Source organism: Eleutherodactylus coqui, chromosome 4, assembly GCF_035609145.1.
Source record: "Eleutherodactylus coqui strain aEleCoq1 chromosome 4, aEleCoq1.hap1, whole genome shotgun sequence".
Taxonomy (NCBI): Eukaryota; Metazoa; Chordata; class Amphibia; order Anura; family Eleutherodactylidae; genus Eleutherodactylus; species Eleutherodactylus coqui.
The window spans coordinates 272004417-272076505 of NC_089840.1; the positions used below are offsets into that span (position 1 = coordinate 272004417).

Below are 72089 nucleotides of genomic sequence, written 5' to 3' on the forward strand. Positions count from 1 at the left end.
AATTGTACAAGTTCTCCCACTTAAAAAGATGAGAGGCCTGTAATTGACATCCTAGGTAGACCTCAACTATGAGAGACAACATGAGAAAACACATCCAGAAAATCACATTGTCTGATTTTTAATGAATTTATTTGCAAATTATGGTGGAAATTAAGTATTTGGTCACCTATACACAAGCAAGATTTCTGGGTCTCACAGACCTGTAACTTCTTCTTTAAGAGGCTCCTCTGTCCTCCACCCATTACCTGTAGTAATGGCACGTGTTTGAACTTGTTATCAGTATAAAAGACACCTGTCCACAATCTCAAGCAGTCACACTCCAAACTCCACTATGGTGAAGACCAAAGAGCTGTCGAATGACACCAGAAACAAAATTGTAGCCCTGCACCAGACTGGGAAGACTGAATCTGCAATAGGCAAGCAGCTTGGTATGAAGAAATCAACTGTGGGAGCAATAATTAGAAAATGGAAGAGATACAAGACCACTGATAATCTCCTCGATCTGGGGCTCCACGCAAGATCTCACCCCGTGGGGTCAAAATGATCACAAGAATGTCAAGCAAAAATCCCAGAACCACACGGGGGAACCTAGTGAATGGCCTGCAGAAAGCTAGGACCAACGTAACAAAGGCCACCACCAGTAACACATTACGCCGCCAGGGACTCCGATCCTGCAGTGCCAGACGTGTCCCCCTGTTTAAGCCAGTACATGTCCGGGGCCGACCGAAGTTTGCTAGAGAGCATTTGGATGATCCAGAAGAGTATTGGGAGAATGTCATATGGTCAGATGAAACCAAAGTAGAACTGTTTGGCAGAAACTCAACTCGTCGTGTTTGGAGGAGAAAGAATGCTGAGTTGCATCCAACGAACACCATACCTACTGTGAAGCATGAGGGTGGCAACATCATGCTTTGGGGCTGTTTCTCTGCAAAGGGACCAGGACGACTGATCCGTATACATGAAAGAATGAATGGGGCCATGTATCCTTGAAATTTTGGGTACAAACCTCCTTCCATCAGCAAGGGCACTGAAGATGAAACGTGGCTGGGTCTTTCAGCATGCCAATGATCCCAAGCACACCACCAGGGCAATGAAAGAGTGGCTTCGCAAGAAGCAATTTCAAGGTCCTGGAGTGGCCTAGCCAGTCTCCAGATCTCAACCCTATAGAAAACCTTTGGAGGGAGTTGAAAGTCCGTGTTGCCCAGTGACAGCCCCAAAACATCACTGCTCTTGAGGAGATCTGCATGAAGGAATGGGCCAACATACCAGCAACAGTGTGTGCCAACCAAAAACTTTTGGGTGTGGTTTACTTTTCACAACGTTCACAGTAGATAAGGGAAGGACAGGCACACTTTTTATCACCATTTATTTGTGGACCTGACAAACTAGATTAAATATCTTTACTACTACCCTTAAAAGGCTCTGGCAGGTGAAACCCAATTACCCGCTGTCTATTTCTACCAACATCTGCCATCGATGGAGAGTTAAAAGGCCTTTATACTCATTAGGTAATTGGGTAGATCCATTGAGTCACTGATAGAGAATCGGAAGGCCTTCATACTCATTAAATGATCGTCTGGACCTACTTAAATTGGCAGGATTGGCTGATCTTCATGTAATGCGTATGGGCACCCTAACCTTTGCACAAGGTATCTGTCTAGTCATAGGCTGACCTGCTATGCCTCTCTGGTCCATCATTAAACACCTAGAAGAGTTAGCTTCGGTAAGGTTAGTAGTCTTGAGGGACTGGATCATCGCATCTCCATTGCCATTATATTACACATTAATGAAGATTGATCAAAAATACTATGACTCTGGTGCAACCTGTCCAGTGGTGTAAGTCCTGGTGGCCAAGGGCAGTAACCAAGTTCTCCATTGCCCTTGACTACCATGGTTTTCACCACTGGCAAGTCATGGTCTGTACTGTCTCTGCCTACACATCTTTGAAAAAGAGATTTTAATTGTAAATTCATATTTTTATCCAGCTGTCCGATGAAAAGGTTTGTGAACCTCGAAATACATTACCTACCTTCCAATTCATACCATTGTCTCTGCTCCCCTTCTGGGTTGAAAGCTACCAACAGATTGCACCAGAGTCCTAGACTTTTTGATTACTCTTCATAACATTATCTAACATGAACTTGGCCATTGGTCAACTAGCGTACTAGGCCGGCAGTACGTTCATATAATTGGCCTATTTCAAGTTCGCCAGTGCACGATTTCCATCAAAGGCTTTCCTACAGGGTTCCTCTGCCCACATTCTTAATCCTTCTCTCAAACTATTTCACACAGTGTCTCATCTTCTACCCACAATGGCCCTTTGGAGATCACTTTAATATTGACTATGTTAAAGGGGTTTTCTGTGACTGTGATATATCATCTGTGAGAAACTGACTCTCTGCACCCTGGCCAAGGTCCATGAAGGGGCTGTTGTGCTTCCACAAGCTAATTGCCATCTTCAGTGTTTACCATGCACAGTACCGTACATATGACACTTGAATGAGACTGCGCTGTACAACCGAGAATATATTTGGAACCTTTATTCAGCTTATCAGCTATAGTGTCAGGATTTAAAACCCCCACTGATCAAACTTTGATGGCCTGCACTTAGTGTAGGACATCAATATTATAGGCCCAGAAAACTCCTTTGAGAGTGGAAAAGAAGCAGCATAGTATTGACACCAATTGTCTATTCAATCGCAGTAGAACCAATGTGGCTCAATATCTTCCCATTTACAAGAGTCTTTAGTATGCTCAGTTTCATAAGAAGTATGGAAAGAAAGCCATGCATACATGTAGCTTGCATGGCCAAGCAATAAGGAGGATCCTCCACCTTTGTTCGAAAAGTCAGCAGTAGGAAAACTTTATAAAGTTAATAGTTCAGTATTATGATCTAAAATAACCATATCTTACAGCATATACTGAAATGATCTCATAAATAACACATTATGACATTAATAAATATAAAAAAAGTACTTCACACAAAGTCAAGTCTATCTCTTCCTCCCCATCGAGAGGTCTCCAAAACCTAAACCATAGATTTGTTGAGACATAGGTCTAGAATCTCCACCTATTGATTCTGTGCAACTAAGGCATCATTGTTCATTTCCCAATGTGTAGTGGTCCATTACTAGCCATGGACGTGCCATGGAATCTTAGGCTAATTAAGATCTAATTGATATTATTGGTCCTTATAAGAGAGGTTCTGTTTCCTTCACCCACAAGAACCTTCACGAAATGTTTTGAGGGATCGGATAGTTCATGGAGAACGTTTTGCTTAGATGTATCTTCATGATGTAACAGGGTCTTGCAGGGTCTTCCATCAACCTTGTTCTTGGGATGGCAAAAAGACTTCCTCCCATTGAGGAAAGGACTCGTTATAGGTTGGTGGAGGTGTTAAAGGCTCAAGCATTATTTGTTCTGGGATGAGTCCAGATGCCTTGATTTCATGAATGTCAGAGCGGATACGAGGTAAGGTTGGGTTGGGAAGTCCCTGGTCCTCAATAGCTCCACTTCTTTCAGGTTCCAAGGCACTGATGTAAGGAGGGGGTTCAGTATCTGGAGTTGGGCCGAGATTTATGGTCCACACTCTTGCAGTACCATAGACTATTACATCCTCATAACGTGGAGCTGCAAATTGACTCGGGTCCCTGTGGGAGCAAAGAGGAAACTCATTATTTACAGCTTAAAGGACAGTAGAAGGAGAGACAACATATGTGCCCCCAGGGTTACAAGATGGTTCACACTACCGTATATACAGTACTTCATAGGATGGATAGACATAGATACACCAGCTAATCATACAATACCACATATAAGCTTGGATGCACCAGCTCAACAGGCACTCACATATGATGTGGTTAGATACATGAGCTCAGAAGACAGTGCCACACATGTTCTGCTGAGACACAGCAGCTTAGCACATAGTATTACATATGATAAGCTTAGATACACCAGACCAACAGACCGTATCAAACGTGGTAGACTTAGGTACTGTACTTATTATCATTCATAAAAAGAGGAACATAGTTAAACAGTTAGTCAGAAATGACCTATTTTTAACCCTTTCCAATCCACTGTCTGACGCCTGAAGACATTCTGATTGAAGGCTTTACAGCTCCGATGTCGGAAGATGTCCGGCAGGGTATTCTTACTCTATATTACTGGTCGCTCCGTTGTCTGGGGCCTATCCAGCATGTCCCATACTGCAGTACTGGCTCTAGCCAGCAGATGGCACATTGTAAAATGGCAGAAAGAGAAAGACCCCTAGGAAACCCTGAATCCAAAATTGGATTGCAAAGGGTTAAGTTCCCATAAAGGAGACTGTAGCTACCCAACCAAACCATTGTTAAGGTCAATAATAGGATTCAAACTCAGAGCCCCGGGGTTCCAAAGCCAAACCAGTAACCACTTAACCAAGTAGCTACCTTATTAGGGTACTACCCAATTCACATAGTGGAGAAAAGGTGATAATCAAAGAATGCCATAGCCCAAATAACTAGAAACCATCCATTAGATGATACAACAGTAACTATAGACAAATTTCTCTTTAGATATTTCATAGGAAAATAAAATGAAAGTTTTCTCTAACAGGACTCGAAATCAGGACCTCAACATCCCAAGACCACAGCGCTAACACTACACCAACTAGCTACAAGTTCTGGGAACAAGGATAGCCAATCATAACATCCGTTACCAGTCTTTCATATCAAAGACCAACTGGTTCCTCAAGAGACATATAATAAATACTCAAAATTATTGATAATAATCTGAACACCCCGGTCTCACTATAGAACTCCCAAAAAACAGGAGGTTCACTGGACTCAAAAAAGATGCAAAAACATGGCAGCAGGGGCGTAACTATAGAGGATGCAGGGGATGCGGTTGCACCCGGGCCCAGGAGCCTTAGAGGGCCAATAAGGCCTCTCTTCTCCATATAGGCAGCCCAGTACTATGAATAAAGCATTATAGTTGGGGGCCCTGTTGCATGTTTTGCTTTGGGGCCCAGGAGCTTCAAGTTATGCCTCTGCATGGCAGACTTGTATCCGAACATAACTTTGGCTCATCAGGCAGTTATCACAGATGATAGACATAAATACACCACCTCATTAAACTGCATCTTACATGACAGGCTTAGATACATGAAGCAGGTGACAATATGACAAATGATAAGCTTAGAACCAATGGATCATCATACAGTACTGAATAGGTTTTACCTGCAAGTCCAATGACTATAGTTTGTGCACACTGACTATGACTATGACTGTGACGGACGAGCTTGGACTGGGGGAGTATCTCCACAGGAACTGTGATACGGGGAATTTAAGAATTTGGATGATGCGGTGGGATGTTTTGTGTTTAGTAAGATAATGGGAATTATATAATGATTACCCAATGTGAGTTCTAGGATGTTCACATGATATAGGGTGTTCATTAATATGATGTAAAACGGTGTGATGGGGAAGAGGGCACTTCGGGGATGGCAGCACTATGCACTGCTACGAGATGATGTTAGATTCAGGTGAGATTAAAGTTACTCGAGATGATATTTGAACCTCCGGTACATGTGAGCCTGTGGTGACACGGAAATTTAATGGCATGCTCTGGCACCTACAGTGCGCTGGCCGTGAGGTTGACATGCCATGGACCTCTGGTAATATGGAGTATAATGAAGAGTAGGAAGTATCAGGAGGACAGCGGTTAGTGATGATTGATGTAAGTACAAGTATGAAGCGCCTTGTCCCACCAAAGTAATCCCCTTAAGTGTTAAGTACACCGAGGGAAGTAGAGGAGATGTATCCTACACATGTGGTGCATTGATCCCGCATGTATGGAGTACAGAGACATCTATAAAGATAAAGGCGAGAGCCCTCACTGACTGACTGACTGACTCGCCACTAATTCTCTAGCTTCCTGAGGTCGTAGAAACGTGAAATTTGGCACAAACATTCTTTAGGTCATAACGTGACAAAGTGCAAAAGTAAGTCTACCCTTATGTTATGTAACTGTGTTGTACAAATGTGAAATTTGGCATGACAATTGTTTAGGTCCTAAATAGGAAAAGTAACAGGGGTCACAACTTGATTATTCAATTTTAAGTGCAAAGGTAAGTGACCCCTTATGTAATGTAACTAATAACACATCTGTACTGTACAAACGTGAAATAAAGGGGTCGCAACTTCAATATTCAATTTTATGCATGAAAAACTGTGCGAAAATCCATGATATATGACATAATACTTTTCTCAGAAACCATAAAGCCTTGGGAAATGATTTGTAAACTGAGGACAGTCTACTGCACTTATGTGTATATACTGAGGAGAATCTACCTCACCTCTATGTGTATATACTGAGGAGAATCTAAGTGACCTTTATGTATATATACTGAGGAGAATCTACCTCACCTCTATGTGTATATACTGAGGAGAATCTACTTCACCTCTATGTGTATATACTGAGGAGAATCTACCTCACCTCTATGTGTATATACTGAGGAGAATCTAACTGACCTCTGTGTGTATATACTGAGGAAAATCTAACGCTTCTCTATGTGTATATACTGAGGAGAATCTACCTCACCTCTATGTGTATATACTGAGGAGAATCTACCACACCTCTATGTGTATATACTGAGGAGAATCTACCTCACCTCTATGTGTATATACTGAGGAGAATCTAACTGACCTCTGTGTGTATATACTGAGGAAAATCTAACGCTTCTCTATGTGTATACACTGAGAAGAATCTAACTGACCTCTGTGTGTATATACTGAGGAGAATCTAACTGACCTCTGTGTGTATATACTGAGGAGAATCTAACTGACCTCTGTGTGTATATACTGAGAAGACTCTAACTGACCTCTGTGTGTATATACTGAGAAGACTCTAACTGACCTCTGTGTGTATATACTGAGGAGAATCTAACCGACCTCTATGTGTATATACTGAGGAGAATCTACCTCACCTCTATGTGTATATACTGAGGAAAATCTAATGCTTCTCTATGTGTATACAATGAGAAGAATCTAACTGACCTCTGTATGTATATACTGAGAAGAATCTAACTGACCTCTGTGTGTATATACTGAGGAGAATCTAACTGACCTCTGCCTTATAAAATACTGAGGAGAATCTAACTGACCTCTATGTGTATATACTGAGGAGAATCTACCTCACCTCTGTGTGTATGTACTGAGGAGAATCTGACTGACCTCTATGTGCATATACTGAAAGGCTGTAAAGTACATAAGGAAGCCACCATGGACTGCAGAGATGGAGCATGCCTTTAAAGCTAAGAAGGGGCTGCAACCTCCAGTCTGGGGGTAAATTTGAATAAAAAGTGAGAATGGGAGAGGTGGCACATTCTGCAGAGGGATATCAGTACATGCAGTCTGAGGAGAATCTAACGTTCTTCTATGTGTATACATTCCTCTGAAGTAACCACGACTTCGTAAAAAAATTTTTATGCGAACAGGTAAACACCTGTATCAAATTAACTCAGGCGAAGCCGGGTCTATCAGCTAGTAAGTTATAAGTGTGACATTCCAGTTAATTATATGTAATGTTAAATGTATTTGTATCATCCCATTGAGTGACGCAGAACTACAGTTTGTTTAGTAAAGTTTGTTTTTATAAAATGTGCCACTTCCGTCTGTCACCGCCGCGCTGTACATCACACCACATCCTGCTTCACTGATATGAAATGTCATGAAAGCTACAACTCCCTCCTTCCCCTCCGTCTCCTGAACTTTATAGTTTTAGACACTTTTTACATTCTTCCTCAGTTGTTAGTATTTCTCAGGTCGGGTCGGTTTGATGTATAAACTACACATCTGCATGATTTCTGGCTCTTCTGGCGGCTCTCAGCCAGGTCTGTCTGGTTTCAGTAGGTGTATACACTAGATTTTCTCAGATTTTCAGCTGAAATTTTGTTCCATTCTTGTACTATCTTAACCCCTTAGTGACGTCCAATGCGCCTTTTTACTGACCCTACTAATGGGTTTTAAACCTGCACATACATCTTTTTAAGGCAGTGGCTTGGCTGACGACTGACAGCCAGGCTCCTGCTCTAACCGCCAGTAGCAGATAAACCTGAGATCCTGGTAGTTTAACCCCTTACATGCCACAATCAATAGCAACTGCAGCATGTAGCAGATGACAGGGGGAGGGGAAACCTCCTGTCACCCATCGGCACCCCACAGTGTGATCAAGAATGCACCAATGGGTTCTCATAGCAGATGGAAGCCTGACAAAAGCCTCCATATGTGCCATGTGATTCGGCTATTAGGCACCGCCTCCGACAGAGTCTAAAGGCTCCTTCACACTAGCGATTACGATTTTGGCGTGAGAAAATTGCAGCAATATCGTGAGTTTTTCCCACGATTTTTGAGTGTCAGCACTGCCTTTTCTCGCAGAAACATCGCTGCTGCTTGTAATTTTCTTGTGCAATTTTCCGTGTTTTTTAATGCGAAAGTCAATAGGACTTTCTAATGTTAAAAACATTTCACACTAAAATTTCAAGTTCGTGCGATTAAAAAGGAGGCTCCATAGAGAAATATAGGAGATTTTTAAAAAAGTGAAACGCAGAAATATAGGACATGCCATGATTTATTTTTCACACAACATTGCAGGAGTGAAAACATCATGAATGTGAATGAAACCATTGAAAAGCATGGGTTTCATAATTCTGCGTTTTTACTCACTCTCACACTTGCAATAAAATTGCGCGATTTTGACATGATGCGAGCGTGAATGAAAACGCAGAATTACAAAACCCATGCTTTGCTATAGTTTCCTTCCCATTTGCGATGTTTTCATTCATGCGATGTTGCAAGAAAACAAATCACGGCATGTCCTATCTTTCTCCATTTTGCTTTTTTTTTTTTAATCTCCCATGTTTCCCTATGGAGCCTCCTTTTTATTGCATTGCAAAGCAAGAATTTGCAATTTTCATGCAATGTGATGCGTTTAAAGTCCTATTGACTTTCGCGCTAAAAAATCGTGGCAAAATCACATCAGAAAAACACAAGCAGCAATGTTTTGGCGAGAAAAAGCAGCTCTGACACTCAAAAGTCGCGGGAAAAAAAAACGTGATTGCTAATATGAAATAGCCCTGATAGACTGCTGTCATAGACTTAGTAGAATGCACTACATAAGTAATGCAGTGTACTACCCTAGCGAACCAGCGATTGCTTCTTCAAGTCCCCTCGTGGGACTAAAAACAACAAAAGTTCAATAAAGTTTAACTGATAGAAAAAAAACAACACATATTTTCCCCAAAAATATCCATTTTAGGGCGGCTTCAGACCACCAAATATCGGCCGGATTTTCACGCCCGGACGATATATGGTGTCCCTCTCTGCAGGGGGAGGAGGCCGGAAAAGCCGGGAGCAGTGCTCTGAGCTGGCGAGGGGTGGAGAGGGGTCGGGAGCTCAGAGCACTGCTCCCGACTCTTCCAGCCTTCTCCCGCTACAGAGAGGGACACCGTATATTGGCCTGGCGTGAAAACCCGGCCGATATACAGTCGTCGAAAGAAGCCCTTAACAGGGTAAAATACCGACACAAATTTTTAAAAAGCAGCATATAATAGGTATCACCACGTTCATAACACCCCAGACAATGAAAAGACTTTTATGATTATCGCGCATGATGAACAACATAAAAATAATTTTAAAAAAGTAATACCAGAATTGCTATTTTTCTTTAGTTTGCCTACCAAAAAAAACCATAACAAAAGACAATCATGTGTCACATGTACCTCAAACTGGTACCAATAAAAACTGCAATGTTTCCCACAAGAAACAAGCCCTCATAGAGCTCCACTCTTGGAAAAGTAAAAATGTTCTGGCTCTTATAATGCGCCAACATGGACTTGTTTTTCTTTAGAAACATGTTTTAATTGAGAAAAACTAGTAAAACATAAAACAAGCTCTATAAACTTGGTATCGCAGTAATCGTGCCGATCAGATAAGAAAGTTGTCATGTTAGTTTTACTCAATAGTGAACGTTGTAAAAACAAAACCCAAAAGCAATGATAGAATTTCAAGATGTTTTTCCATTTCCCACCCACAAAAATGTAATAAAAGCTCTACAAGTTATTATATGCACCCCAGAGTGGGGCCATTAAAAAGTACAACTCGCCCCAAACAAAACAAGCCCTTATACGGCTATGTCAACTAGATTATGGCTCTTGCAATGTGACAATGCTGGTCCTTAAGGCACAAATTATGGGCTGGTCACAAAGGGGTTAAAACACACTCACTGACACACATATGACATCAGCGTCTACTCTTGACCATGGAAATTTCCTGAAGGCATGAGACTGGTTATCAAAGCAACATCTAAGCAATGAGGACATCTTCCCTACTGGCAATGCTCGAAGGAGAACCTGCCGGTTGGATCTGGTTGAGTCTAGTGAGAAGATTGTTATGTCACCTGTCCCCGAGGATTGTTTTTCTAGTGGTTTTGTTCTGCTGTCATTGATCACTCTAGTTCTTTCTTCTACTGAATGACATAAGTGGATAGAAATTATGCGGAACTGGAGCACGTTGGATCCACCACAGTTGACAACTCTGAAGGTCTACAGCTATAGACCACATTTGCACTTCCATCGTAAACATTATTCTGCGTACGCATTGGACAAATGATCAGCAAAGTCTAATAGGTTAGTCATGAAATGGCCCAAAGCAGTGATAAACCCTAGCAGGACATTAGTTGGGTTCTCCTCCATTGAGTCAGATGAAACCTGTTTTGGTAGGACTACGTTATGGGATTGCTGTTAAGGTTCTCTAATCCTCTAGCTCAGAATTTGCAATGTTTCAAAGTAAAATACTCCTTAGTTAAGTAAATGACATAAAAATATGGACAAGATTAGGATTGTAGCGCGTGCACAGTGTAAGGGATTGATTGCTGATTTTGCATGGTTGCATGTTTAACAACCTTGGGATCTGGTCTTATGAAGTGAATAGGGCCTTTGGTTGCACCATTGGAATACAGCACTGCCAGAGAGCAGGCAACCGAGAACAGGGCTAGACCCTGCCCACCTGTCAGAATCATCAGCTTCTGCTATATAAGGGAAGGGGCTGCTTCACAGCTACTGAACAGTGTCAGAGAGCAACAGTGTGGAACAGAGCCCCAGCAGCAGTCACTAGAAAGGAGTCTGGGAAGCTGCCGTGAGAGGTCCTGAGCAGCAGGACCCCTTGATTCAAAGAGCTCACCAGTGAGCCCTGATGACCAGAGGGCAGAAGAAGATGACACTGCAAGACCAGCAAGCCCTGATGACATGGGGGCAAATTTGTTGACAGTGCAATGAACTCAGATCAGCTTCTGCATGAGTGCACTTGTTCCCCAGAACTGTGTAGAATACCTAAGCAGGGTGTGGTATGGATTGGCAGCATATCTCCCCAATGAACTGTTATAAACTAGTGCAGAGAATTTACTATGGCGCCAGATAGTTTAATGAAAGGCCTTGCAGGTTAATACCTATGTTATGTGGTTAGGATGTACTTTGTTCATTGCTATGTACAAAATGTGTGTAATGGTGCAGTAAAGCACCTATTAAGGTGAAGCAGCAGACTGTAATAATAGATAGATGTGAGGCAGGACTAAGGCTGCAGTTATTGTGCAAGTAAGCTGTGAAGTAACTACATGGTAGCATTCTGTGTGAAAGGGCGCAGCTCCTACGGGGCATGAGAGCTTAGGTTACAGTTAGTGAGACCGTTATTGGGCCTGGGATGGCCCATGAGACTTGTGCCTTACTGTGACTAATGGATGGAAGATGAGAGGAGATGTAAGGACCTAAGGATTACGCTGGATGATGTACTGTTGCTGCAAGAAAATACGAATGCATAATGTTACCACAAGTTATTATGCAACATTAACCTCTTAAGAGCCAGGCTGTTTCGGTCATAAAAAGGACCAGACACTTTTTAGGGATTTTACCCTTGTGGTGGTTTTACTGTCTTATTTTTTTTCCTTCAGCTACCAAAATTATTTTTGCTCCATTTTTCCACTTAACATATAGGGCTATATTTTATATCTTTTTTTCACTGACATTTTTTTCATATTTTTTATTTTATTGGAAGTAAAAAGCGGGAGAAAAAAAACGTTTTTTAGCATTCATAGTTTGTTTTTTTTAATTAGTATGTTTTTGCTAAAATAGGAGCATCCATAGGAGCCCCAGTTACAGGGAGAAACATCCCCCTGTAGTGGTAATAGTTACAAGCAGAGCTGCTCAGGGTATGCTAGGAGCCTGAAGCTCTGCTGTGTCAGGGGGCTCCTAGCGTTCACGTAATCGCCGGGTCGCATAGTAGAAGAACACTTCCACTTTTACTTTTCAGTACATATCGCTCATTAATCGCTATGTACCCAAGAAAAAAGAAGGCAGAAGTGGTTAAAAAACGCTTCTCCTTTGGGTTCTCAACTGTGACTAACAAGTGAGGATCTGACCTGCTCCTGCTTGATTGCAGAACAGGGGCTTTAATCCCCCACCATATTTTTGTTATCAACTGGAATTAAAGCCCAGGACCAAGCACTGTATATTTACAGTGCTTGGTCCTTAAGGGGTTAAAGTATCCAAACCCTCCTATGGAGTGAGACATGTAAATACTGTTTCTGATCAGTTTACTACCCGCTACACACAATATGAAGACCTTGCAAGCATCGCCAGAGGCATAGCACGTCCCCCTGGGTTACTTGTAGCAAAGATTGAGAAGCTAGGCTCTGTTGGACAAGTCATCTCTGGATATGCTTTGCTCTTACAGTGAGATGCTCTTGCAAAACAGGTTGAACCTGAAGAGGTTCAACCACTGAGGGACAATTGCCATAGCAGTGAACCTGTGCATGCCTATTACCAGCAATTCCCTAATATAATTCCATTATCCATACTCGCCTTACTCATAGGTTAAAGAGTTCCCTGGCAGTAGCACCAATTTCAACTGTTTCCGCATCCACAGAAGGAGGTAGGTCTGAGTTAATAGAGGAGGTGTAGTGTACAGAAGTTAATGTACAGAAGGTTCTAGACGTTTCTGAATGATCTATGTGTGTCTTGTGCCTATGTATTGTCAGTGTCTTCTATGTGAGTGCATTTCTGCACCTCTCCTCCAAAACATCACCGACTGTCTGTCCGCTGTCTCGAACACCATGTCCTCTCTCTACCTAAAACTAAACCTCTCTAAAACTGACTTACTGGTATTTCCACCCTCCACTAACCGACCTCCTCCTGACATCGCCATCTCAGTGTGTGGCACCATAACTCCCAGACAGCATGCCCGCTGCCTTGGGGTCATATTCCACTCCGATCTCTCTTTTACCCCCTACATCCAATCTCTTGCCCGAACATGTCAGCTGCACCTCAAGAACCTCGCCAGAATCCGCTCTTTCCTCACCGTGGACACACTAAAAAAGCTTATTGTTGCCTTCATCCACTCTCGGCTCGATTATTGCAACTCGTTGCTGATCGGCCTCCCCCGCACCAGACTCTACCCTCTACAATCCGTCCTGAATGCAGCAGCCAGCCTCATCTTCCTGTCCAGACGCTACTCGGACGCCTCTGCCCTGTGCCGGTCACTGCACTGGCTGCCTGTCAAATACAGAATTCAATTTAAACTCGCTACCTTCATCCACAAAGCCCTCCACAGCGCAGCGCCCCCCTATATCGCCTCCCTCATCTCAATCCATCACCCAGCCTGGGCTTTCTGCTCTGCTAACGAAACTAGACTGCACACCCCTCTAACTCGAACTTCGCATTCCCGCCTCCAAGACTTCTCCAGAGCAGCACCAATCCTCTGGAACGCACTACCAAAGGCTACCCAGGCAATCCAGGACTCGAAAAACTTCAGGCGTGCTCTAAAAATGCACCTCTTCAGGGAGGCATACCGCATTCCCCAAACAAACTCCTCTGTACGCCACCTGATAACATGCTCCCTGACCTACTGACTGCAATCCCTGCTAGCCATCATAAACTGCTCCTGCAGTCATACCAATTCTGCCGTCACACGGCTAAATGTCTGACCATTGTCTATGTGTATAGCATCCCTCACTCTCCACCTCACCATACAGTGCACATCTCCTGCCCCTTTACCTTCTGTCTCACCCCATTACTTGTAGTATGTAAGCTCGTTGGAGCAGGACCCTCATCCCTATTGTTTCCATCAACTGATTACTATTGTAACCGTGGTTCTGTAATTTTTGTACTTTTGTCTTTCTGTATCCCCTGTCTATGTAAGCACTGCGGAATATGTTGGCACTATACAAATAAAGATTATTATTATTTCAAGTTGCAGCACTAAATGGGTTACTATCTGGGTTATGGCTGGAAAATGTATCTTCTTGTATGTCATGTGACCTTCCTTTACATATGTGGTTGCAAGGTGCATGAGTGAGGTCTTTCTGTCAGTCTTCCTCTTGCTCAAGAGAGAAGCCTTTCCGCTTACAGGCAAATTTAGTCTGTCTGTAGGAGAGATGGAAGAGGCAAAGCGAATGCAACATATGTGTCCTGGGCCTTACCTACCCGGGCACCTATGCTAGAGTGTGCGAGAGCCCACCATGCAGCACTGAGTGCCTACCCTAGCGCGTTAGTATGTACTGGTAGAGAGTTTAAGAGTGAGAGAAGAACATAACTCCGCAGATAATTTGGCCTGTGGAATTCATCTGTCATCCCATGATTCCTCCCTGTCACAACACGAATCTTCCTGCATCGGTGTCCTGACAATGGATGTAAATTGTGTTTGGACTGTTTTACAAGTTTGTTTTTCAAGTAAACGGGCTTTACCAACTGTTCCCGGTTTAGCCTTGAAAAGTCAACTCTGTATGTGTGGACTCTTTATTACACCTGCTGAATTCACTGCAGAGGACAGAACGGAGGTGTCACCCGTGACAAAAGACTGAAGGTAAACCACAGTTGCGTTACCTCCCATTTAATAGCCTGACCTCGATTCCTTGGATGGGTCCCCTTGCTACCCTCAGGGTGGGAGATGGTAGACCCCTGTGACAAGGCCGAAATTCTACCCCGCTGTCTCCTAGGCTGAGGGCCCGCTCCTCGGATGCTGCAGAAGGTCCTTATTTCAGCATCCTTTTGGCCAGGGTGGAGAGTGGTTATATACAGCATCTCTTTCCCTGTCCTCCATTACACAGATAAGCCATTGATCTGAACGGACACTGTGTAATGCTTCATTCCTCCTGCTGAGGCACTGCAGGAAAACTTTTCGCTTACTGTTTTATTGGGGGTAAAAAGCTAAAAAAATAATTTTATTAATATTTATAGTTGCTTTTTTAAATTAGTATATTTATTCCAAAATAAAGTATGGGAAATGGTTCCTCATTTTGTTTCGGACATGTCAATATCTATTATGTATAATTTTGGATTACAGAGCGCATACGGCGACGGTTTTGGTTGGCGTCGGTTCTGGGTCATTTTCATTTTTATGTATATATTTTTATTTTATTCTGTAATTTTTCTTTACTTATTTTTGTAACTATTTTTTTTAACATCTATGACCCTTATTATATCATATAAGACCTCTGGGGACATTCACATTGTCTTTTTTCTTTATTTCACACTTTCCCACTGTAGCTGTGCCATCCATAGGAGCCCCAGTTACAGGGGAAAACGCTAGTGAAAATAGTGACTGGCAGTGCTGATCAATGTCTGCTAGGACTCCGCTGCTCTGATGTAAACCGGGGGAACCAGCGGTCACTTGATCGCCGGGTCGCGTAGTGGAAGGAACACTTCCACTTTTTAGTATATAGCATTCATTGAGCACTATATACCTAGGAAATGAGAAGGCTAAAGTGATTAAAAACCGCTTCTCTCTTCTGTGACTAACAACTGAGGGTCCGAACTGCTGCTGCTTGATTGCAGGAGCAGAGGCTTTAATCCCGCACCATATTTTTTGCTATTGGCAGGGATTAAAGCCCAGGATCAAGCCCTGTAAATTTACCGCACTTGGTCCTTAAAGGGTTAATAACAGAGATATAATATGGAATTGACAATAGACAAGTGAAGCTTTCCTTAGGCACCAATTTCTGGTGGTAAACCTCAATATCCATCAGCTACTCTGGCACTACCCATTCATGCGTCTATGAAGTATTCTCTCATATATCAGAGACAGTATTGGCCCTGTTAAGTACTTACACCTCATTCTGCCGCTGCACCGGTCTTCTTACTTCTGTTTCCGTAGGATTTTCTTCACCCTCTGATCTTCTAGCTTTTTTGAAACAGCTCATTAGCGTCGCTAAAAGAAAGCAGAGAACAGCCAGGGCGCCGGCAGCCAGGAAACAAATCCCTAGGATGAAGATTCTGTCCGATACGGTTAACAGAACCACACCGATAAGCATGAAGGCCATTCCAAGAGTTATCACCGCCCGGTGTAAGCCCCTCCATACTTGGTTTGATGCCATGCTGAGATGTGTAGGATGAGCTGAAGAGAGAACAGGGTAGAGCCAAGTAAGATTTACAAGTATGCAATGAGCTTATATAAAACCGTATATACAACCACCACATTAAATTGTAATATAGGTGAAGTAGAGCCGGGCCTTTCATAAGTCTTAGAATAAACCGGGTGATGACCCTCTCAGAACTTCGCTTTAATCTCAGAAATGGGACTTTCAAAGGATCTCAGCTGCTGAATGAGGGTTGCAAAGGAAAAGGGGAATAAAGGAAGCCGTTTTACAGATCCTGAAGGATGTTTGGTAAACTCACGTGAGGATACGCCCTTGTTCGCTATCATTATGGTAGCTCTACAATGCCCTAACATAACAGGATCCCTCCAAGTGAGTTTCCCTTTCATTGAGTAGCTGAATAGTTTCCCAGATTCTGCTGGCATCCTTCCAGATAGTTCTTGAAGTTCGAGTTGTTATGTAAATGGTAATCCATTTCACATGACGTTTAAGGTGACTATTTAATTGTTTATACACACACAGAGCAGCCCTGCCTCTCTGAGTAGCCGACAGTAACCTGCTGGCCTTAGGAGCAGCTGATTGACATTGGGCTGCTATTTAGTCTATAATCTACAAGAACATCCTTTTACACAGGTCTAAATCATCATTAAATGAGTTTTCTGGTTGTAAACTATTGATGGCCTTGACTCGGAGTTGAACGCCAGAGGTGCGCCACGTCAGCCTCTCCCCATCTGCAGCATGCAGAGTGATAGTTCTTTCCCAATGCACAAAAGGGAGAGAGCTGACTGTCTGCATGATGCTGATAGCGTGAAGCCGAACGACCCACCTCCGTGGCCAAGTCCAAAGTCATGAACTTGGTGACAGAATCCCTTTAAATGAGCACCAATCATTGAGATCAGCACTCATTTAACTGGCTTTAACGCAGGCCAGTCATGCAATTATTCATCCTGCATTCACTTGGCTTTTTTTGATGGGAGGGCTGTATAAGTAGTGTTGAGAACTTACTCTGAACTTTTTTGGACAGCTGTGATCCAACGCTACCCTGGATGCCAATACTATCCGGACTGAAAGCAGTGATAACTTCCAGGTAACTCAGCATTGGACTTCAGAGTAGTGGTTTACATGATGGACTGGTGACAGCCGCTATCAGAGAGTTTGTTCTTCAGTAAAGTGTTGGTTAATTAAAGGGGTTGTCCCGCGAAAGCAAGTGGGGTTATACACTTCTGTATGGCCATATTAATGCACTTTGTAATATACATCGTGCATGAAATATGTGCCATACAGAAGTTATATACTCACCTTCCCTGCGCTGGCGTCCCCGTCTCCATGGTGCCGTCTAATTTTAGCATCTTATCGCCCGATTAGACGCGCTTGCGCAGAAGGGTCTTCTCCCTTCTGGTCGGTCCGGGCACGAGCGGCCTTCTGGCTCCACCCCGTCACGTGTGCCGATTCCAGCCAATCAGGAGGCTGGAATCGGCAATGGACTGCACAGAGCCCACGGTGCACCATTGGAGAAGACCCGCGGTGCATCGTGGGTGAAGATCCCGGCCGCCATCTTGGAGGAAAAGAAGGAAGAAGTTGCAGAGAGGGGATTCGGGTAAGTAAAAATTTTTTTTTTAATTTCAACACGTCCCTTGGGTTTGTCCTGCACTGAACGGGGGGCCTATGCAAAAAAAAAAAAAAACGTTTCGGCGCGGGACAACCCCTTTAAGGGATATATGCATGCCCCTCTCTCACCAGAGAGCTCTTTTAATTGGCCTTGCCAGAAAATCCCATGTTTCCATGGAAAAATGATCTGCTAAGAATGCTAATTTTTTCCAGTTAATCGACTCAATCAGCAGACAATCAGCTGATCATTGCCTTGTTTATACATGGCAACAATCAGGTGACCAAGCGATCTAACGAATGCTCATACGCAATGATTGAGCCATGTAAAAGTGCCCTAACTGTCCCACTTTTATTTACCTTTACATTATCCATTTCTGAAGAAGAAGTCTTCTCAAAAAATATGGCCAGTATACATACTGTAACAAACAATCTGGTCTTCTCAAAGAGGCAATCTAAGAATATTAAGTGGCCAAAGTCTACATTACCATGTGCCAAAAGATTCTCGGTATATCCAGAGTATATTCTAAGCCATAATGTCTATTTGATCATCATGTTGAATAAATAAGAAGATAAACAAGTTGGTCCGTGACTTCATCGTGGTTAGATCAAATTCATAGAAAAAGAATATTAGGGAAAAGATGGAGAAAGAGTACAGGAATCATAATAACGCCATTGGGAATTCATTCAACCCAGCCCTGCAGACTTCGGCCTCGGTCACACGGGCATTGTCATTCAATACCTGAGAGCTGCCTCTGATTGGTCCCTGCGCTCAGCCAATCAGAGGCAGCACTCACTCACCCATTCATGAATTCATGAATGGGTGAGTGAGAGCTGCCCCTGATTGGCTGAGGGCTGTGACCGATCAGAGGCAGCCCATTCAGCAGGCGGGGATTTTAAATCCCTGCCTGCTGAATACTACAGAGAGCAGTTCAGGAGAACTGCCGGCCGGACGCGGCTGAACTCCGTCTGCAGCAAAAAGGTGAGTATACTTTTTTTTTTATTTTTACACATTTTCAGGATGGTTTTTCTGGGAAGGGCTTATATTTTAAGCCCTTCCCCGAAAATTCATACAGCGCTTGCCAGCAGCCCATTGCTTTCAATGAAGTCGGCTGTACTGCCGGCTCCATTGACTTCAATGGGAGAACATTGTTCCTCTGTGGCACAGCTGTGGCAGAGGAGAACAATCTTAGTATATGTTCTTAATGGGGTCGGCGCTGCTGCCGCCGGCCCCATTGGGCGCATATACAAGCACCAATTTACATGCGTTCTGTGAATCGGTGTGTCCTAAAATTATCGGCACATCCGCATCAAAAACGGATATGTGACCGATCTCGTTGCTTTGCATTGGGTCTATAAATCTGCAGATCGCAAGCGCGTCTGCAAATCAGACCTCAAAACGTTCATGTGACCGAGGCCTTCAGGTGACTAGGGACCAGAGTGACCTCAAACACATGGCCAAATCAATACAGGATTGATTAAACCTAAGGATTGTATACATTGCATAGCGCTGGATTCAATGGTTCCATGAAGGAGTCTTCGACGTTGCAAAGAGCCATGCAATTCTACCGGAAAGTGGTCTTCTGTAGCTGAAGTCTTTTTAATGAATATGGCCAGTATGCATACTAGAACTAATTATCTGGTCTTCTCAAAGAGCTGATTTTTGATCAAAGATGCTGTACTGTATCACTGTAGAAGAAATTTTGTAAATGGAAGATTTGCTGGCACACCATTGAGAATCTCAAAGACCCAAGAAAAGGCAATACATTCTGGAGAAACCCTGCCTATGTGATCGAAGTAGAATTGGTGGCACTAATGTAAAGAATGCAAGTATTTCAAAGTTATGAAAGGGCTTGTACCAACTCATCTCTCTGGAATGCAGACTGTGTGTTATTAAGAGAGAAAATTACAACCTTCTCACGTTTTTGTGGAGGCTTTTTAGACTATTGCCCTACAATGCCACCAGTTTGGAAAGTGTCCCTCAGAGTCCTTCAGGGGCTTCGTGTGAGGTACAGAGTGTTAAGGCAGCAGTATGAGGTCCTAAGCTCTCACTCACGACCTGAAGGCTGCAGGTTCAAGTACTGCATTGTTCAGGTAGCAGCTCAAGGTTTACTCAGCCTTCCATCCTTCCGAGGTTGGTAAAATGAGTATCCAGCTTACTGGGGGGGTAAAGATGACTGGGGAAGGCAATGGCAAACCACCCCTCAAGAAAATGTCATAATGTGACTTCAGCCTTGGAGTCGGTCATGACTCGTGCTTGAACCAGGGGATTTTACCTTTACCCTCAGAGTCACATGTCTTAGATGTACTACATGTTTGTATAGAGCTAATCGGGATTAGCGATCCCTTATGTAATCATCTTATTATTTATTGACAGAAGCTTAGGTTGATGTCGAGCAAACAAGGACTAAGCTGTGTAACTCAGACGTCTGCATGTCTTAAAGTGCATGTTGACATAAAGTGTACATTTAGAGATATATTACAGGAGTTGGCTCACTTCCAACTGTTGATGAACAGGTCTTCCAACTGTCCTCAGGATAGATCATTGATAACAAATCGGCAGAGATTTGCCGCCGAGACCACAGTAATCAGCTATTCCCCCAAGCCAGTGTCTTAGCGTATGGGGCTACTTTTTACTAGAAGCAGACAGTGTCATGTCACTTCAGCTTGGGGCATTGGAGTCATCAGGGAATGTGATTTCAAATACCTCCAATAGGCACTTTTCCCCACAGGCTGAGATGCATTTAGCTGGTAATGACTTCTGCTGATCCAATATCTGTGAGTAGGACACCACGTAGCAACTGCGGAGCTGCAAGACCACATCTTTACAGAAACTTTTTTATTAACACAGATATAGTGCTACAGTCTGATGATGGTGGCACATGACAATCGTGTGAAATATTTCTACCAGAAGCCTGACTGTGTCTACGTCCGTGGTTGTCTATCTGGAGATACTGTATAGCTGTTAGGACCGCTGTGTCAGCCAGACCAGTGATGACATAGAGAGAACACTTCAAAAGTTCATAGGCTGGAGATGACTTCTCTCCTAGACAACACTCACAATCTTCTTCCTCCCTTTCGCTTTTTCTATTTCTTTACTATGCTACACATGCCTTCTTTCTTTTTATCTATCTCAGGACAGTTCTGCAATCCAGGCCACTGCCCTTCGTGCTACTATGCTCTGCTGCACACCACCACCCCAACCACTCCAACCAACATGGCCAACCCTCCAAAAAAACATGAACACAAAGTAGACTACTCAATTACAACACAACATGGTTAATCAACAGGGACCACACCTCAGGCCACTCCCAACAATAGCTCTGTACATTGTGCAGTGGCCAGGGTTAGTATCACAAGCTGAGCCCCATTTAAGTCAATGAGACTCAGCCTACAAAACAACCTGGGCCACGACGCAATATGTGGACCAGTCTGCTACCAGCAAAAAGCAGCAACATACACTAAAGCACTGGCTCAGTGGAACAGCTGATCACTGGAAATGTCCAGAATGGGGAACTTATTCCAATCTACTATTGATGACCTATTACGACTAGTTCATCAATAGTTTAAAGGGGTTGGCTCACTCCTATGTATAAAAAGCATCACATTCATAATGTAACAGGGCTTCACCTGCCATGTCATTCATAATGTAGCTGTGTTCTTATGCGGCAGAGGGGCCTTTGGACCCCTTCAGGCAGCAGAGTCCACCCCCACACCAACTATCGCTATGCCCCTCTCCTAGTTTATCTATGTTTAGGGTCATTTCAAGCAAAAGAAGGGGTAATGACATTGCCCTTCAATGGGAATACTAGTTAGAAAGTATTTTGCATCTCTAGGTTAACCTCTTTTCCACCAACAATCACATTTTTTTTTAGGAAGTAGCTGACAATTTTTTACAAACCTGTTTATTTTTAAATAACCTTTGTGATTGATTTTAGAAGCTCTTCTATCTTGTTTAAGAATGGCCGGAGATGGGCTGATCACAAGTTGTCCCAGTGCTGGAACCCCTAGAGACCAACTGTAATGCTTAGTCGAACTTGGTAGCAAATGTTCAGTTCCCCTGCAGTGCCACCACTGGGGATATGAAGAATTACACAATGCTTATAGAAATCGATGGGCTGTCCGTGTAATACACACACATGCTAGGTCCTCCAGAGACACTCTCGCAGATATTTCCCACTCTGGGTAATTAAGGAATGTCCCAAATAGGGCACCCCCCTCCCAATTAAATCACAACGCCCTTAAAGGTTTCCAAGCCAGGCAAGAAGCTAAAAATGTATACAGTTTTAATGAACTTCATACAAACCCTGTTTCCCTGAAAATAAGACATAGCATGATTTTCCAGAATTTTTGAGGATGCAAAATGATTTTTCAGGCTTTTTGAGGATGCTTGAAATGTAAGCCCTACTCCAAAATCAAGCCCTGCTAACAGTTAATTAAAAAAGTCAATTTAAATAGTGTCCAGGCAGCTATACATGTAAAAATGTTAAACCTTTTTGAACAAAAATTAATATAAGACACTGTCTTATTTTCGGGGAAACGCGGTAGTAGTTTAAAATGGCACCTTTATCCAAAAACACTCTAAGTAACAATTGCAATGGGAAGATCCAACATTAGAGAGTTGTTACTTGTTATTAGCTGATAATTTGCTCTTGGACTTCTGAGAATTTCGATACACTAGAGCAGGGCTGTCCTTGGCATCTGTCTGTTATGAGATCCTCCCCTTTTATACGGAGAGCAATTCCAAAAATAAGCATGTATAAGGAAATGTTGGAATACAGCCCCATAATATATATATATGTATAGGTGCAACAAAAGTGAAGACAAACAAGAAAATACCGAAACGCATGGGCAGGGCCCGAGTAAATATCATGGATCATAGTTGATTATACAGATATAGAGCTTTAAATAAATAGAGAAAAATAACCATAGCATGACCCATTTGAAAAGTGCCATGGACACATGCTTGTCCAAGAGCAATGGACACCTTGATGCCTACTGCGCTTGTCTTCAACTCATCAGAACCTACTGGGTACCTTGATCCTGGTTTATAGGACTGTGTACCATGGTTACTGCTATTATTATCATACAATGCTCACAAGTGGTGTACATAGAAAAGATGGAGCCTCATAGCAAAAACTTAAATAGGCCCCCATTAAGGTGCCCGCTTTTACCACCCAGCACAGAGGAGCCTAGTGTTTGTTATCCAATCCATGCCCTTTAAAATGACCCTTGGGCCTATTCTCTACCTACTTGTTTGCTAACAATGCAATGCCTCTCTGGAGGAAGGTCCTGAAAAAGGGATGGTGTAATGGGACCCATAGCAGTCACATGGTCTGCCTTTATGGTGAGTATGACCTTGATGCTCACCCATTTGTGGTTATCCAGCTGTTTGAACCTACATCTCTTAACATGCATAGACATTTGGAAGCTGTAGAGCCATTTCTGGAGTTGCCCTTTTACAACAGAGTAGACCAGTGCTATGATAAAAAAGGGAGGACTAGAATTATTGAACTTCGCGTCTCCAATGCGAAAATTGTTAGTAAATACCAGAAAAGTCCTAGAATGTCTACATAGTGCCAGCATGGTGGCTCAGTGGTTAGCACAGCTGCCTTGCAGTGTTGGGGTCCTAGGTTTTAATCAGACCAAGCACAACATCTGCATGGAGTTTGTTTGTCCTCCCCGTGTTTTGTGCCAGTTACCTCCCACACTCCTAAGACATAAAGATAGGTTAATTGTGAGCGAAATGGACTGATGTAGTAATTCAATCTCTACACAACACTGCAGAATTCATACAAACCATCCTACCAAAAGTAATTGGACCCCTGAGCAAGAATCAGCAGAGTATTCATTTCCATATGATAATTATACTTAGTGGGGGCTCCTTTGGCCCTAATGACGTTGAATACTCTTGCTGGATTTTGATTGATGGCTCAAGTATGATGCTAGCACCCAATCAAATTCAGGGGAAGGGATTGAGGATCACACTGAAAAAAACCCGGGACCACTCGCTACTAGAGATGAGCGAGCGTACTCGGCCACGCCCCTTTTTCGCCCGAGTACCGCGATTTTCGAGTACTTCTGTACTCGGGCAAAAAGATTCGGGGGGCGCCGTGGGTGAGTAGGGGGTTGCAGCGGGGAGTGGGGGGGGGGAGGAAGAGAGAGAGGGCTCCCCCCTGTTCCCCGCTGCTACCCCCCGCACTGCCACGCCTCCCCCCGCCCCCCGGAGCCCCCCAAATCTTTTCACCCGAGTACTGAAGTACTCGAAAATCACGGTGCTCGATCGAGTAATTACTCGAAACGAGTACGTTCGCTCATCTCTACTCGCTACTAATGAACTGCCCATCGGACGTTCTAGCCTAATATACAGCGCCCTGCCATATTAAATGCTGGTTTCAGGGTTACTGATTCAGGCTGAGCAGCAGGAGAGGTATGTGCGGCGTGTCCCCCATGTCAGTGTCCCTGCCTGCTATTGGTTTATTAGCCTGGGACTGAGCTGCAATACCAGACACAACCACTGAACAAGAGTGGCAATTTGTTCTGTGTTTATATAACCCCTTTAAAAGGGTTGTCCAGAGTTATAAAAACATGGCTGCAATCTTCCAAACACAGCGCCACCCTTGTCCATAGCGTAGGTATGTGGTATAGCAGCTTAGCTTCATTGAATTGAATGGGAGCTGAGCTGCAATACCACACACAACCATTTGGACAAGGGTGGTGAAAAATTATTAGAAAGCAGCCATGTTTTTATACCTCTGGACAGCCCTTTTAAGGAATGCGGCCCATCATGTGACCACATTTTATAATTGTAGAACCTTTGACCTCAAGTGGTCTCAATCACACTTTCAGGGTATGTCCACACAGGGTGAAATTTGCTGTTGAGTGGCCATTTCCCAGCAGATCCATAGCGCAAAATTGCAATTCTGCACCGTATGTCACTTTGGGCGGATTTTCTCTGCAGTATGCAAGGTAAATTTTGAAAATCTCCTTCACATTCCTGCTGCGGCAAATACTGCGGATTTTCAGTGCGCAGAATCTGTACGGAAAATCCGCAGCAAATCCGCCCCATGTTAACATACCCTTAGGCCTAGTGCCCACGAACGTGACGGGTTCCGCAAGCGTAATTCCTCAGCGGAGCCCGTCACGGTGCCCCCCCCCCCCCAGAGACCCCATAATTACCTCCGGATCCGCCGCCCGACATCCTGCTTGACGCATCGGCGCGCATGCGCAATAGAGCGCATAACGCGTCGGACGCGTCATATGATGCGGCTGGTGGTAGGTGGGAAAGAATTTTCACGCTATCTTCCGCTGTGCTACAGCGGGAGATAGCGTGACGACCGACTTCCATTGACTGCAATGAAAGCCGTCCACGTATACGCCCGCGGCAAATAGAACATGCCGCGGGTGAGGATGGGTGATTTCACGTTGTGGAATTCTGCGGTGGAATCCCACACCATGAGCATTGCGCTATTAGAGCTGCGGGGCAATGCGTCGGAAACCGCCGCGTAATACGCGGTGGAAATCCGCCCGTGGGAATTAGCCCTTACAGCTACTTCATATTTGATTAAGACACTCCAGCAAAAACCAAGTGGAGGGTATACAGTAGCTCCTATTAAAGCTGGGGGCGCTGTTTCATTGATTTCTAAGCAATATGTTCTCTTGTGACGGTGGTAGGAACCGGTACTGCACGGAGCAGTAACGGCAGGGAGCTCAATCACAATATTAGAAGGATTCGCTCTTCAGAAAGGGCAGATCCCTCATTTTCTTCAGCAATTACTAATCATCACATGACTTTTCTAAGATCCTGCCAAGTTGTGCCATCCTGATAATTATAGTTCTCCGGTAAACTGATATTTAACGTCTGATGCAAGATCTGTCAGGAAATTTATCAACTTTTTCTGAGAAGAGCAGGGAATATATTTCATTATATTTAGAGGCCGTATGTTATTTGCATGGGGGATGGGTCATTCTTCCATCCATGGAGACACATGGATCAAGGTGCCATGTGGTTGATTTTGTTGGGGCTATCTCCATCAGGCATGAATGGGCCAGTGAGACCATAATGGGACTCGATAGGTCGGTCTGCATCTGGGCTGTTGCCCTGGTGGGGGTCATGATGGCTTTATCGACATATATCAGGACCAGAATCATGAGGCTGTCCTGTCCTGGATCCAGCCACGCTAGACCAGGGAATCGTCAATGTTACTCCGTGTTAAATACAATCCTAGGCTTGGCCACCCATCGGATGCTACTCCGGTAACTCTAGAATGACCGAGTCTTGCACATCTTTATGCTGATAACCAGAATTGTTTTTTTAATAAAACACTATAACAGAAGGTTTGGGCCACCGGAATCAGTGCAAGGTAAATAGCACAAGAGGGATAACGTCAGGCCTTACTCGGACTGCAGGTAGATTAGGAAGTCCAAAAGTCTTTATGTTATCAGCTGAGCTCCGGTTGGCAGTAATCAACATAGGTGAGCCTCAGACAAGATCTCACACAAAGTGTCTTTACATTTTTATCCTCCTGAATACCGGGTCTACTTCCACACGGGTTGTCCTCAGACTAGTTCCCGCGTTGGCTGAAATGCAGCTGCAAGGTGGCGGAAAACGAAGGAGCCGGACAGACTCTCGTCTTTCTGCTAGTGGCCCTGAAAGAGTCAGCTTGCTCTAACTTCTTCACAGCTCCGACCCACAAAGGAATCCAGAACTACTTAGACTTCCACCCGCCATGTCTGTGGTCCCAACTCTCCATCCTCCACCACTGCCTTAAAGAGACAGCTCCTACAAACCCCACACGTGAAGGTACTTTTCCAATTAACAGTAAATGCCAACCATCCCCTTACACCCATATGTCCACTTCTAGAAAAATGTCTTACATGGGTATAATACCAGTGTGTTTCAGAGAAGTCTCCATGCAAGGGAATAGCTATGGGGGCAGAAACAGTGGTCACAATCAGGCCCTGATGCATGAAGGGCCCTTAAGACCACACAAGGAGATAGCAGTATTATAAATGGCACATGGCTGGTTGGGGCCATTATAGATTTAACTTTAGGGCCCAGGAGCTATATGTTATGTCTGTATGTACTGGGAGGTAAACTCCAATAGCAAAGGAACCAAACTAATCGAAAGTACTGATACATATATTATAGACTGTAATGGTTTTATCTTTTATCCTATACTGCGGCTTCCTTCACACATTGTGGTGGATTTACTAACATTCTCTGATAATTAGTGCAAACTTAGACCACGTAGTCTTAAAATGCACCAGTTTATCACAGTGACTGTTGGATGATGAATTTGGGGCACCTTTAGGCCTCATTCACACAGGTGTAATTGCACACCATATTAAACACATAATACGGAGTGAGTAAAATCCATTGATTTCAATGGATTTATTCACATGTGCGTATTTTTGGTCCGACTTACAGACTAAAATTGCCCATTGAAGTCAATGAGAATGGGCAAATATGCAGTGAATATACATGATATATGCGTATTGACCGCGTATTTGCACATATAATCTATGACCCTGCTCGCATGTTTTGCGTGCATAAATACGCAGTGATTACGCACACACAAAAAAAAAAAAATAAGCATGGCCGCATAGACATTTTATATACACTGCTTTGGTCTACATATTCACAGACCAGAACCTGCATGCGCCCTTGTGAATGAGCCCTGTCTAGTCCAGGTTTATACTACCTATTAGATTTATGCCTTTTTTTAGTTAAATATTGGTACTTGAGGTCACATTTCTGGCACACCCCCTTCCCCATGAAGCCACGCCCCCTTTCAAAAGCCGCCAAAAAAGTGCCTTCAATTATCTAAGACATGTCATAAATGTAGTGCAAAGCATGTAAGACAGTTCCCTGATGTGATTTGCACCATTTTTAATAGTAAGTCTACAGTCTTTTTTTTGGGGTGATTTTATACTTATAATTTTATCAAAAAATGCAGATTTACTAATAATGACTAATAATTAGACAGTGAAGATGTAGACGGCGAGGCTTAACATGTGCCAGATTTATTACAGTGACTGGGTGATAAATTAGGTGCATCATTAAACTGTCTAGTCAAACTTTATACTATCAATTAGTTGACTTACTAATAAATTTTGCGCCAACATTTTGGCAGGAGAGGTTGTGTTCAGGCCACACCCCTACTCCCTGCGGAGCCATGCTCCATTTCCTCCATTAAGCCATTTACCTTTTCGGACTTGGCAAAAAAATTCTAAACCTGTCTAAAACACATCATAAAAGTTGTGCAAATCATGTAAGAGTTTTTGTACCCGGAAACTGGCACATCTTCAATAGTAAACCTCCCCGAGAATCCGTAGGGCTCTTCATACGTTACTACTGACCTACAGCAAACATCCGGATGCCGCTGTTTTTGCTGCAATGAAACCCAACTGCCATTTTTGTAAAAAAAAAAGACCTTATGTATGACCTTATAATGTACAGAGGGAATTTACCGCTAACTGCAATTAAGCTCCGTGTAAGCTCCTATGTAAGCAGTGTGTTAGATGAAGGAACGCTCTGTATATGATCTTGAATGGGAGGTTCACGTGGGAACTTCTGGATGTGGTTGAGAAAAGTATCAACTATTGCATTTACTCTATAAAACATTGCGTATCCTACAGCAAAAGTACCTGTTCAGGGGCCAGGGGACAATACGGTGAATTCGTAACCTTCATTGTGTTACATGTAACATCTGATTGCAATGGACCAACACCAGCCATGTACTCATTGTGAATTAGAGCTAATTAAAGCAATCCTGAAATAAAAGGGTTAAATCACTACTGTAATAAAAAAAAGAGGAGCAACAATCGTCTGACTCGGGATCTGCTAACCTGGATTCTCAGACAGTATCATAGTAGACATCACTCACCGCTTAGTAGAGGACAATGGGCTCGTCTAGCACCGGCCTCTTTAGGGTCACTTTCCTGCTTGGCCCAGTATCAGGTTCTGGTTGATGCCTGCAGGACTCCTGGGGATTTATCCTGATGTCTTGTGCGGCTTCTTCTGATCTGACTTCTTCTTCTGATCCTGGTTAGAGTCTACTAGTGAAAAACTAGAACTTTTCTGCTGATCTCCAACTTCTCGTAAAGTTCCCTATAAAGTATCCGGAATTTCCTGGCTCACTGTGTGACTGACTCACTCCAAACCGCCCTGAAGATCCTCTCTGAGCCTGTACCCTGTCTTCCCTGTCATTTCCAACCATCCAGGAAGCTGCATTCTATATAACACGCACCACAAAGTGTCACTCCCTCCAACCACACTGATAACAGTGCTAACCCTTCCCTGTCTGAGCAGGTCATACGCTGCACCTTTCTTGTCGAGAGGAACTACAATTCCCAGTCTTTGAACGTTCAAAGAACCATACAGCCGTGGCCAAAAGTTTTGAGACTGTAACAAATTTTGGTTTTCAGAACGTTTGCTGTGAGATGTTTGGTGTTTCTAGAAGTAGTTCATAAGTTTTTACACTTTTATCGACAAATACATGAAGTTTCAGCAAAGAGTCAATCTTTACAGTGCTGACCCTAATTTATCAAGACTTCTACAGTTCGCCCTGGCACACTGGATATCAGCTTCTGGGCTAAATCCTGACTGTTGGCAACCCATTTTTGCCTGATGAGTGCTTGAGTTTATCACAATTCTTGTGCTTTTGTTTTCCCTCCGCTTTTTAAGGATTGACCCGAGATTCTCAATAGGAATGAAATATGGGGAGTTTCCTGGCCATGGACACAAAATTTCAATAGGGTGTTCACTGAGCCACTTAGTTATCACTTTTGTCTTGTGAGATGCAACTCCTTCAAGCTGGAAAAAGCATTGTTCATCACCAAATTGGTCATGGATGGTTGGGAGAAGTTGCTCCTAAAGGATGTTTAGATCCCATTCTTTATTCATGGCAGTGTTCTTAGGCTGTGATTGGGCCCACTCCCTTGGATACCCTTGCAGCATCTCGTAGGGTGACCCCGAACACATGCCATACGCTGAGGAGCTGGGAGGGCAAGATGCTGGCTTGTCATTGCAGCACTTACCATGCTCCTGGAGGGACACACTTAGCCAAAGCCAGGGCAGTGCTGGGCCTCTTCCAGGCACCCCCTGCATGGGGATGCCCAATAAACTTGGGAACAGGGGTTGTAGTTGTTATGGGTGACGCCACCATTACGGTACCCCGTGGTATGAACATTGGCGGGGAAATAAAGGAGCCACAGACAGTAGTATAGTACCTCAGATCCCCGGGAACGGCCAGGGCCTGGAATAACCTTTACTTGCAAACTTCACTTTAATTACTGCACTATTCAAATTCTGTCATTTGGGCCCTGTGTTCTTAGAGAAACTAGAGTACCTCCACATGGCAGATCCAGACTTCAGGTCGCCTGTATGTGACTAAATGAAGACGCGTATCTCCACTTAGCAGGACCCAGACTTCAGGACGTGCGGGTGTGTAAAACAGATAATTGAGTACCTCTGCACTAGGCCTTGACAGACTCAACTTGCTGTCTGCTCACTCTCTCTCTCTGGGGCTCACTTACAATTCATGCTGAAAACAAGCATTTCGGGAAACCTCTCCTCTTCTTCCATCTTCAACACACCAGGGCTGAAGGTGCCCCCATGTGCCTCTGTACTCTCTAGCAGCTCTAGAAGATGGACTCTCTTCCCGCTCTCAAGCACTCACATTTAGGCCTCCTTCCCACGAACGGATTTACGCCGCGTAAATTCGCGGCAAAAATCTGCTGCGTGGCCCCCTGCTATTAGGTTCTATTGAACCTAATAGCACAATGCTCACGATGCGTAATTCCACCGCGGAATTACGCACCGCGATTTCTCCCGTCCTCACCCGCAGCATGCTCTATTTGCTGCGGGTGAGGACGGGCTGTACGCGCTGACGGCTTCCATTGCAGTCAATGGAAGCCGTCCGTTCACGCTATCTCCCACTGTAACCAGCGGGAGATAGCGTGAAAAAACGCTTCCCTACCTACCGCCGCAGCGTCATTTGACGCGGCCGGCGCGTCATTTGACGCGGCCGGCGCGTCACGTGACACTGCCGGCCGCGTCACGTGACGCGGTGGGCGTGTCACACGACGCGACGGCGGTGGGCGGGGAAGCGGCTTCACGCTATCTCCCGCAGGTAAGTATAGGGGCTCTGGGGGGCGCCGTGACGGGCTTCACTGCGTAATATTACGCGGCGGAGCCCGTCACGCTCGTGGGAAGGAGGCCTTATACCTTCTCTCATACCACGTGACGGGATAGAATTGATACATTTACAGACAAACAGCTCATATTTTGCAGACGTTAACCCATCACACGCTGCAGGTGTGCAATACACATAACAGAATGACAAGACATTTTGCACAGAGCATCTACCCAAGACATACATGTATGACATTATGGAGGAGGCCAGGAAAGTATAAACTGGGCCACTACACCCTGCTTTTAAGTAGGACATCCTCGTATCAGTAGATCAGACTCAAATTTCCCATTTCCCTGCTTTTAGTTCCATTATTAATATACTGAGTGTATATCCAATCTTTTAGGACAATACATTATATCCGATCTGGATGAGGAGTCTGCCGTCCAGCTTGATTGTAACGTTGGGGGCCCCAAGGGAGCTACTAACTGTGGAGCCACAAAGAGGAGCTTATTACTTAGGAGGTTGCAAAGTTGGCTGCTTACTGTGAAAGCCAAAAATAAGGACTTATTATTGTAAGCCCACAAAGGGGACTTTTTACTATGGGGACTTATTAGTGTGGCATATAAAAGGGGTGTGGCCTGTAAAAATGTACGTGACCTACACACTAAAAATTTTTTGCTGTACACTACATGCAATGCTCTCTACATTCTTCCGAAACGCAATTTTTGAGAGATAGCTTGTATGCCTTAGGGCCATGTAAAGCCTAATACATATAGGTTAGACATAAACACTTTAGTTGTCTATAGCTGTCTACTCATTAAACATTCTCCACATTCTAACACTTTCATTGTTCAGTGTTTTCTAAGAAGGCTGGGTGTTAACTGATCCGTTGTCAGAACTGTCACTCTGCTTTCCGGGACAACTGACTGATGGATTGGTCTAGCATAAGCAATGATACAGCAGTTTTTACTGTCAGACTAACCAGATTTCCCTTTGGGTAGTCTCGAAAATTAGGTGACCAATGGACAAGCTAACAATGTGTGAACAGTGGGGCTTACTTGGGGCCCCTATGGATTAGTAGAATGAAGGGACAGAGTAGGTCATTCTACAGCAGCCCTTTTACTGTGGGTCCATAGAAGGTGAAGCTGCCCACCATACAAAGCCAACAACAAGAAACCTTTCACTAAAAACAATCATTGGAACAGTAACATGAGGAAAACAGGAAGAGCGTAAGAGTCATAAATGGGCCACCTTGTTGACAGTAAACTGGACTCTAGCAATACAAACTGTGTCAGGACTACTTTTACAATGTTGTTCATTGCCATTCCTCAAGCCTTTTCAGTAGGTCATGGTTTCAGCAGATAACATAGATAGGAGACTTGTAGCTATGCCTGATGAGCTATGCTGCACTAAGGAAATCCAAAATGTACACTGATCAGGCATAATATTAAAACCACCTACATATTACGTAGGCCCCCCTCTCTGATTCGTTAAAACCTGGACTCTACAAGACCCGTAGAAGGCGTCCATTGTTATCTGGCACAAGATGTTAGCAACAGATCCTTTAAGTCCTGTTAGGTGTAAGCTGGAGCCACTATGGATTGGATTTGTTCCTTCTTGATCAGATTGAGATCTTGGAATCTGGAGAAGTCTTCACCTTCATCTCTTTGTCCTGTTCCTGAGCAGTTCCTGTAGTACTGCTAGACATATTATCCTACTGACAGAAGGCACCACTAATAGTAGGGAATTCCACTTGTAAGGTGACCAGATGTCTCAATTTAGGCGAGACAGTCCCGCTTTGGGACCCTATGTCCCACTTTCCCCAGGGTCCAAAGTGGGACAGCCATTTATCTTGCTTTCGGGATATCTATCCCATTTTCGGGACATCCGGTCATGAAGATGATTACCAGTCGGGGTGCCGCAGCTTCCCGGATGGTAATCACTCACTGCTGTGAGATGCACACACTGATGTGTCAGTGTGTACATCCAGGATCTTCTTCCCCTGACCTCTCCTCGTTGATTCCGCAGGAGAAGAGCAGGAGTCCTCACGCACATACTGCTGTCATTGTGTGTGTCCCACAGCAACGCCGAGCAAAGGAGCAGTGGGGCTCTGAAGAAAAAAAGGAGGTAAGTATATAGGTCTTAGGAGGCGGCTCTATTACTGCTGGGGCTACTGTGGGGGTCACAGTTACTACTGGATTCGAGTACTATTACTACTGGGGTGGATATAGACTATTAGTAATAGTGTCCCCTATATCCACCCCAGTAGTAATAATATTACTACTGAGGCCACTGTGGGGACACTATTACTACTGAGGCGATTGTAGGGGTAACTATAACTACCGGGGCCACTATAGGGGTCACTATTACAACTGAGTCCATGGTAGGGGACACTGTTACTACTGATGCCACTGTGGGGGTTACTATTACTACTAAAGCCATTGGGTGGGGGGTTAGATTCACTACCAGGGCGAATATAGGGGTTACTATTACTACTGAAATAACTGTGGGGGTTACTATTACTACCAGAGCCAATATAGAGGTCACTAACACTACTGAGGCCACTGTGGGGGTTACTATTACTACCGGGTCCAATATAGGGTTCACTAATACTACTGAGGCCGATATAGGGGTTACTATTACTACTGAGGCCACGGTGGAGGTCACTATTACTACTGAGGTCACTGCACATGGCAGCATACCTCAAGCTGACTTAAGGAGTTTGGACCTTCCAAAGCATTTCTGCCATGAGTACACAGCAGGAATTTCTGCTGCAAATTCTGCAGCATTTCCACATCCAAAAACAGTCAAGATCCGTACCATTGGTGCGGATTATGACTGGAAATCAGCTGCATATCTGCAGCTCATTTCATACTATGTGGCGCTGCCCCTCACCTCCTCGGACGGCTTCCCGGAGTCAGCGCTCTGCAGATTCTGTTTCCCAGCTGCCTGGTCAGATGAGAGCACTTCAGACCCTGGGAAAATCTGGTCATCCTATTGTCTGTACAATGTTAGGTAGATGGTGCGTGTCACATCCTCATGATGCCAGGACTCAAGTACCTAGCAGAACACTGCCCCACCAGCTTGCCTTCTTTCCATCCTGGTGCCATCTCTTTCCCAGATAAATGACGCACCTCACCGTCCATATGATGTAAAACATGATTCATCAGACCAGGCCGTCTTCTTCCATTGTTCCATGTCCAGTTCTAATGCTCACATGCCTATTGTAAGCACTTTCGGTGGTGTAGGAGTCAGCATGGGTGTTCTGATCGGTTTGTGGTACATTGCCCAATACCTGATACCTTTCTATCATTGCCAGCAGGAACTTTATCAGTAATATGTCTTACAGTTGGTATTTTGAAGGATCGGAACAGATCAGTGAACCTGAGGTGCTCATGACATTATCACCGGTTGCCTTTCCTTGAACCATCTTTGGTAGGTACTTATCACTGCATACTATTTTATTTCAGTGGAGCTGATGCATTTAAATCGCTTCCTGAAAGCCATCATCTTCAATCTGAAAAGTAGGAATCCAACCTCTTGGATCCTGGTCTCCATCAAAAATAGACATTGAGGGGTCTAGCAGCCTCACATACAAAAATCAATGAGCTATGGGCAGCTTAAAGGGATAGTCCTGGCATAACACCATGTTATATCTAGTGCAGGGTCTGAGGGGTTGGTGCACGACCCAGGAAGTCAAAAACCACCAAAGAGAGAATCCTTGTATCGTGCTACACCACTGTGGACCACCAATAGTAATAGTATTTTGCCAGGAATATGCTACACTAATCTGCTTCCAGGCTCTCTCTCGGCTCATGAAGTAATTGTTTTTTGCTCATTATGTACAGAGATGTACACTAACTTGAAATTCTTGGGCCTCAATGCAAAATCTGTAACAGGGCCCCTATATACCATTTGCCAATTATAACACTAGTGCCTTCTTATGTAGAAAAAGAGCTTTTGGGCCCCTTAGGCAGCAGAGCCCAGATGCAACTGCTATCACTATAACTAGGGGCCACTTTTACAGGAAGCAAAACATCGTTTAGGATAGGGTAACTTTTTTATATTGTCCTACATTAAAAAAGCTGCAGAAATTTTGTATCGCCGTAAATGTACTAACCCACAGAATACTTTTACTGCACCGTGAACGCCAAAAAAACAAACACCCAAAAGCTGCAATTGTGTTTTTTTCTCTCTTCCCCTCCACTGACATCAGGTGGAAATCTGTGAAGCAGAGGAGCCGCTAGAAGAATCAGCGATTTTGTGTCGCTACAAAGTTGTGCGACTCTGTTGCGCTCTTTTGCCGGGATTTTCGTCAGAGAGGGCTTGAAATATAACACCTACCCTGAAAATAAGCCCTAGCTGCATGAAAACAAAGCAAAAAAACCCAATACATCACCTAAGATGTGCTGTCCTGCTCCGCCGCATGTCTCCTCTGTATCTCAGGCACTTGTTTGAAGTCCCCCGACAGAGCTTCCTGGTCAGGAGTTTGAAACCCCCCGCCTCCAAGAAGCGCTGCCTCTGATGGGTTCTCAAACACCACAGCTCAGCCAATCACAGCCAGCACTTCCTTGAGGAGGGGTTTTTAAACCTCCCATCCAGGAAGCGCTGACAGAAGACTTCAAACAAGTGCCAGAGACCTGTGAGAGGAGTGCGGCGGACCTGACAGCGCCTGATAGGGGATGTATTTGTTTATTGTTTTTTTAATGCAGATAGGACTTATTTTAGGGCTTTTACAGTAGGACTTCCTATTGTAAAAGTTGCATTGCACTGCAGAAAAAACTGCATTTTCAGGCGATGCGATGCAACAGAAGGGTAGGGTCCAAAGAGAAGCATGGACTACAAAACGCCGCAAATCGCGGCAATATTAAGTAACCGGTGATTGTTTTTCTTGCAATGTAGCAGGCTACAAAACATCGAAGGAACCCAGTGGAAAGCACGGGCTTCACATACATGCGATTTGTAGTGCTGTCGCATCGCAAAAAAAGTGTGAAACCGGCCTAAATGCATAATTACCAGAAAGGCAGTGGATTTTATGTGTGGATTTTCACAGGAAAGTCTGAGCAGCTGCCAGCACCAACCTGTTCAACAAATCTCGTCCTCGTGCCATGGAGTTTTCAGTGCAGATTATTAGATCCTCAGCAGGTTGATTTCCACAGCAGATTTCGCCCTATTCGATGTAGGAGGGTGAATTCTACAGACATATCCACAACAAAATCAGTGGATTTTGGGGCAGTGAAATGCGTGGCCGAATTTGCGCAGTATTTTTCCACTGTATGTGATCCCGCAGTGACACTATCTACAGCAGGTCGGCATTAAAGCCTACAGAGGAATCTCCTGGACCCTAATCGCGCTACTGTTTATTCACTTGCGTAACTTTTCTGATATAAATCCAGCAACGCGGGATAATCATGAGGTGAACTTCAGGCTGTCTCCACCGATAACATTCTCTGTTACTGCAAGTCATGAGAGTAGTAAAACATTCCTATCATTTCCTGTCTGTTAATTGCCCCATATCTGGGGTATAATTATGTCTGCCCACTTGATCGTGTTTCATCAATTGATTTATTTTCAGTGTTAATGATTATTCAGTGCTGGAATGCGTAAAATAGAATTATGTAAATTTCCTGGCAACCCAAAAGCATTGTAGACTTGCAGCAGGCAAAGCTGAAGCCCACAGAGTCGCGCACCTAATCCCTCCCCACCAAAATATATAGAAGCCGCATAAAGCAACTGTTATTGTCTACTGGATAGAATCCTTAAAATGTAATTTAAAATAAATCGTGTTATTTGTATAGCGCCAACTTATTCCGCAGTGCTTTCAGGTAATTATTAATTATTATACCTAAAGAATGCTGGCGCCAAATATAATGCTTCTACGACCCCGATAAGTTACATTATGTAGGGGTTAACTTTTGCAATTAGCATTGAGTAATGGAGTTGTCACCACTTTACTTTTCCTATATAGAATGTAAGGAATCTTTGTGCCAAATTCCACACTTGTACGACCCTGGGAAGTTACATTACATAGGGGTGCACTTACTTTTGCAATTAGCATTGAATAATCGAGTTGTGACCCTTTTACTTTTCCTGTTTAGGACCTAAAGAATGCTTCTGCCAAATTTCATGTTTGTACGACATCGGGAAGTTAGAGAATTAGATTAGGTACATTACATAGGGGCGCCAATACTTTTGCAATTAGCATTGAATAATCGAGTTGTCACCCCTTTGATTTTCCTATTTACGACCTCAACAATGCTCCTGCCAAATTTCATGGTTGTATGACACTAGGAAGTTAGAGAGTTAGTGGCGAGTTGGTCAGTCAGTCAGTGAGGGCTTTCATATATATATATATATATATATATATATAATTATATACATGTACAGATATATAAAAAGTCTGGGTTCTCCACCAATGAGGATGTGGTGAAATGTAGTATCCTCTATCGTTTGAGATTTGTGTGTTACGAGACGCACAAATATGAACCCCCATTCATTCGAATGGGTCCATACACGAGCGATGTTTTCCTGCATAGCACCATGATGCGATGCTATGTGAGACACACATCGCAGCATGTTCTATTATCCTGCAATATAGCCCATTGTTTTCAATGGGTGCTGTGGCAGCAGTGCCGACCCAGTTGAAAGCAATGGAAGAACACCGTGATCTTCTGTAATAGCAAAGGCAGGGGATTCCTTCATCCCCGTGGGGAGCCCCTCCTGAAGCGTATATCATCTTTTATTGGAGAATATACTCACTGAACTATCATACACCCCATATGATGATTACTGTATCAGCGCCGATGAATATTCAGCTAGCAACAATGCCAAAGTATCTACTCCCTAAATGGTCATAAGACGTATCGATATACTAGAGGTTCAAGTCTATACAGTCAAGATCAGTCTAAAATACTGGAAGAATAATCCTCCAATTAATAAATTCTCTTTCCAGCTACTAGACTGACTGCTAAATCATAATGTAGGAGTAGCACTGCTCGGTTCACTGATTCTTAATCCTACGTCAGGGAAAAAAAGATCAGATAGCCAAATTAAATAGTAGGTGTACTTTCCTGTTCAGCTTAGATTGAACGTGGTTCTAGTGTATAAATTGTGTTTTAGAGGTTCACAAAATTCATGGTTCAACGCGTTTCTTTGATCACTCAAATCACCAGAAACCTTATAGCCGAGTTTGTCACAATTATGATCCCCTATCCTTTTTTTGTCTGGGGAACAATTTTTTTTTCAGTTTCTGCTGCATGAGGTTTTAAAACTATTTCTATATATTTCTGCATTGCTGATTCCAAATCTGAAATCCGTTTTTTTTGTGCAAGCTCTAGTTTTCATGCAATATTAATTCATTTTTGTTGAGAATAGTCCCGACACCTTCTGTTATATATGTGGCTGCCACACATTTCATCATTTGTGACACGTGCATATATTGCCTATTTTCAAGTTCCCCTTGGTGATCAAGACAAGAATTGGGCTCCTCATATTGTGTGTCATAAATGCTTCATGGCTGGACAAAAGGAAAGCGCAAAGGCATGCCTTTTGGTATTCCCATGATGTGGCGTGAACCCAAGGACCACAGCAGTGACTGTTATTTCTGCCTGACCAATACAAAGGGCATTGACCGAACAAAACGGATATAATCACATATCCTAATATTTCTTCAGCATTACGACTTATCCCACACTCTGGGACTCCCGGTAACAGTTTTCAGTGGTTTTGTCTCTTCTATGGACGAAGGAAGTGAACATGGTGATCAAGAGGATTTTGATAAGATGCATGAGGAAATGGTTGTAGAATCTGAAGGATCTTCTTCTGATGCCAAGCAGTCATGAACCCCTCAGCAGTTTAGCCAACTGGAATTGAATGACTTAGTAAGGGATTTGGGCCTATCAAAGAAAGCAGCTTAGCTTCTAGGCTTCAAGAAAAGAATGTACTTCACCGGTCAACTAAAGTATCCCATTTCAGGAAGCATGAACAAATTTTTGTGGATTTCTTTTCCAAAGACAAACACTTTGTTAACTGTCATGATATCAGTAGTCTTCTCAGCCAGGTAGGTGTTACCACTTAGGGCTCAGTCACACGGTCAAAGTGTTTCTGCACAATAAGACGTCTGCACGGCGTGCGGACGACTCTCTGTATGACCGGCTTCACTGAAGGCCATGTGTTCTTTCTTCCGTTCGGTGCGGAGAGTCGCCCGCACCTGCAGTGCAGCGGTCTTATCGTGCAGAAACACAGGCGGATCGGCGCCCGTATGACTGAGCCCTACAGTCCAACAGAATTTGGGCTATTTCTTGCTAGCTCTAAACGGAGTCTGAAATGTGTGCTCTTACATAACGGGAATGTTTATGCAGTGGTTCCAGTCCGTCATTCAGTTCATCTGCGAGAAGACTATAATGACATAAAAATTGTCCTCGACTTACTGAAGTATCAGGAGCAGAGGTGTAACTTGAAGCTCCCGGGCCCCGATGCAAAACTTGTAACAGGGCCCCCCAACTATAATGCTTTACTCATAGTACTGGCTTCCCTATAAGGAGAAGAGAGGCCTTATGGGCCCCCTAAGGTTCCTGGGCCCGGGTGCAACCGCATCCCCTGCATCCTCTATCGTTACGCCCCTGATCAGGAGCATAACTGAATCATTTGTGTGGATCTTAAAATGGTAAATTTCCCCCTTGGACAACAGAGAGGTTTCACAAAGTATCCTTGCTTTCTGTGTTTGTGGGACAGACGAGCTCGAGAGAAACACTGGACGCAGAGGGGGTGTCCAAAACATGATGTTCTGGAAGTAGGGATGCCACATATTGTGAATTGACCTATAGTTAGTTGAGGCAGGATCATTTTCCCCCACTTCACATCAAACTAGGCTTAATGAAGCAGTTCGTTAAGGCTTTGAATAGAGAAAGTGAGTGCTTTCAACATATTGTTTCTGCTTTTCCTGCCTTGTCTTTCGAGAAGATAAAAGCAGGTGTCTTCGATGAACCACAAATTCGAACCCTTATACATGACGAAGAATTTGCCAGGAAGATGAATTAGGAGGTGAAAGCAGCATGGCTGTCTTTTGTGGCAGCTACAAAGGACTTCCTTGGCAACAAAAAAGCAGAAAACTATGAACTTCTGGTTCAAAGGATGCTGTTGGCTTTCTGCGACATTGGATGTAACATGGTGCATCCAATAACTCTTTATATTGTGGCACTCAGGAACTCGTAGCAGAATCCATCTTAGGAAGCAAATAGCAAAAAGGTTTTATTGTGACTCCATAAAACTGTTAGACATGCTAACCAGCCGCAACATAAGGAGTTATTGGATGCACCATTTGGGGTCAATGGTCATTTTGGAGCAGGCACCACACTTGTTTGCCTTCCTCTCCTGTGTGGCTAAAGTTGGTGTGCCGCTGGCTATTTTTCTTCAGCTTGGATAATGGATGTAACATGAGCGTTATGATTCACTTCCTGAACAGTCACCTTGATAAGTTTGCTGAAAACCTTGGAGATGTTAGTGATGAGCAGGGAGAACACTTTCATCCAGATCTGAAGACAATAAAAGAACCTTATCAGGGGCGTTGGGACAGGAATATGATGGCAGACTATTGCTGGAGCATCAAATGAGATTGTCCTCAGCAAGTACACAAATACAAATTCTTACCTCAATAGAATCGAAATGAGTTTTGCACAAATTTTATGCTTAAAATAAGTGTTTTTAATTTGTTCTATTTCAAAATTGTAGACAAATTCTGATGCAATCATATGTTTTAGTGTATTAATGTATTTACGGTATTATATTCTCACCAGGATGATGCCCAGGAAGACATTCTACATTATTATGCTAAAGTAAATGTTGAAAATTTTACATTAACATGAAAACCTAAAACCTTGAATTGCAAAAAAACTGTAGCTTACAGAGAAAAACTAATTACAGATTTGAGATCAGCACATTCAAATTAAGTAAGAATAAGTGTTTTGATGGATGCATCAAAAATTTTGTTCCCCAGTGAGGATACTACACTTCACCACACCCTCATTGGTGGAGAACCCAGACTATTGTAGGCAGTTAAAGGGTTAAGTTGTGGATGGAGTATATCTCCCTCCCAGGCTCTTAGTCTGGACAGGGTGGCGGTCCAGTCCACAACTTCAGCCTGGTTCTTAGGAAGCTCAGCTGTAGGCACTGACCCCGTTACTGGGGCATAAAATGCTGCAGCTCCCAAGGAGTCAGTGTCTGACAGGCTGAGGAGGAAACCCTCTGAGCCCCCTTCGTGGGGCAGCATTTTCATCTGTTATATCGCATGGACTTTTGTGTTGCTGTTTTGTTGATTGGAAGCATACGTTAAAATAAAGACTGAAGTAAGTTTTTATACACATTTGAGTCCAGTGTGTCGTTACCGCCCCCACCCCCTCGGGGACACTGCTACAATATACATATATATTTCTTCTCAGCCCTACATATTTTTAAGTTGTATATAAATTAAAGTTGCATATTGAGATTTCTATCCAGTGAAGGGCTATATGAAAAATACTAGATTCATCTGCCCTAGTAAAACGTTATCATACACTGGGCTTACATACAGAAGCTGAGCTCAGTCACTCAAGTACAAGCTATGCACAGTCAAAGTGATTACAGTGCACTTACCTACAATGACAACATGTGACATCTTATCTGCATGGTGATCTCCATTGTCCATGACAGCAATATTCCAGTTATATTTTTGTAAATAGGAGAGAGCATAAGTGGTCATTTTCTTGAACACTGGGAGCAGTATTATAGTAGTTATATTCTTGTACATAGGGAGCAGTATTATAGTAGTTATATTCTTGTACATAGGAGCAGTATTATAGTAGTTATATTCTTGTACATAGGGAGCAGTATTATAGTAGTTATATTCCTGTACATAGGGGGCAGTATTATAGTAGTTATATTCTTGTACATAGGGGGGTAGTATTATAGTAGTTATATTCTTGTACATAGGGAGCAGTATTATAGTAGTTATATTCCTGTACATAGGGGGCAGTATTATAGTAGTTATATTCTTGTACATAGGAGCAGTATTATAGTGGTTATATTCTTGTACATAGGGAGCAGTATTATAGTAGTTATATTCTTGTACATAGGGGGCAGTATTATAGTAGTTATATTCTTGTACATAGGGAGCAGTATTATAGTAGTTATATCCTTGCACATAGGGCAGCAGTATTATAGTAGTTATATTCTTGTACATAGGGGCAGTATTATAGTAGTTATATTCTTGTACATAGGGAGCAGTATTATAGTAGTTATATTCTTGTACATAGGGAGCAGTATTATAGTAGTTATATTCTTGTACATAGGGAGCAGTATTATAGTAGTTATATTCTTGTACATAGGGGGCAGTATTATAGTAGTTATATTCTTGTACATAGGGGGCAGTATTATAGTAGTTATATTCTTGTACATAGGGAGCAGTATTATAGTAGTTATATTCTTGTACATAGGGGGCAGTATTATGGTAGTTATATTCTTGTACATAGGGAGCAGTATTATAGTACTTATATTCTTGTACATAGGGCAGCAGTATTATAGTAGTTATATTCTTGTACATTGGGGCAGTATTATAGTAGTTATATTCTTGTACATAGGGAGCAGTATTATAGTAGTTATATTCTTGTACATAGGGAGCAGTATTATAGTAGTTATATTCTTCTACATAGGGAGCAGTATTATAGTAGTTATATTCTTGTACATAGGGGGCAGTATTATAGTAGTTATATTCTTGTACATAGGGGGCAGTATTATAGTAGTTATATTCTTGTACATAGGGAGCAGTATTATAGTAGTTATATTCTTGTACACAGGGCAGCAGTATTATAGTAGTTATATTCCTGTACATAGGGGGCAGTATTACAGTAGTTATATTCTTGTACATAGGGCAGCAGTATTATAGTAGTTATATTCTTGTACATAGGGGCAGTATTATAGTAGTTATATTCTTGTACATAGGAGCAGTATTATAGTAGTTATATTCTTGTACATAGGGGGCAGTATTATAGTAGTTATATTCTTGTACATAGGGGGCAGTATTATAGTAGTTATATTCTTGTAGATAGGGAGCAGTATTATAGTAGTTATATTCTTGTCCATAGGGGGCAGTATTATAGTAGTTATATTATTGTACATAGGGAGCAGTATTATAGTAGTTATATTCTTGTACATAGGGGGCAGTATTATAGTAGTTATATTCTTGTCCATAGGGAGCAGTATTATAGTAGTTATATTCTTGTACATAGGGGGCAGTATTATAGTAGTTATATTCTTGTCCATAGGGGGCAGTATTATATTAGTTATATTCTTATACATAGGGGGCAGTATTATAGTAGTTATATTATTGTACATAGGGAGCAGTATTATAGTAGTTATATTCTTGTACATAGGGGCAGTATTATAGTAGTTATATTCTTGTACATAGGGGGCAGTATTATAGTAGTTATATTCTTGTACAAAGAGGGCAGTATTATAGTAGTTATATTCTTGTACATAGAGGGCAGTATTATAGTAGTTATATTCTTGTACATAGAGGGCAGTATTATAGTAGTTATGTTCTTGTACATAGGGGACAGTATTATGGTAGTTATATTCTTGTACATAGGTGACAGTATTATAGTAGTTATATTTTTGTACATAGGGGAGCAGTATTATAGTAGTTATATTCTTGTACATAGGAGGCAGTATTATAGTAGTTATATTCTTGTACATAGGAGGCAGTATTATAGTAGTTATATGCTTATACATAGCAGGCAGTATTATAGTAGTTATATTCTTGTACATACGAGGCAGTATTATAGTAGTTATATTCTTGTACATAGGAGGCAGTATTATAGTAGTTATATTCTTGTACATAGGGGGTCAGTATTATAGTAGTTATATGCTTGTACATAGGGGGTCAGTATGATAGTAGTTATATTCTTGTACATAGGGGGTCAGTATTATAGTAGTTATATTCTTGTACATAGGGGGCAGTATTATAGTAGTTATATTCTTGTACATAGGGGCCAGTATTATAGTAGTTATTTTCTTGTACATAGCGGGCAGTATTATAGTAGTTATATTCTTGTACATAGGGGGCAGTGTTATAGTAGTTATATTGTTGTACATAGGGGGCAGTATTATAGAACTTATATTCTTGTACATAGGGGACAGTATTATAGTAGTTATATTCTTGTACGTAGGGGGCAGTATTCTAGTAGTGATGTTCTTGTATATAGGGTCAGTATTATAGTAGTTATATTCTTGTACATAGGAGGCAGTATTATAGTAGTTATATTCTTGTACATAGGAAGGCAGTATTATAGTAGTTATATCCTTGTACATAGGGGACAGTATTATAGTAGTTATATTCTTGTACATAGGGATTAATATTATAGTAGTTATATTCTTGTACATAGGGCAGTATTATAGTAGTTACATTATTGTACATAGGAGGCAGTATTATAGTAGTTATATTATGGTAAATAGGGAGCAGTATTATAGTAGTTATATTCTGGTACACAGGGAGCAGTATTATAGTAGTTGTATACTTGTACATGGCGGGCAGTATTATAGTAGTTGTATTATTGTACATAGGAGCAGTATTATAGTAGTTATATTCTGGCACGTAGGAGGCAGTATTATAGTACTTATATTCTTGTACATAGGGGCAGTATTATAGTAGTTACATTATTGTACATAGGAGGCAGTATTATAGTCTTGTACAGAGGGAGCAGTATTATAGTAGTTATATTATGGTAAATAGGGAGCAGTATTAGGTTAGTTATATCCTGGTACACAGGGAGCAGTATTATAGTAGTTGTATACTTGTACATGGGGGGCAGTATTATAGTAGTTATATTCTTGTACATAGGAGTAGTATTATAGTAGTTATATTCTTGCACATAGGGGGCAGTATTATAGTAGTTATATTCTTGTACATAGGGAGCAGTATTATAGTACTTATATTCTTGTACATAGGAGGCAGTATTATAGTAGTTGTGTTCTTGTACATAGGAGCAGTGTTATAGTAGTTATATAGTTGTACATGGGGGGCAGTATTTTAGTAGCTATATACTTGTACATAAGGGGCAGTATTATAGTAGTTATATTCTTGTACATAAGCGGCAGTATTATAGTACTTATATTCTAGTACATAGAGGGCAGTATTATAGTACTTATATTCTTGTATATAGGGGACAGTATTATAGTAGTTATATTCTTGTATATAGGGGGCAGTATTATAGTAGTTTCATTCTTGTAAATACAGAGCAGTTTTAGAGTAGTTATATTCTTGTACATAGGAGCAGTGTTATAGTAGTTATATTCTTGTACATAAGGGGCAGTATTATAGTAGTTATATTCTTATACATAGGGAGCAGTATTATAGTAGTTATATTTTTGTAAATAGGGAGCAGTATTATAGTAGTTATATTCTTGTACATAGGGAGTAGTATTATAGTAATTATATTCTTGTACATAGCAGCAGCAGTATTATAGTAGTTATATTCTTGTAAATAGAGATGAGCGAACGTGATCGGCTCCGCCCCTTTTCGCCCGAACACCGAACTTTGCGAGCAATTCCGTGCTCGGGCGAAAAAAGTTCGGTAGTCGCCGTGGCAGCGCGGGGGGGTGCGGCGGGGAGTGGGGGGGAGAGGGAGAGAGAGAGGGCTCCCCCCTGTTCCCCGCTGCTGCCGCCCGCGCCGCCGCGCCTCTCCCCGCCCCCCGGCGCCCCCCGAAGCTTTACGCGCGGACACTGAAGTCCTCGGCAAAGCCGGTGTCCGGGTGCGGAAGTGTTCGTTAAGAACACGTTCGCTCATCTCTACTTGTAAATAGTGAGTAGTTTTATAGTAGTTATATTCTAGTACATAGGAGACAGTATTATAGTAGTTATAGTCTTGTACATAGGGAGCAGTATTATAGTAGTTATATTATGGTAAATAGGGAGCAGTATTAGGTTAGTTATATCCTGGTACACAGGGAGCAGTATTATAGTAGTTGTATACTTGTACATGGGGGGCAGTATTATAGTAGTTATATTCTTGTACATAGGAGCAGTATTATAGTAGTTATATTCTTGCACATAGGGGGCAGTATTATAGTAGTTATATTCTTGTACATAGGGAGCAGTATTATAGTACTTATATTCTTGTACATAGGAGGCAGTATTATAGTAGTTGTGTTCTTGTACATAGGAGCAGTGTTATAGTAGTTATATAGTTGTACATGGGGGGCAGTATTTTAGTAGCTATATACTTGTACATAAGGGGCAGTATTATAGTAGTTATATTCTTGTACATAAGCGGCAGTATTATAGTACTTATATTCTAGTACATAGAGGGCAGTATTATAGTACTTATATTCTTGTATATAGGGGACAGTATTATAGTAGTTATATTCTTGTATATAGGGGGCAGTATTATAGTAGTTTCATTCTTGTAAATACGGAGCAGTTTTAGAGTAGTTATATTCTTGTACATAGGAGCAGTGTTATAGTAGTTATATTCTTGTACATAAGGGGCAGTATTATAGTAGTTATATTCTTATACATAGGGAGCAGTATTATAGTAGTTATATTTTTGTAAATAGGGAGCAGTATTATAGTAGTTATATTCTTGTACATAGGGAGTAGTATTATAGTAGTTATATTCTTGTACATAGCAGCAGCAGTATTATAGTAGTTATATTCTTGTAAATAGAGATGAGCGAACGTGATCGGCTCCGCCCCTTTTCGCCCGAACACCGAACTTTGCGAGCAATTCCGTGCTCGGGCGAAAAAAGTTCGGTAGTCGCCGTGGCAGCGCGGGGGGGTGCGGCGGGGAGTGGGGGGGAGAGGGAGAGAGAGAGGGCTCCCCCCTGTTCCCCGCTGCTGCCGCCCGCGCCGCCGCGCCTCTCCCCGCCCCCCGGCGCCCCCCGAAGCTTTACGCGCGGACACTGAAGTCCTCGGCAAAGCCGGTGTCCGGGTGCGGAAGTGTTCGTTAAGAACACGTTCGCTCATCTCTACTTGTAAATAGTGAGTAGTTTTATAGTAGTTATATTCTAGTACATAGGAGACAGTATTATAGTAGTTATAGTCTTGTACATAGGAGGCAGTATTATAGTAGTTATATTCTTATACATAGGGAGCAGTATTATAGTAGTTATATTCTTGTACATAGGAGGCAGTATTATAGTAGTTATATTCTTGTACATAGGGGGCAGTATTATAGTAGTTATATTCTTGTACATAGGAGGCAATATTATAGTAGTTATATTCTTTTACATTGGGAGCAGTATTATAGTGGTTATATTCTTGTACATAGGAAGCAGTATTATAGTAGTTATATTCTTGTACATAGGAGCAGTATTATAGTGGTTATATTCTTGTACATATGGGGCAGTGTTATAGTAGTTATATTCTTGTAGATAGGGGGCAGTATTATAGTAGTTATAGTGTGGAGAGCATACAGAGAATGGTGTGAATGAGGATAAGTGAAAGGGGATCCTGTGGATGCAAATAACCCATCACTAAAAGGAGTCAGAGGAGGATATCAGGAATCGTTCTCAAACTAGCACTGCAGTCAGGAGCAGCCAAATACAATGCTGGTGCTCCAGCTAACGTGCCGTTCCTTAGTACATAGGGCTATAACAGTAGGCAACCAGTTCCAGCGCCATTGTGTCTTAGAGAAATAGAAAGGCGAGATTCCAGGGGACAAAGAGTGCAAAAATTGCATGACCAGCAGAAAAACATTGCCTGGTCAGATAAATCCAGATTTCTGTTGCTCCGTACTGATGGGAGGTTAGAATTTAGAAAACTCAGTATGAATCATTGACCCCTGCCTGTCAGGCTAGTGAAGGTGGAGTAATGGTATGAGAAGGTCATTTTTTGGCACAGATTAGGTCCTCTGATACCTGTAGATGGACACCATGATAAATTGCTGTGTTCCAAAAGACGTTCCAGAGGTCCAATGCTTTACTAGGTAAAAGTCTCAAATAAAGTTGCCATTCTAATAAAGTCTACCTTTTTATCTGATGGAGGGCTCAGGTATCAGGACCAAGAATGCAATTTAGCACCCCCCTACAGCAACACCAGCCTCCAACATTGATTAATTGCACAGTCTTTCTAACCATGCTTAGCAGAGGACTCTGTTACATTTGATCACCACTCACATACGGTCATCCCCAGGAATGCTGTACAGTGACTTCACAGCAGAACAAGCAGTGCCAGGTCACATGAAACTGGGGAAGGATGCAGGCTGTGCTGATTGATGCCTGCTCCAAATCACGTATCACATCTGCTTACAACTCACAATGCTTTTGTCTGACACATACCCCAGTTAGAGGACAGAAAAGGAAAACCTGGGGTCACACGATGTAGATTGTTGTTCTGAGAACACCAAACAGTAGTCTAGCAGTTGTATGTTTGTACATAGGAGGTAGTATTATAGTAGTTATATTCTTGTACATAGGAGGCAGTATTACAGTACTTATATTCTTGTATAGGAAGCAGTATTAGGGGTTATTTAGAAGCCCGTATATCGGCTCGGTTTTCACGCCGAGCCGATATACGGTGTCCTTGTCTGCAGGGGGGAGGGGGGATGGAAGAGCCAGGAGCAGGAACTGAGCTCGTGCCCCATCCCCGCCCCTCGTCGCTATTTGCAATGGGAGGGGCGGGCAGGGGCGGAGCTAAGCGCCAGGACTTTATTGTAGTTAGATTTTTGTACATAGGGTGCAGTATTATTGTAGTTATATTCCTGTACATAGAGTATCAGTATTATAGTAGTTATAGTCTTGAACATAGGGGGGCAGTATTATAGTAGTTATAGTCTTGTACATAGGGGGCAGTATTATAGTAGTTATATTCTTGTACATAGGGGGCAGTATTATAGTACTTATATTCTTGTACATAGGAGGCAGTATTACAGTACTTATATTCTTGTATAGGAAGCAGTATTAGGGGTTATTTAGAAGCCCGTATATCGGCTCGGTTTTCACGCCGAGCCGATATACGGTGTCCTTGTCTGCAGGGGGGAGGGGGGATGGAAGAGCCAGGAGCAGGAACTGAGCTCGTGCCCCATCCCCGCCCCTCGTCGCTATTTGCAATGGGAGGGGCGGGCAGGGGCGGAGCTAAGCGCCAGGACTTTATTGTAGTTAGATTTTTGTACATAGGGTGCAGTATTATTGTAGTTATATTCCTGTACATAGAGTATCAGTATTATAGTAGTTATAGTCTTGAACATAGGGGGGCAGTATTATAGTAGTTATAGTCTTGTACATAGGGGGCAGTATTATATTTATTATATTTTTGCACATAGGGGGGCAGTATTATAGTTGTTATAATCTTGAACATAGGGGGGCAGAATTATAGTATTCACTAGTAGAGCAGTGAAAATATTCAGCTTAGTTTGTCACCCTTACATTCTTTGCTCAGATGGGGGTTAGAATGAACTGATGAAAAAGCCTTAAAGTAAAGATGAAATGAGTTTCAAACAAAGACTTCTGAGATGTTCTGTTCACTTTCTTTGCTATTGTCTTGCCCAGGACAAAGGTCTGTATACTGTATATTACAGCAGTGGTGTTACTGAGGAGAGCACATGCTTTGATGACATTTATTTTCCTCCTCGGCTGTTATCAGGCTATTAGAAGCCGGGTGATTTACTCTGGTCTATTGCACATAGTAGAAAGTAGCAAAGTCCGTGCTCAGTGACCTGTTTCCCAATCTGCACCGAGCTCCACTTTCCACACTAATCATTTCCTGCTATGGATCCTCTCTGCACCTGAACAGTTTTAAAAGTTCCAAAACATGAAAAACTGCGGCTTATAGCTCACTCGGAGAAGCGCTTTAGCCTTTTTTTTTTTACGTGTGTAAAGCGTAGTATGCAGCAAATGTGCATGTAATGTGTATATACCGTATACTGTGCACCAAAATAGGTATACTGAATTTTTTCCATGCACATAATACACAGCCCTGAATGGCCCAATGCAAATTAATGGGCTATAGGCACTGTGTATTGCACTCATAATGCCTCTAACGCAGGCAAAATACGCTCATGTGAGTGAGCCATAAGGCGCTTTGAGGCTGCATTCACACGAACGTATATCGGCACGGTTTTCACGCCGAGCCGATATACGTTGTCTTCGGGTGCAGAGGGGGGAGGATGGAAAAGCCAGGGCCAGGAACTGAGGCTCCCGCCCCCTCTCTGCCTCCTCTCCGCCCCTCTGCACTATTTGCAATGAGAGGAGGTGGGACAAGGGCGGGGCTAAAGGCTGGGAATTGGCCCCGCCCCCGTCCCGCCTCTCCCCATTGCAAATAGTGCAGAGGGGCGGAGAGGAGGCAGAGAGGGGGCGGGAGCCTCAGTTCGTGCCCTGGCTCTTCCATCCTCCCCCCTCTGCACCCGAGGACAACGTATATCGGCTCGGCGTGAAAACCGAGCCGATATACGTTCGTGTGAATGCACCCTCAAATGAACGATTTTACTGCATGAGTTCCGTCCAATTGTGATATAGACGGAACTCACATGGGAAATAAGTAACCCGTTGATTAATGAGTTAATTTATGTGAGTGATTTTTTGATTGCACCAGTGGCGTGAGATTGAAAAATCTTTGCATTCCCTATATTTGGGCGATTCCGTTAAAGAAATCGCCATTAATTACCTATGGGAGGTGGTAAAAAAAAAAATCACATTGCATTCGCACGTAAATGCGTGCCTAATGACAGCGCAATTATCTATTCTTTACTACTGAACTACTGATTTGATACAATGTACTTGTTTGCAAACTCAGGTTTCAAGTGCAATATCGGTCCGATTTCTCCCATGTAGATGCACTCTAGGGGTATGTTTACATGGGTGCTTGCGAATTTGGACTGCATCAATCAATTGGATTTTACAAACTATTTCCCAGCTATTCCCATGCACTTGTGATTTTTCCACATGACTTTTTATTTGGCGCATATAAAACAAAAAAATCACATCTTTGCTTTCTTTTTTTTAGGGCTTATTCCAACGTGCGTATATCGGCCAGGTTTTCACACCCGGCCAATATACGCTGTACCTCTCTGCAGGGGAAGGAGGCAGGCTGAGCCGGGAGCAGTGCACTGAGCTCCTCCGCCCCTCGACACTGTTTGTAATGGGATGGAATGGACCAGGGCGGAGCAAAGTCCGCCCATCCCGCCCCCTTCAATTGCAAATAGTGGCAAGGGGCGGAGAGAGGGTTGAGAGGGGGCGGGATCTCAGTGCACTGCTCCTGGCCCAGCCCGCCTCCTCCCCCTGTTGAGAGGGACAGCGTATATTGGCTGGGCATGGAGACCTGGCCGATATACGCACGTCGGAATAAGCCCTTAAGCTGTATTTTACATGGCTGCGATGTAACAAATTGGATCGCACTCACATGAACATAAAAAGGGTCATTTTAGCAGAAGAGTGAGGAAAAGCGCCCGGAGCACTGGCAGATGTGAATCACCCATTGGTTGGTTTGAGATTAATTAACATACAGTGCTTCAACATTTATATAGAGATGGGAGCCGCAGTACACAGAGGTAGTTGTGTCGTTTTAATAATCATTCAGCTCCGGAGGGGTAACAGCACTACTTAGAGAGAGAGCACCAAGAAGGTGAGTGAGGAAACCTAAAAGGTCATCCATGCTCCTCTGGGTAATATGCAAATAAGGGAGATGGAGCAATACCTCTGCAGCGCCACCTACTGGATGGCAGCATTCCTTCAAATAACAACAATTTAACTCCTATAATGCTGCGTCTTATGTACAGAAATATATGTACTCTAATACTGTCCCCTATGTACAAGAATATAATCATCAGTCGCTCATGCGTTGATATATTGAGTTTAGTAAGCAAAAATTAACTGATTGACCTCCGATAAGGACACCCCATCACCACGTCCACCATGCATTAAAATAATCAATGAGCAGTTACTCCCCTCTCCCCCCGTTAGTCCTCCGCTGCTGACTCCGGGCCTCCTGTGACATCACTTGTCTTTGCCTGCTGAGCCCATCTACTAACAAGTTACAGCAGTCGATGGCGCTCAGCGATCCTGGCTGGGGCTGTCATTGGCTTCTACAGCGGGTTTACGGGATGTCACAGCAGCCTGTAAACGGACAGCGGAGACCGGAGTCGGCGGCGGAGAACAAACAGGGGAGAAGGGAGAGGTAAGCAACTACTAATTTTCTCCTTTAATGCATGTGGCACCCAATGACCGTGGTGACTGGAGATGAGCGAGCATACTCGATAAGGGAAACTACTCGAGCGAGTAGTGCCTTATTCGAGTACCTGCCCGCTCGTCTCTAAAGATTCGGGGGCCGGTAGGGGGTGGGGGAGAGCGGGGAGGAATGGAGGGGAGATCTCTCTCTCACCCTTCTCACCGCCGCAACTCACCTGTCACCCGCGCCGGCAGCTGAATCTTTAGAGACGAGCGGGCAGGTACTCGAATAAGGCACTACTCGCTCGAGTAGTCTGCCTTATCGAGTATGCTCGCTCATCTCTAGTGATGACCTTACCTTGGACAATCCCTTTAATGGTCAGCTGTCACATGATTTGTCTGACAGACACCTTGAGTATACAGTATGTCCCTGCTTCTTGTTTGCAGCTCCATTAACATCATTTTTTCTTCTACTGCTATTGCTAACAATGTTATATTTCATGTTAACAAGAATGCAGAATTCTTCTCATGTCATGATCGGGGTAGAATCCACGTAGAACTCACATTTTCTACATTGTTAACATTGCATTCTGAAGCTTTGTAGTTTTCGTCAAAACATTTATGGATCTAACACAATAAGTCCCAAAATGTGTGCTCACTGTGATACATTCTATAGCCTCATGTTACATGCGATCCCAGTGTAGTATAGTCACAGACACCCAGAGATGTCACTGTCAGGGCGCCCACCCACTGGCGATTTTTTTTCCCTGCGAAATTCGCAGCATTTTTTTCTCTGCAGGGGTCTATGGGACTTGTAATGTTAAAATCGCGATCGCGCAAAATCGCAATTTACCGCGAAATCGCGATTTTGCGCGATCGCGATTTTGAAATTACAAGTCCCATAGACCCCTGCAGAGAAAAAAATGCTGCGAATTTCGTAGGGAAAAAAAATCGCCAGTGGGTGGGCGCCCTCAGGCTGGATTGTGACAGTTTACATGACGGTTGTTAACCTGTCCTTTCTTGAACAGGTTAATTGGGCTTCTTATTCCCCGTGCTGCATGTAGCTGTATACAGCCCTGGGATTATACTGCTTATTGTCTGCCATTCATTTCATAGTGTGATATGATATACTGATGTTGATGTATTTTTCCCTTGAGTCTGACACCATGGTCCAGGAATAAACGATCTTAATATCATGTTTCTAACAGCAACCACCACAGCCATGAACAAAAGGCATGCACTATAACCCAAGGACATTACATCAAGTGACAAGTAGTTTACAAAAAGATCAGAGAATATAAATGAAAAATACAGTGTAAGTAAATAATTACTATAAAATTGCCTTTATGTACAAAAATATCACTACTATAATACTGCCTCCTATGTACAAGAATATAACTACAATAATACTGCCCCCCTATGTACAAGGATATAACTGCTATAATACTGCCCCCTATGTACAAGAATATAACTACTATAATACTGCTACCTATGTACAAGAATATAACTACTATAATACTGCCCTCTATGTACAAGAATATAACTACTATAATACTGCTACCTATGTACAAGAATATAACTACTATAATACTGCCCTCTATGTACAAGAATATAACTACTATAATACTGCCCCCTATGAACAAGAACATAACTACTATAATACTGCCCCCTATGTACAAGGATATAACTACTGTAATACTGCCTCCTATGTACAAAAATATAACTACTATAATACTGCCTCCTATGTACAAGAATATAACTACTATAATACTGCTCCCTATGTACAAGAATATAACTACTATAATACTGCTCCCTATGTACAAGAATATAACTACTATAATACTGCCTCCTATGTACAAGAATATAACTACTATAATACTGCCTCCTATGTACAAGAATATAACTACTATAATACTGCTCCCTATGTAAAAGAATATAACTATTATAATACTGCTTCCTATGTACAAGAATATAACTACTATAATACTGCCTCCTATGTACAAGAATATAACTACTATAATACTGCTCCCTATGTAAAAGAATATAACTATTATAATACTGCCCCCTATGTACAAAAATATAACTACTATAATACTGCCTCCTATGTACAAGAATATAACTACTATAATACTGCTCCCTATGTACAAGAATATAACTACTATAATACTGCTCCCTATGTACAAGAATATAACTACTATAATACTGCTCCCTATGTACAAGAATATAACTACTATAATACTGCCTCCTATGTACAAGAATATAACTACTATAATACACCTCCTATGTACAAGAATATAACTACTATAATACTGCTCCTATGTATTAGAATATAACTACTTTAATACTGCCCTCTATGTACAAGAATATAACTACTATAATACTGCCCCCCATGTATAAGAATATAACTACTATAATACTGCCTCCTATGTACAACAATATAACTACTATAATACTGCCCCCTATGGACAAGAATATAACTACTATAATACTGCCTCCTATGTACAAGAATATAACTACTGTAATACTGGTCCCCGTGCACAAGAATATAACTAATATAATACTCCTTCTATATACAAGAATATGACTACTATAATATTGCTCTTATGTACAAGAATATAACTACTATAATACTGCTCTTATATACAAGAATATAACTACTATAATACTGCTCCTATATACAAGAATATAACTACTATAATACTGCCCCCTATGTACCGGAATATAACTACTATAATACTGCCTCCTATGTACAAGAATATAACTACTATACTACTGCCCCTATGTACAAGAATATAACTACTATAATACTACCCCCTATGTACAAGAATATAACTACTATAATACTACCCCCTATGTACAAGAATATAAATACTATAATACTGCCCCCTATGTACAATAATATAACTACTATAATACTGCCCCTATGTAGAAGAATATAACTACTATACTACTGCCCCCTATGTACAAGAATATAACTACTATAATACTACCCCCTATGTACAAGAATATATGTACTATAATACTACCCCCTATGTACAAGAATATAAATACTATAATACTGCCCCCTATGTACAATAATATACCTACTATAATACTGGCCCCAATGTACAAGAATATAACTACTATAATACTACCCCCTATGTACAAGAATATAACTATTATAATACTGCTCCAATGTACAACAATATAACTACTATAATACTGCCCCCTATGTACAAGAATATAACTGCTATAATACTGCTCCCGATGTATTAGAATATAACTGGTATAATACTGCTCCCTATGTACACGTATCTAACTACTATAATACTGCCTCCTATATACAAGAATATAACTACTATAATTCTGCCCCCGTGTACAAGAATATAACTACTATAATACTCCTATTATATACAAAAATATGACTACTATAATACTGCTCCTATGTACAAGAATATAACGACTATAATACTACCTACTATGTACAAGAATTTAGATACTATATTACTGCTCCCTGTGTACAAGAATATAACTACTATAATACTCCTTCTATGTACAAGAATATGACTACTATAATAGTACTCCTTTGTACAAGAATATAACTACTATAATACTGCTCCTATATTCATGAATATAACTACTATAATACTGCCCCCTATGTCCAAGAATATAACTGCTTTAATACTGCTCCTTATGTACAAGAATATAACTAGTTTAATACTGCTCCCTATGTACAAGAATATAACTAGTATAATACTGCTCCCTATGTACAAGTATATAACTACTATAATACTGCTCCTATGTACAAGAATATAACTACTATAATACTGCTCCTATGTACAAGAATATAACTACTATAATACTGTCCCCTATGTACAAGAATATAACTACTATAATACTGCTCCTATGTACAAGAATATAACTACTATAATATTGCCCCCTATGTACAAGAATATAACTACTATAATACTGCTCCTATGTATTAGACTATAACTACTATAATACTGCCCCCTATGTACAAGAATATAACTAGTATAATACTGCTTCCTATTTACAAGAATATAACTACTATAATACTGCTCCCTGTGTACAAGAATATAACTACTATAATACTGCCCCTATGTACAAGAATATAACTACTGTAATACTGCCCCCTATGTACAAAAATATAACTAATATAATACTGCTCCTATGTACAAGAATATAACTATATAATGCTGCCTCCTATGTACAAGAATATAACTAGTATAATACTGCCTCCTATGTACAAGAATATAACTAGTATAATACTGCCTCCTATGTACAAGAATATAACTACTATAATATTGTCTCCTCTGTACAATAATATAACTATTATATTACTACCCCTATGTACAAGAATATAACTACTCTAATACTGCTCCTATGTACAAGAATATAACTACTATAATATTGCCCCTATGTACAAGAATATAACTACTATAATACTGCCTCCTATGTACAAGAATATAACTAATATAATACTGCCCCCTATGTACAAGAATATAACTACTATAATACTGCCTCCTATGTACAAGAATATAACTACTATAATACTGCCTCCTATGTACAAGAATATAACTACCATAATACTGCTCCCTATGTACAAGAATATAACTACTATAATACTGCCCCTATGTACAAGAATATAACTACTATCATACTGCCCCTTAGGTACAAGAATACAGCTACTGTAATACTGCCCCCTGTGTACAAGAATATAACTAATATAATACTGCCCCTATGTACAAGAATATAACTACTATAATATTGCCCCTATGTACAAGAATATAACTAATATAATACTGCTCCCTATTTACAAGACTATAACTACTATAGTACTGCCCCCTATGTACAAGAATATAACTAATATAATACTACTCCTATGTACAAGAATATAGCTACTATAATACTGCCTCCTATGTACAAGAATATAACCACTATAATACTGCCCCCTATGTACAAGAATATAACTACTCTAATACTGCCTCCTATGTACAAGAATATAACTACTATAATACTGCCTCCTATGTACAAGAATATAACTACTATAATACTGCCTCCTATGTACAAGAATATAACTACTATAATACTGCCCCCTATGTACAAGAATATAACTACTATAAGACTGCATCCTATATACAAGAATATAACTACTATAATACTGCCTCCTATGTACAAGAATATAACTACTATAATACTGCCCCCTATGTACAAGAATATAACTACTATAATACTGCTCCCTATGTACAAGAATATAACTACTATAATACTGCCTCCTATGTACAAGACTATAACTACCATAATACTGCCCTCTATGTACAAGAATATAAGTACTATAATACTGCCCCTTATGTACAAGAATACAACTACTGTAATACTGCCCCCTGTGTACAAGAATATAACTAATATAATACTGCCCCCTATGTACAAGAATATATCTACTAGAATACTGCTCCCTATGTACAAGACTATAACTACTATAATACTGCTCCCTATGTACAAGAATATAACTACTATAATACTGCTCCCTATGTACAAGACTATAACTACTATAATACTGCCCCCTATGTACAAGAATATAACTACTATAATACTGCTCCCTATGTACAAGAATATAACTACTATAATACTGCCTCCTATGTACAAGACTATAACTACCATAATACTGCCCTCTATGTACAAGAATATAAGTACTATAATACTGCCCCTTATGTACAAGAATACAACTACTGTAATACTGCCCCCTGTGTACAAGAATATAACTAATATAATACTGCCCCCTATGTACAAGAATATATCTACTAGAATACTGCTCCCTATGTACAAGACTATAACTACTATAATACTGCTCCCTATGTACAAGAATATAACTACTATAATACTGCTCCCTATGTACAAGACTATAACTACTATAATACTGCCCCCTATGTACTAGAATATAACTACTATAATACTACCCCCTATGTACAAGAATATAACTACTATAATACTGTCCCCTATGTACAAGAATATAACTACTATAATACTGCTCCCTATGTACAAGACTATAAATACAATAATACTGCCCCCTATGTACAAGAATATAACTACTATAATACTGCCTCCTATGTACCAGAATATAACTACTATAATACTGCTTCCTATGTACAAGAATATAACTACTATAATAATATCCCCTATGTACAAGAATATAACTACTATAATACTGCTCCTATGTACAAGAATATAACTACTATAATACTGCTCCTATGTACAAGAATATAACTACTATAATACTGCTCCTATGTATAAGAATATAACTACTATAATACTGCCTCCTATGTACAAGAATATAACTTCTATAATACTGCCTCCTATGTACAAGACTATAACTACTATAATACTGCCTCCTATGTACAAGAATATAACTACTATAATACTGCTCCCTATGTACAAGACTATAACTACTATAATACTGCCCCCTATGTACAAGAATATAACTACTATAATACTGCCTCCTATGTACAAGAATATAACTACTATAATACTGCCCCCTATGTACAAGAATATAACTACTATAATACTGCCTCCTATGTACAAGAATATAACTACTATAATACTGCCACCTGTGTACAAGAATATAACTACTATAATACTGCCCCCTATGTACAAGAATATAACTACTATAATACTGCTTCCTGTGTGCAAGAATATAACTACTATAATACTGCTTCCTGTGTGCAAGAATATAACTACTATAATACTACCTCCTATGTACAAACATACAACTGCTAGACTACTGTTTGGTGTTTTCAGAACAACAATCTACATCGTGTGACTCCAGGTTTCGCTTTTCTGTCCTCTAACTGGGGTATGTGTCAGACAATAGCATTGTGAGTAGTAAGCAGATGTGATACGTGATTTGGAGCAGGCATCAATCAGCACAGCCTGCATCCTTCCCCAGTTTCATGTGACCTGGCACTGCTTGTTCTGCTGTGAAGTCACTGTACAGCATTCCTGGGGATGACCGAATGTGAGTGGTGATCAAATGTAACAGAGTCCTCTGCTAAGCATGGTTAGAAAGACTGTGCAATTAATCAATGTTGGAGGCTGGTGTTGCTGTAGGGGGGTGCTAAATAGCATTCTTGGTCCTGATACCTGAGCCCTCCATCAGATGAAAAGGTAGACTTTATTAGAATGGCAACTTTATTTGAGACTTTTACCTAGTAAAGCATTGGACCTCTGGAACGGCTTTTGGAACACAGCAATTTATCATGGTGTCCATCTACAGGTATCAGAGGACCTAATCTGTGCCAAAAAATGACCTTCTCATACCATTACTCCACCTTCACTAGCCTGACAGGCAGGGGTCAATGATTCATACTGAGTTTTCTAAATTCTTACCTCCCATCAGTACGGAGCAACAGAAATCTGGATTTATCTGACCAGGCAATGTTTTTCTGCTGGTCATGCAATTTTTGCACTCTTTGTCCCCTGGAATCTCGCCTTTCTATTTCTCTTAGACACAATGGCGCTGGAACTGGTTGCCTACTGTTATAGCCCTATGTACTAAGGAACGGCACGTTAGCTGGAGCACCAGCATTGTATTTGGCTGCTCCTGACTGCAGTGCTTGTTTGAGAACGATTCCTGATATCCCCCATTTGACTCCTTTTAGTGACGGGTTATTTGCATCCACAGGATCCCCTTTCACTTATCCTCATTCACACCATTCTCTGTATGCTCTCCACACTGCTGCATGAGAAAACCTCAAAAAGTGGGGACTTAATTGGAACTAACATGAGTTGTCCACTTCTAAAGTATTGATGGCCTAGACGTAAGATTGGCCATCAGTAGTAGAGAAGTGGAGATCTGCCATCTCGAATCCCCACTAATCAGCTGTTCAGAGAATTGTACCCCTGCATTGAGCTGATTTCTGCAGGAAGTAGATAGCTGTGTTCTCAAAGCTGTGGTTAGGCTTGGTATTACACACTCTCTCTTGGTTGAAAACTTTGCCTGTAATACCAAACCTGGCCACTACAGTGAGAACAGAGCTGTGTGCTTCCTGCAGAAGTCAGTTCACTTTATAAGCACACTGGCCTGGAAAATAGCTGATCAGAGGGGTTCACAGGTAGTGGGCACCTTCTGACCTACTATTGATGACTTACCCTTTGGATAGGCCATCAGTAGTTTAAAACTAAACAGCCACTTTAATAAGAAACTACGATTTTAGGGGAGGGAGCAACTCATTCATGATGCAGTAGAAAACCTTACCATTAAAATACAAATTAAAATCACTGAAACAACTAGCAAGGGCAAAGTAATAATCTACACAATAAGTAATTAGTGTGATGGATTGAATTGGTAAAGGGTAACAAGTTCAGCGGTAATGTAATATTATTTCACACCTGCATCATGCATTTGCAACCAAAATTATTCCCTCATACGAGCACACATTTGCAAACCAGGTCTTGTCTCAAGCACACCTGATGTAACTAAAGGTCCATTTACACACAACGATTATTGCTCAAAATTCATTCAAACGATGTCTTTTGAGCGATAATTGTTGCGTGTAAATGCTACCATTGTTTGCTTTTTGGCCGAAAGATGATTTTTAGTTCAGCATTAAAATCATAGTTCGGCCGGCCAGTTGATAGCAGGGACCGCACGCTGTGATTCTCCGCAGGAGTGCTGATAACATTGTTTTCAGCTGTTGTCCCACGGGAGAACAACTGAGATGTATGCAGATAACAAACTACCTGCTGTTATATGCATACAGCGAAGGGAGCTTCATCTAAATGAAAATGAAGCTAAATAGCTAATAATAGGCTTTAGTGCCCATTAGTAGCAATGCAAAATTGTCACTCAAACTGTCTTTTGAGCGAATTTTGAGCGATCTACTTTGCGTGTAAATGGGCCTTAATCGAGGACTTCTTTAGTTATATCAGGTGTGCTTAAGATAAGACAAATCAAATATCTGTACTGTTTGGGGCTCTGTTGAGTGCAACTTGCTTGCATGTTTGGAATATGGCTAAGTCAAGAGTGTGGTCCAAAAATTTAAGAGAACAGATCATTGCCTTGTACAAACCAAAAAAGGTGATGCGGAGAGCATGGTGGATTTCATCGAGTATCAGGAAATCCCAGGAGAAAACTTCATGCCTTTTGTGAAAAAGCTGAAACTTGGGCATCACTGGACCTTCGACAAGGGCAATGATCCCAATCATACCTCCAAGTCCAGCAAGGCTTTGTTTCAGAAGATGTCCTAGAACATCTTTGGTGGGATGTGAAGAGGATGATTGCAGCTCCCAAGCCAAAAATATTAGTGACCTGGAAGCCATTGTCAACGAGGAATAGCCTAAGATTCCTCAGGAATGCTGTCAGAAGCTGCTGTCTGGCTATGCATCACGTCTGCAGCTGGTCATAACAGCAGAAGGTGCTCTACTAAGTACTAAAGACGCTCATTATGAAGAGGAGGAATAATTCTGAGACTCCAGGAGTAACTAAAAATGGCATTTTGTAGTGAATTTGGAGAAATTGCTTGTTATATTAGTTGTGTTCAGCTATGTACGTTGTTGTTAGCTGTTTAGTCATTCACGACCCTCGGCAAATCTAAAGGAGGGCTCCCTCCATGTTTTTCGGTTTTGCACTGCTTCTTTCAGTTGTGCGATATCCATGCCAGTATCAGCTTTGACAGTATCGGCCATCGTGTCCTTTGGCGCCGGGTCTTCTTTTGCCACTGATCGGTCAAGCATTATAGATTTTTCTAGCGACTCTGCTCACATTACATGGCCAAAATCCGTGAGTCTGAGCCCTGTGATCTTGTCCTCCGTGAGCCCGAGCCCGGTCATCATATCCTTCAGTGAGCCTGAGCCGGTCAGATTGTCCTCCGTGAGCCCGAGCCCGGTCCTCCTGCCATCTAGTGATATATTGGGTCTTATACGATTCTCTGTTTGTTACTCTCGCCTTCCAGGGTATACACAGCAGCTTTCGCCAGCATCATAGCTCAAATGCATCAATCCTCCTCCTGTCAGCGTTCACATCCATACATGGCTATGGGGAAAATGCACTATCCTGCATTTGGTTGCTATACCGATATCCCTACTTTTCCTGATCTTGGCCATGTTTAGCATCGCGCTTCCCCCAGTACTATCCTACATTTTATCTCTGGCATAGATTCTCCAGCCTGGTCAATTTTTTGAGCCAAGGAAGGTGAAGTCTCGCACACATTCTATGACATCATTGTCGATTTTGATTTGCATTTGGCCATTTTTTTGCAATTGTCATAATTTCAGTCTTCTTTAAATTTAGGTAGAGGCCAATTTTTTCACTTTTTAGTTTTAATCTTCCATATCAGCTGCTTCAGACCGGCTTCTGTTTCTGCAAGCAGAGTTGTTTTATCCGCATAACAGAGATTGTTGATGTTTCTTCCACCTATTTTCACCCCAGTTTCCAATTCGTCTAGGTCCATTTTCCGCATATAGGTTAAACAAGAAGGGTTAGAGGATGCAGCCCTGTCGGAAGCCCATGCCGATCCCAAACCAATCTGTCCCCATACTGTGTTCTCACAGTGGCTTCTTGATTGGTATAAAGTGATTTTATTTGCTTGACTAGATGTGCGATATGCCCAGCTCTTGTAGGGCCTGCCATAGCTTGTCATGGTCGATGCAGTCGAAGGCTCTGATCTTTTGGTATTCTTGAGATTTGTCCATGATCCATCTCAGGTTTACAATATGGTGACGGGTATCACATCCTCCCCGGAATCCTGCCTGCGCATCAGGGAGCGCTGCTTCAACTACTGATCTCAGTCTGTCCTGTATCATTTTGCGAAGGATCTTGCTTGCATGCGGAATGAGGGCGATTGTTCAGTAGTTGGAGAAACTCTGGGAGTCGCCTTTCTTTGGTAGAGGGATGAAGACAGACCTTTTCCAGTCCTGTGGCCATTGTGTGGATGCCCATACTGCCTGGCACAGCACTGTGATGATTGTTCTTGTTTTATTATTTTTTGCAAAAAGCTGAAACTTTTTGCATTTGTCAAATAAATCTACTTTGTAATGGAGGTTAAAAAATGACTGCAACTGTATGTAAAGCTTGTGTAAGAGATGTACATCACTGCGATGATGCGGTCAGTGATAATAAGCACATTGTCTCCGCTCTCCGTCTAGTTACACCCGGCAGGGAGTGCCAGGAGATACTAAATAAATGTACAGATATGTGCATGGAGATGCTACTGCAGTCAGCGGCAGAACGTTATGTTCCCGTCTCACCCTGCTTGTAATTACTTATCTATAATATTCCACATCCAGAAATAACTATTCTGGTATAATCAGGATCACTGCACTGTGTTTATCCTCATTACATGATGATTATCTATCTCATATCTATCTGTCTCATATCTATCTATCTTATATCTATCTCATATCTGTCTCATATCTATCTCTCTCCCGCTATCTCATATCTCATATCTATCTCTCTCATATCTCTCATATCTATCTCTCTCATATCTGTCTCTCTCTATATCTATCTATCTATCTATCTATCTATCTATCTATCTATCTATCTATCTATCTATCTATCTATCTATCTATCTATCTATCTATCTATCTATTTCCCTCTCATATCTATCTATCTATCTATCTCATATCTATCTACTAGCTGATATACCCGGCTTTGCCCGAGTTAATTTGGTACTGGTGTTTATCTGGTGTTCACACGGAAAATCTTCTGAAGTCGTGGTTACTTTAGAGATACCGGAAAAACATATGTTCACCATTTTGCATAGTTCTCTGCGTTACCCAGGAAACACCACGTGGAGGTAACCATGCGACATTTCCTTTATGTAAAATGACATCAGGAAGTGAGAGAATTAGATTATGTACGTAAAATTTGGACACTAATTATTTTGCACTTAGAATTGAATAATCGAGTTGGGACCTATTAACTTTTCCTATTTATGACATAATCAATGCTCCTGCCAAATTTTAAGTTTCTATGACATTGGGAAGTGAGAAAATTAGATTCCGTATGTAAAATTTGGACGCTCATTCTTTTGCGCTTAGAATTGAATAATCGAGTTGGGACCAATTAACTTTTCCTATTTATGACATAATCAATGCTCATGCCAAATTTCATGTTTCTATGACATTGGGAAGTGAGAAAATTAAATTCCGTACGTAAAATTTGGACGCTAATTCTTTGGCACTTAGAATTAAACAATCGAGGTGGGACCTATTAACTTTTCCTATTTATGACATAATCAATGCCCGTTCCAAATTTCATGTTTCTATGACACCAAGAAGTGAGAGAATTAGATTCTGTACGTAAAATTTGGACGCTAGTTCTTTTGCGCTAGAATTGAATAATCGAGTTGGGACCCATTAGCTTTTCCTATTTATGACATATTTCATGCTTATGGCAAATCTCATGTTTCTATGACATTGGGAAGTGAGAGATTTAGATTATGTACGTAAAATTTTGACGCTAATTCTTTTGCGCTAGAATTAAGTAATCGAGTTGGGACCCATTAGCTTTTCCTATTCATGACATAATCAATGCTCGTGCCAAATTTCACGTTTCTATGACACCGGAAAGTGAGAGAATTACATTCCGTATGTAAAATCTGGACGCTAATTCTTTTGCGCATAGAGTTAAATAATCGAGTTGGGACCCATTAGCTTTTCCTATTCATAACATAATCAATGCTCGTGCCAAATTTCACGTTTCTATGACACCGGAAAGTGAGAAAATTACATTCCGTACGTAAAATTTGGACGCTAATTTTTTTGCGCTAGAATTGAATAATCGAGTTGGGACCCATTAGCTTTTCCTATTTATGACATAATCAATGCTCGTGCCAAATTTCACGTTTCTATGACACCGGAAAGTGAGAAAATTACATTCCGTACGTAAAATTTGGACGCTAATTCTTTTGCGCATAGAATTGAATAATCGAGTTGGGACCCATTAACTTTTCCTATTTATGACATAATCAATGCTCGTGCCAAATTTCACGTTTCTATGACACTGGAAAGTGAGAAAATTACATTCCGTACGTAAAATTTGGACGCTAATTTTTTTGCGCATAGAATTGAATAATCGAGTTGGGACCCATTAGCTTTTCCTATTTATGACATAATCAATGCTCCTGCCAAATTTCGAGTTTCTATGACACTGGAGAGTGAAAAAAATACATTCCGTACGTAAAATTTGGACGCTAATTCTTTTGCGCATAGAATTGAATAATCGAGTTGGGACCCATTAGCTTTTCCTATTTATGACATAATCAATGCTCCTGTCAAATTTCGAGTTTCTATGACACCGGGAAGTGAGAGAATTAGATTCTGTACGTTAAATTTGGACGCTAATTCTTTTGCGCATAGAATTGAATAATCGAGTTGGGAACTATTAACTTTTCCTATTTATGACATATTCAATGCCCGTGCCAACTTTTAAGTTTCTATGACATTGGGAAGTGAGAGATTTAGATTATGTACGTTAAATTTCGACGCCAATTCTTTTGCGCTAGAATTGAATAATCGAGTTGGGACCCAATTACTTTTCCTATTTTGGAGATAATCTATGCTCGTGCCAAAATTCATGTTTCTAGGACATCGGGAAGTTGGAGAACTTTTGGCGAGTCAGTCAGTCAGTCAGTGAGAGCTTTCGTCTTTATATATATATAGATCTATCTATCTATCTATCTATCTATCTATCTCATATCTATCTATCTATCTATCTATCTATCTATCTATCTATCTGTCTCTCTCATATCTATCTATCTGTATCTGTCTGTCTCTCTCATATCTATCTAACTATCTGTCTCTCTCATATCTATCTATATCTATCTATCTATCTATCTATGTCTCTCTCTCTCATATCTATCTATCTATCTCCTATCTATCTATCTCATATCTATCTGTCTCTCTCATATCTATCTATCTGTCTCTCTCATATCTATCTATCTATCTATCTCTCTCATATCTATCTATCTATCTATCTATCTATCTCTCTCATATCTATCTATCTATCTATCTATCTATCTATCTATCTATCTCATATCTATCTCATATCTATCTATCTATCTCCTATCTATCTATCTATCTATCTCCTATCTCTCTATCTATCTTTCTCATATCTATCTATCTATATATATCTCATATCTATCTATCTATCTATCTCATATCTATCTATCTATCTCCTATCTCATATCTATCTATCTCCTATCTATCTATCTATCTATCTATCTATCTATCTATCTATCTCATATCTATCTATCTCCTATCTCATATCTATCTATCTCCTATCTATCTATCTCTCTATCTCATATCTATCTATCTATCTCATATCTATCTATCTATCTATCTATCTATCTCATATCTATCTATCTATCTCATATCTATCTATCTATCTATCTATCTATCTATCTATCTCATATCTATCTATCTCCTATCTATCTATCTCTCTATCTCATATCTATCTATCTATCTCATATCTATCTATCTATCTATCTATCTATCTATCTATCTATCTATCTATCTACCTAATATCTATATATCTATCCTAAATGAATTGATGCAACAATTGCCCTAATGTCCTATAAAAGTACCAGAATCTCCTGCCGATCAAGAACACTTCCTGGAATTTCTCTGGAATGAGGAGGAAAGGACACAACTTTCCCAAATGAATATTAATAACTAATCTCAGAATGACATAAGTAGCTATTATTCCCTGTGATGTCATAATTCCACCTGTGAACAGATGTTCACCTCCCGACTCAGAGGTAATGAATTACTAAACTGTGTTCCACAAAGACAGAGATTCAACTCTTCCCAAGGTATCACATTTAAAGAAGACCTGTCACATCCCTATGGCATCAGTGCCATCTGCATAGCTTACAGCCACTGGCACCTGACTCTAATGGGGCTTACAATGTTGCAGAAGTGTCCCACCAATCATTGTCAATGAGTGACAATCAGACTGGATTGTTAATGATTGAGCGCCCATTAACCCTTTCCAATCCAAATTTGTATCCTGGTTTTCCTAGGGGGCTGACTCTTTTTCTGCTGTTATACAATGGCGCTATATGCTGGCTAAAGCCAGTACTGCATGAGATGACACTTTGGATAGGCTCAGACAGCAGAGAGGCTGGCAATATACAGTAAGAGAACCCGGATGGATGTCTTCCAACATTGGAGCTGTACAGCCTTAAATCATAATGTCTTCAGAGGTCAGACAGTGGATTGGAGGGGGTTAATACGTTCTGAAGAGCAGGCTCCGCACAGTCAGGAGCAGCCAAATACAACGCTGGAGCTCTAACTAACAAATTCAGAACTCCTTGCTCCTTAGTACAGATGGGCTATAACAGCGGACCACCAGTTCCAGCTCCATTGTGTCTAAGAGAAACAGAAAGACGAGCCTCCAGGAGGGCAAAAGAGCACAAAAATTGTATCACTGAGCAGCGGAAAGACATCTCCTAGTCAGATGGAGCCAGATCTCTGCTGCTCCGTGCTGATGGGAGGGCAGAATTTGGTGCAAGCAGCGTGAGTCGATGACCCCTTCCTGTCAGCTGGTTCGAACATATCCGCTCCTCCATCTAATTTCTGGCAACTACAAGAAGCTTCCTGTCCGCAGGGGCCGATATTCATGTAGAACGATTTCATCACCTTGTGGAATCTGCGGCACGGGAGACATCCTGTAGTGTCTATTGCTACCATTTTGGAGTTCATATGACTTGTTGCTTGTTTTTTGCTACATTTTCATGGAGACACGGCGACCAAAAAAAGCGCAATTCTGACAACATTCACCATGCGGGATGAATAATGCATTACTTTGATCAGATCGGACGCAGCGATACCGAATATGTTTTTTTTGGTTTTTTTTTTTCATTTTGATTTTTTTTATTATTAATATGGAAAAAAGGGTTTGTTTGTTTTTTACTTTTATTACCGTTTATGTTTTCTAATAATTAATAAAACTTTTTAAAATTCAACTTGCGATCACACATAAAGAGGCGCCCCCGTGTGGATATTAGGGAATTGCTTTATGTGTGATCCCATTATATAATGGTAATTGCATGCGCGTGGACCTGCTTCCTGTAAGTAGTGATTAGAGGCGGAGTTCAGTAGGCAGCAGTGGTGTTGAAATGTTTCTCATTCTTTTGCTATGACATCATTCACCCTATTTATATCGTGTGCTAAAGCTCCATCTAGTGGTAGAAGAATGTACTGCATCTTTGCAAAAAAAAAAAGTCACATTCAGGAGGGGTGGAACAAGCTCACTTTAGGGCCAAGGCAGGGATTTCAGCATAACAGCTGTCCGATGGAGAATCATTCAATTAATAGCCCTCAATATGTTTTCATATATAAGACATTTCCCTCCATCCACATCACTTCCACACAGCGGGCATAACTAGAGTCCTATGAGCCTTGGGGCAAATGTTAGACTTAGCCAGCCCACTCCTCCCCAACGTGTTGCTTGAATGCATGGGTCCCAGCAGGGGCGTAGCTAAAAGTTTATGGGCCCGGGTGCAAAAGTTTATCTTGGGTGCACCCCACCCCCCAACTCCTCCTAACCCCGTAATGCTACAGGACGTACAGTTAAATTGTGTAGGTACAGGATATGTATGGATGGGGATCACAGCTTTTTCTTACATCCGACGCCCGCCAGCAAGAGCTACAATAGCACGACACTCATTGGAGCTGCTAACCCTTTAAATGCCGCAGTCATTGAACTGCCCCGACTGATGTTCGGGGTTCCCGCTCTGCCCCCCGCAATAAGATCGTGGTTTGCTATGTGGCTACCGTGGCAGCAGGGGGCCTTCTGAATGGCCCCAGGACTGTCACTGCAGATTATGTTTCAAGTCATGCCTCAGGTCAGATTGCGGTATGATGTAATGCTATGGCATTACATCATAAGGCTGGAGCGATCAATAAAAAAAAAAAGAAAAAATTAGTTTTAAAAAGTTTTTTTAATTATTAAAAAATCCTAAAATAGTAAAACAAAGAAACTGTTGGTATTGCTGGATCCGTAAAAGTACGATCTATCAAAGTAATGCATTATTTATCCCAAACGATGAACGTCGTAAAAAAAAAAAGGAAATAGAATGCCAGAACTCGTCACCCCCGTCTCTAAGAAAAAAATGTATTAAAAAGCGATCAAAAAAGTTGTGTTTGTACTTCAAAACGGTATCAATTGAAACTACAGGACGTCCTGCAAAAACTGAGCCCTCGTACAACTATGTCAACAGAAAGATAAAGTTACGGCTGTCAGAAGACGCAGCAGAAAATGTTATTTGTTTCCGAAGTTTTTTTTATATTTTAAGAGTATTACAAAAAATAAACTACATAAATTTGGTATCATAGTAATCGTACGACTCGTAGAATGAAGGCATCATGATAGATTTTTATTTATTTTTCTTTTCACTCACTCCACTCCACTTAGAAGTTTTTCAGTACAGTGGTTACCTCAAGTAACAAATGCCTCAGCTTGCGAGTTTTTTGACTTGTGAGCGGGCTCTCTCCGAATTTTTGCTCTGATTTACGAGCAAAAATTTGGGGTATGAGCCTTCTTGCAAGTCAAAAAACTCGCAAGCTAAGGCTCAGGGGGGAAGTCTATACTCATTTGTCACCGGCGTGTCGTCCTCCTGATGGTCTGCGGCTAGGGTTGCCACCCAGCCGGTATTTTTTCTGTCAGGCCGGTGGCAGTATTTAATTTTTTACCGGCCCTATTACAGGCCGGTATTTTAAGAGCCTGCACTGCCCCTTAGCGCCTGTTAACCCTCCTCCGAAACACAGACCTTCGATGATATCACATCATGTGATACCCTGTGTAGGAGGAGTGAGGGATCACATGACCACGGGGAGCTCAGTAGGGCCTCATGTCCACGGGCAAATTCTGATTTAATATCCGCAGCGTTTTTCCTGCACGCGGATCCGTGCCCCATAGGGATGCATTAGACACCCGGAGGTAGTTAAATACCTGCGGATGTCATTTTTCCCTGCAGACGCGGGTCCCGTGTGCAGGAAAAAATCTGGACATGCTCCTTTCAGGCGCAGATCTTCCGTGGGGATGGCTCCCACAGGCTTCTATTGAAGCCTATGGAAGCCGTCCGGATCCGCAGGAGACCTGCGCCTGAATTAACCCCTTGAGTGGCAGGTTTCCTACCACCCTGTCGTGCCCACCAGGGCAGGTTTTTTAAAATGGTCTAATCATTGAATTTCAACTAGTTTTGCAGTTGCGTCTCAAGAGCCATAACTTTTTCATTTTTCCATTGACATGGCCATATAAGGGCTTGTTTTTTGCGGGACAAGTTGTGATTTTTTAAACAGGGGGGAGGAAAAAAAGAAATGGGGAAAAAAGAAAAAAAGGGGCCATGTCATTAAGGGGTTAAATAATGTATTAACTTCCTTCTCTGGGTCATTACGACGCACATGGATACCACATGTGTGATTGTATTTTTGATTTTTTACAAAGTAAAGGGAGACAAGTGTTTTTTTTATTTTTTTAATAATTTTTTTACTTTTTTTTTTAAATTTTTTAAAATTTTTTTATTTTTTTTTGTCCCTTTAGGGGACTTCCACAGTGACCCATCAGGACCCCCCCTGATCACATTCCAGGGGTCCGATGGTGACAGCCCTTTACATGCTGCAGTGACAGCCCTTTACATGCTGCAGTCACATAGACTGCAGCATGTAAAGGGTTAACACAGCAGAGATCGGAGGTTTTCTCTGATCTCTGCTGTAAGAGCAGGTACCTAGTTGTCCTCTGACAGCTACACACCCAGCTCTCCCTGCCACAGAGACCATCGGCTTGCTTCTGACAAGCCGATGGTCTCTATGGCAACCTGTAAACAAAGCAGGACATTGCCGACATGTCGGCAATATCTTCTGCTGGTTTTTTAAAGCCCTTGCTTTGTTCTCTGTGGGTCTGTGCAGGCAGAGCACACTGTCACAGCTTGTGGCATTGTGCTCTGCAGCTCCCATAGTGATACATAGCCCGGAAATCTTCCGGGCTATGTTGCTATGAGCAGTGGAGCTCGTCACGGAACTTTTCCGGGCGTGCCACTCAAGGGGTTAAACTCACCTGCTCCGGGCGATGCAGGTCTTCCTTCCTTCGCGGCTGAAAACTTCTTTCTTTGGCCCGGCGGATGTGCCCGGCGCATGTGCGCGGCGCGCAGCCGACGTGCCGAGCACAACCGCCGGGCCGAAGAAAGAAGATACGGCAGCGACGGAAGAAAGACACGCACGGACCGCTGCAGGTGAGTTTATTTTTATTTTTTAGCATCATGTCCGCGGGGCAGGAGGGACCCGCTACGGATTCTCCATGGAGAATCTGTAGCGGGCCTGATTTTCCCCGTGGACATAAGGCCTAAATTTAAGATTGTGTGTGTCTCTGTGTCTCTGGGAGCTGTGGGGGTCTGGATAGAGGGAGGGAGTGGAGCTGTGTGGAGCTTTGTGTGGGGGTCAGGATGATGTAGCAGAGCTGTGTGTGATGTGTGGGGGTCAGGATAGATGTAGTAGAGCTATGTGTGTAATGTGTGTGGGTCAGGATGGATGTAGCGGAGCTGTGTGTGTGATGTGTGGGGGGTCAAGTTGGATGTAGCGGAGCTGTGTATGTGATGTCTGGGGATCAGGATGGATGTAGTGGAGTTGTGTGTGATGTCTGGGGATCAGGATGGATGTCCGATGTCCTGCAGTGACAGGGTCGATACCCGAGGAGGGGGGGGGGGGGCGCAGTTTATGCGGTATGAGGTATGTACCATGTAATCTTGTATGTTTAGGTCGTTTACGTTATACCAGCTGTACATATAATTACATACAGGACATATCTACCTTACATTAGCATCA

At 41.9% G+C, this 72089-nt stretch overlaps 1 protein-coding gene across 1 annotated transcript; it reads right to left on the bottom strand.

Moving 5' to 3' along the window:
• Positions 1-2672: 2672 nt before the first annotated feature.
• Positions 2673-29260, bottom strand: TMEM139 (transmembrane protein 139). The gene is made up of 3 exons (XM_066601350.1): positions 28893-29260; positions 16133-16418; positions 2673-3650 (listed from the first exon to the last, which is right to left on the bottom strand). Exons 2-3 carry the CDS (start codon positions 16396-16398, stop codon positions 3323-3325), a joined length of 594 nt encoding a protein of 197 aa, XP_066457447.1. The 5' UTR covers positions 16399-16418; positions 28893-29260; the 3' UTR covers positions 2673-3322.
• Between the last annotated feature and the right edge of the window lie 42829 nt (positions 29261-72089).

Coding starts and splice junctions, on each gene's coding strand:
- TMEM139 (XM_066601350.1), bottom strand. CDS start 16,398: ATGGCATCAAACCAAGTATGGAGGGGCTTACACCGGGCGGTGATAACT. Junction 3,651..16,132: donor GTGCAGCGGCAGAATGAGGT/GTAAGTACTTAA, acceptor TTGCTCCCACAG/GGACCCGAGTCAATTTGCAG.